Source organism: Schistocerca gregaria, chromosome 9, assembly GCF_023897955.1.
Source record: "Schistocerca gregaria isolate iqSchGreg1 chromosome 9, iqSchGreg1.2, whole genome shotgun sequence".
NCBI lineage: Eukaryota > Metazoa > Arthropoda > Insecta > Orthoptera > Acrididae > Schistocerca > Schistocerca gregaria.
In genome coordinates, this window is record NC_064928.1 from 50,463,710 (window position 1) to 50,535,798 (window position 72,089).

Below are 72,089 nucleotides of genomic sequence, written 5' to 3' on the forward strand. Positions count from 1 at the left end.
CACCGCTCTGAGTAAGACCAACGTGTTGTCCACCCTCTAGACTTCAATGAGGTTAAGCCGCGATACCTAAGACAGATCTGCACTCGATGACACCTCGATAACAGCCGGTCCCCACACTTACATCTTGCTCTCCTTACGTCAGTATACATCATATCAGTCTGTGACGCTGGCTTTGCAACATCTTGCGTGCCTTTAGGTTCGCCGCGACCAACACTTACCATGCACTGACCACAAAAAATGTAGGCGCCGCGGCTTCAACACTGGACCTTTCACATGCCAAGCGAACGCTCTACCAACTGAGCTACGCCCCAGGCACGAGCGAACTGCGCTATTCCCCATTCTTTGCGACTCAGATGCGCACGGACACGATGGTTGGTTGGTTTGTAGCGGTGAAGGGAGCAGAGTACAAAGGCGCGGACCCGTTCATATACACAAAAGTACCAAGTAGTTTCGATGCTCTGGTATTACAAATGAAAATTCCGTCTGTTTTTAACGTCTTAAATTGAAAGAGCCGTCACTAATTGCTCCGTTTTCACTCCTTGACGACAATCATACAGCACCTGAGGTAACAAACACATCTCGAGCCCCATTGTGCACTCCATTATTCATGCCAACTCAGTGCCTCGCTCTTTACTACTGTGTACCAATCTTGTCGTCCAACTGCAAAACACTGGGCCACAATAAGTTTCCGCGTCTCCATTGCACTGCGCATACTACGAAACGCTCCCCAAACTTGGCACTCACCCTCGCAGCCGACTTTTCCGACTTTCCACGACGCTCACGCAACGCTCACGCTAGTGACAGCATTATTTATAGTTCGACGTCGCGCCAAAGCGAATGAGCACATTTCGCCTACGGCTTAGGCCGCCCTCCTAGTGTGGCTGCTCGGTGTCTGCAGGCAGCGAGGGTCTGCAAGCTTCCTGTGTTCGCACCTATGTCACCTGTGCTTGCTTGTCAGAGACAGACTATCGCAAAACATACAACTCACTCCATGAATTGATTGCTACGGCATCTGTTATCAGCAGTCACAACTAGCAACACCAGTAGCAGCTGACTGCATGCAAAGAATAGGAATGTGCAGTGGGATTTACGTGAACTCAGCGCAAGGCAGATCTTTCCGACATAGGCTTGAGAATCTTACGGGAACACTTGTACTGTTTCTAAATTAGTGTAGGCGTGGGAGGAGGGTGCTTCCTGCGCACTAATAACAGCACGCTTGTCAATTGTGGATGCTAATAATTCGCTTGTATCTTCCTAGACACATCTGCTGGTTGTGAATTATTCCACTTGCATGGCAAGGTGCGCATGTAGGTGTGTTAGAAATTCTGGAGGCACTGGGTATTGATCCCAGTTCCTATCGCATACTAAGCGAGCGCTCTACCATCTGAGCTACGCCCGCCGCCCCGAAGACTAACGGTGCTACATACAGCCATATAGACGACACAGACCCTTGCACTCCCATTATTCAGCAGACAAACACTACTCTCTATGTATCCGTTAGTGTGTCTTTCAGGTTTCGTGCATTATGTATCGAATCGTAGTTGGCCACAATGAAAGTGGCACGTATAACGTCGAAAATAGAATTCGGACACCGCTCTGAGTAAGACCAACGTGTTGGCCACCCTCTAGACTTCAATGAGGTTAAGCCGCGATACCTAAGACAGATCTGCACTCGATGACACCTCGATAACAGCCGGTCCCCACACTTACATCTTGCTCTCCTTACGTCAGTATACATCATATCAGTCTGTGACGCTGGCTTTGCAACATCTTGCGTGCCTTTAGGTTCGCCGCGACCAACACTTACCATGCACTGACCACAAAAAATGTAGGCGCCGCGGCTTGAACACTGGACCTTTCACATGCCAAGCGAACGCTCTACCAACTGAGCTACGCCCCAGGCACGAGCGAACTGCGCTATTCCCCATTCTTTGCGACTCAGATGCGCACGGACACGATGGTTGGTTGGTTTGTAGCGGTGAAGGGAGCAGAGTACAAAGGCGCGGACCCGTTCATATACACAAAAGTACCAAGTAGTTTCGATGCTCTGGTATTACAAATGAAAATTCCGTCTGTTTTTAACGTCTTAAATTGAAAGAGCCGTCACAAATTGCTCCGTTTTCACTCCTTGACGACAATCATACAGCACCTGAGGTAACAAACACATCTCGAGCCCCATTGTGCACTCCATTATTCATGCCAACTCAGTGCCTCGCTCTTTACTACTGTGTACCAATCTTGTCGTCCAACTGCAAAACACTGGGCCACAATAAGTTTCCGCGTCTCCATTGCACTGCGCATACTACGAAACGCTCCCCAAACTTGGCACTCACCCTCGCAGCCGACTTTTCCGACTTTCCACGACGCTCACGCAACGCTCACGCTAGTGACAGCATTATTTATAGTTCGACGTCGCGCCAAAGCGAATGAGCACATTTCGCCTACGGCTTAGGCCGCCCTCCTAGTGTGGCTGCTCGGTGTCTGCAGGCAGCGAGGGTCTGCAAGCTTCCTGTGTTCGCACCTATGTCACCTGTGCTTGCTTGTCAGAGACAGACTATCGCAAAACATACAACTCACTCCATGAATTGATTGCTACGGCATCTGTTATCAGCAGTCACAACTAGCAACACCAGTAGCAGCTGACTGCATGCAAAGAATAGGAATGTGCAGTGGGATTTACGTGAACTCAGCGCAAGGCAGATCTTTCCGACATAGGCTTGAGAATCTTACGGGAACACTTGTACTGTTTCTAAATTAGTGTAGGCGTGGGAGGAGGGTGCTTCCTGCGCACTAATAACAGCACGCTTGTCAATTGTGGATGCTAATAATTCGCTTGTATCTTCCTAGACACATCTGCTGGTTGTGAATTATTCCACTTGCATGGCAAGGTGCGCATGTAGGTGTGTTAAAAATTCTGGAGGCACTGGGTATTGATCCCAGTTCCTCTCGCATACTAAGCGAGCGCTCTACCATCTGAGCTACGCCCGCCGCCCCGAAGACTAACGGTGCTACATACAGCCATATAGACGACACAGACCCTTGCACTCCCATTATTCAGCAGACAAACACTACTCTCTATGTATCCGTTAGTGTGTCTTTCAGGTTTCGTGCATTATGTATCGAATCGTAGTTGGCCACAATGAAAGTGGCACGTATAACGTCGAAAATAGAATTCGGACACCGCTCTGAGTAAGACCAACGTGTTGTCCACCCTCTAGACTTCAGTGAGGTTAAGCTGCGATACCTAAGACAGATCTGCACTCGATGACACCTCGATAACAGCCGGTCCCCACACTTACATCTTGCTCTCCTTACGTCAGTATACATCATATCAGTCTGTGACGCTGGCTTTGCAACATCTTGCGTGCCTTTAGGTTCGCCGCGACCAACACTTACCATGCACTGACCACAAAAAATGTAGACGCCGCGGCTTGAACACTGGACCTTTCACATGCCAAGCGAACGCTATACCAACTGAGCTACGCCCCATGCACGAGCAAACTGCGCTATTCCCCATTCTTTGCGACTCAGATGCGCACGGACACGATGGTTGGTTGGTTTGTAGCGGTGAAGGGAGCAGAGTACAAAGGCGCGGACCCGTTCATATACACAAAAGTACCAAGTAGTTTCGATGCTCTGGTATTACAAATGAAAATTCCGTCTGTTTTTAACGTCTTAAATTGAAAGAGCCGTCACAAATTGCTCCGTTTTCACTCCTTGACGACAATCATACAGCACCTGAGGTAACAAACACATCTCGAGCCCCATTGTGCACTCCATTATTCATGCCAACTCAGTGCCTCGCTCTTTACTACTGTGTACCAATCTTGTCGTCCAACTGCAAAACACTGGGCCACAATAAGTTTCCGCGTCTCCATTGCACTGCGCATACTACGAAACGCTCCCCAAACTTGGCACTCACCCTCGCAGCCGTCTTTTCCGACTTTCCACGACGCTCACGCAACGCTCACGCTAGTGACAGCATTATTTATAGTTCGACGTCGCGCCAAAGCGAATGAGCACATTTCGCCTACGGCTTAGGCCGCCCTCCTAGTGTGGCTGCTCGGTGTCTGCAGGCAGCGAGGGTCTGCAAGCTTCCTGTGTTCGCACCTATGTCACCTGTGCTTGCTTGTCAGAGACAGACTATCGCAAAACATACAACTCACTCCATGAATTGATTGCTACGGCATCTGTTATCAGCAGTCACAACTAGCAACACCAGTAGCAGCTGACTGCATGCAAAGAATAGGAATGTGCAGTGGGATATACGTGAACTCAGCGCAAGGCAGATCTTCCCGACATAGGCTTGAGAATCTTACGGGAACACTTGTACTGTTTCTAAATTAGTGTAGGCGTGGGAGGAGGGTGCTTCCTGCGCACTAATAACAGCACGCTTGTCAATTGTGGATGCTAATAATTCGCTTGTATCTTCCTAGACACATCTGCTGGTTGTGAATTATTCCACTTGCATGGCAAGGTGCGCATGTAGGTGTGTTAAAAATTCTGGAGGCACTGGGTATTGATCCCAGTTCCTCTCGCATACTAAGCGAGCGCTCTACCATCTGAGCTACGCCCGCCGCCCCGAAGACTAACGGTGCTACATACAGCCATATAGACGACACAGACCCTTGCACTCCCATTATTCAGCAGACAAACACTACTCTCTATGTATCCGTTAGTGTGTCTTTCAGGTTTCGTGCATTATGTATCGAATCGTAGTTGGCCACAATGAAAGTGGCACGTATAACGTCGAAAATAGAATTCGGACACCGCTCTGAGTAAGACCAACGTGTTGTCCACCCTCTAGACTTCAATGAGGTTAAGCCGCGATACCTAAGACAGATCTGCACTCGATGACACCTCGATAACAGCCGGTCCCCACACTTACATCTTGCTCTCCTTACGCCAGTATACATCATATCAGTCTGTGACGCTGGCTTTGCAACATCTTGCGTGCCTTTAGGTTCGCCGCGACCAACACTTACCATGCACTGACCACAAAAAATGTAGGCGCCGCGGCTTGAACACTGGACCTTTCACATGCCAAGCGAACGCTCTACCAACTGAGCTACGCCCCATGCACGAGCAAACTCCGCTATTCCCCATTCTTTGCGACTCAGATGCGCACGGACACGATGGTTGGTTGGTTTGTAGCGGTGAAGGGAGCAGAGTACAAAGGCGCGGACCCGTTCATATACACAAAAGTACCAAGTAGTTTCGATGCTCTGGTATTACAAATGAAAATTCCGTCTGTTTTTAACGTCTTAAATTGAAAGAGCCGTCACAAATTGCTCTGTTTTCACTCCTTGACGACAATCATACAGCACCTGAGGTAACAAACACATCTCGAGCCCCATTGTGCACTCCATTATTCATGCCAACTCAGTGCCTCGCTCTTTACTACTGTGTACCAATCTTGTCGTCCAACTGCAAAACACTGGGCCACAATAAGTTTCCGCGTCTCCATTGCACTGCGCATACTACGAAACGCTCCCCAAACTTGGCACTCACCCTCGCAGCCGACTTTTCCGACTTTCCACGACGCTCACGCAACGCTCACGCTAGTGACAGCATTATTTATAGTTCGACGTCGCGCCAAAGCGAATGAGCACATTTCGCCTACGGCTTAGGCCGCCCTCCTAGTGTGGCTGCTCGGTGTCTGCAGGCAGCGAGGGTCTGCAAGCTTCCTGTGTTCGCACCTATGTCACCTGTGCTTGCTTGTCAGAGACAGACTATCGCAAAACATACAACTCACTCCATGAATTGATTGCTACGGCATCTGTTATCAGCAGTCACAACTAGCAACACCAGTAGCAGCTGACTGCATGCAAAGAATAGGAATGTGCAGTGGGATATACGTGAACTCAGCGCAAGGCAGATCTTTCCGACATAGGCTTGAGAATCTTACGGGAACACTTGTACTGTTTCTAAATTAAGTGTAGGCGTGGGAGGAGGGTGCTTCCTGCGCACTAATAACAGCACGCTTGTCAATTGTGGATGCTAATAATTCGCTTGTATCTTCCTAGACACATCTGCTGGTTGTGAATTATTCCACTTGCATGGCAAGGTGCGCATGTAGGTGTGTTAAAAATTCTGGAGGCACTGGGTATTGATCCCAGTTCCTCTCGCATACTAAGCGAGCGCTCTACCATCTGAGCTACGCCCGCCGCCCCGAAGACTAACGGTGCTACATACAGCCATATAGACGACACAGACCCTTGCACTCCCATTATTCAGCAGAAAAACACTACTCTCTATGTATCCGTTAGTGTGTCTTTCAGGTTTCGTGCATTATGTATCGAATCGTAGTTGGCCACAATGAAAGTGGCACGTATAACGTCGAAAATAGAATTCGGACACCGCTCTGAGTAAGACCAACGTGTTGTCCACCCTCTAGACTTCAATGAGGTTAAGCCGCGATACCTAAGACAGATCTGCACTCGATGACACCTCGATAACAGCCGGTCCCCACACTTACATCTTGCTCTCCTTACGTCAGTATACATCATATCAGACTGTGACGCTGGCTTTGCAACATCTTGCGTGCCTTTAGGTTCGCCGCGACCAACACTTACCATGCACTGACCACAAAAAATGTAGGCGCCGCGGCTTGAACACTGGACCTTTCACATGCCAAGCGAACGCTCTACCAACTGAGCTACGCCCCATGCACGAGCAAACTGCGCTATTCCCCATTCTTTGCGACTCAGATGCGCACGGACACGATGGTTGGTTGGTTTGTAGCGGTGAAGGGAGCAGAGTACAAAGGCGCGGACCCGTTCATATACACAAAAGTACCAAGTAGTTTCGATGCTCTGGTATTACAAATGAAAATTCCGTCTGTTTTTAACGTCTTAAATTGAAAGAGCCGTCACAAATTGCTCCGTTTTCACTCCTTGACGACAATCATACAGCACCTGAGGTAACAAACACATCTCGAGCCCCATTGTGCACTCCATTATTCATGCCAACTCAGTGCCTCGCTCTTTACTACTGTGTACCAATCTTGTCGTCCAACTGCAAAACACTGGGCCACAATAAGTTTCCGCGTCTCCATTGCACTGCGCATACTACGAAACGCTCCCCAAACTTGGCACTCACCCTCGCAGCCGACTTTTCCGACTTTCCACGACGCTCACGCTAGTGACAGCATTATTTATAGTTCGACGTCGCGCCAAAGCGAATGAGCACATTTCGCCTACGGCTTAGGCCGCCCTCCTAGTGTGGCTGCTCGGTGTCTGCAGGCAGCGAGGGTCTGCAAGCTTCCTGTGTTCGCACCTATGTCACCTGTGCTTGCTTGTCAGAGACAGACTATCGCAAAACATACAACTCACTCCATGAATTGATTGCTACGGCATCTGTTATCAGCAGTCACAACTAGCAACACCAGTAGCAGCTGACTGCATGCAAAGAATAGGAATGTGCAGTGGGATTTACGTGAACTCAGCGCAAGGCAGATCTTTCCGACATAGGCTTGAGAATCTTACGGGAACACTTGTACTGTTTCTAAATTAGTGTAGGCGTGGGAGGAGGGTGCTTCCTGCGCACTAATAACAGCACGCTTGTCAATTGTGGATGCTAATAATTCTCTTGTATCTTCCTAGACACATCTGCTGGTTGTGAATTATTCCACTTGCATGGCAAGGTGCGCATGTAGGTGTGTTAAAAATTCTGGAGGCACTGGGTATTGATCCCAGTTCCTCTCGCATACTAAGCGAGCGCTCTACCATCTGAGCTACGCCCGCCGCCCCGAAGACTAACGGTGCTACATACAGCCATATAGACGACACAGACCATTGCACTCCCATTATTCAGCAGACAAACACTACTCTCTATGTATCCGTTAGTGTGTCTTTCAGGTTTCGTGCATTATGTATCGAATCGTAGTTGGCCACAATGAAAGTGGCACGTATAACGTCGAAAATAGAATTCGGACACCGCTCTGAGTAAGACCAACGTGTTGTCCACCCTCTAGACTTCAATGAGGTTAAGCCGCGATACCTAAGACAGATCTGCACTCGATGACACCTCGATAACAGCCGGTCCCCACACTTACATCTTGCTCTCCTTACGTCAGTATACATCATATCAGTCTGTGACGCTGGCTTTGCAACATCTTGCGTGCCTTTAGGTTCGCCGCGACCAACACTTACCATGCACTGACAACAAAATATGGAGGCGCCGCGGCTTGAACACTGGACCTTTCACATGCCAAGCGAACGCTCTACCAACTGAGCTACGCCCCAGGCACGAGCAAACTGCGCTACTCCCCATTCTTTGCGACTCAGATGCGCACGGACACGATGGTTGGTTGGTTTGTAGCGGTGAAGGGAGCAGAGTACAAAGGCGCGGACCCGTTCATATACACAAAAGTACCAAGTAGTTTCGATGCTCTGGTATTACAAATGAAAATTCCGTCTGTTTTTAACGTCTTAAATTGAAAGAGCCGTCACAAATTGCTCCGTTTTCACTCCTTGACGACAATCATACAGCACCTGAGGTAACAAACACATCTCGAGCCCCATTGTGCACTCCATTATTCATGCCAACTCAGTGCCTCGCTCTTTACTACTGTGTACCAATCTTGTCGTCCAACTGCAAAACACTGGGCCACAATAAGTTTCCGCGTCTCCATTGCACTGCGCATACTACGAAACGCTCCCCAAACTTGGCACTCACCCTCGCAGCCGACTTTTCCGACTTTCCACGACGCTCACGCTAGTGACAGCATTATTTATAGTTCGACGTCGCGCCAAAGCGAATGAGCACATTTCGCCTACGGCTTAGGCCGCCCTCCTAGTGTGGCTGCTCGGTGTCTGCAGGCAGCGAGGGTCTGCAAGCTTCCTGTGTTCGCACCTATGTCACCTGTGCTTGCTTGTCAGAGACAGACTATCGGAAAACATACAACTCACTCCATGAATTGATTGCTACGGCATCTGTTATCAGCAGTCACAACTAGCAACACCAGTAGCAGCTGACTGCATGCAAAGAATAGGAATGTGCAGTGGGATTTACGTGAACTCAGCGCAAGGCAGATCTTTCCGACATAGGCTTGAGAATCTTACGGGAACACTTGTACTGTTTCTAAATTAGTGTAGGCGTGGGAGGAGGGTGCTTCCTGCGCACTAATAACAGCACGCTTGTCAATTGTGGATGCTAATAATTCGCTTGTATCTTCCTAGACACATCTGCTGGTTGTGAATTATTCCACTTGCATGGCAAGGTGCGCATGTAGGTGTGTTAAAAATTCTGGAGGCACTGGGTATTGATCCCAGTTCCTCTCGCATACTAAGCGAGCGCTCTACCATCTGAGCTACGCCCGCCGCCCCGAAGACTAACGGTGCTACATACAGCCATATAGACGACACAGACCCTTGCACTCCCATTATTCAGCAGACAAACACTACTCTCTATGTATCCGTTAGTGTGTCTTTCAGGTTTCGTGCATTATGTATCGAATCGTAGTTGGCCACAATGAAAGTGGCACGTATAACGTCGAAAATAGAATTCGGACACCGCTCTGAGTAAGACCAACGTGTTGTCCACCCTCTAGACTTCAATGAGGTTAAGCCGCGATACCTAAGACAGATCTGCACTCGATGACACCTCGATAACAGCCGGTCCCCACACTTACATCTTGCTCTCCTTACGTCAGTATACATCATATCAGTCTGTGACGCTGGCTTTGCAACATCTTGCGTGCCTTTAGGTTCGCCGCGATCAACACTTACCATGCACTGACAACAAAATATGGAGGCGCCGCGGCTTGAACACTGGACCTTTCACATGCCAAGCGAACGCTCTACCAACTGAGCTACGCCCCAGGCACGAGCAAACTGCGCTACTCCCCATTCTTTGCGACTCAGATGCGCACGGACACGATGGTTGGTTGGTTTGTAGCGGTGAAGGGAGCAGAGTACAAAGGCGCGGACCCGTTCATATACACAAAAGTACCAAGTAGTTTCGATGCTCTGGTATTACAAATGAAAATTCCGTCTGTTTTTAACGTCTTAAATTCAAAGAGCCGTCACAAATTGCTCCGTTTTCACTCCTTGACGACAATCATACAGCACCTGAGGTAACAAACACATCTCGAGCCCCATTGTGCACTCCATTATTCATGCCAACTCAGTGCCTCGCTCTTTACTACTGTGTACCAATCTTGTCGTCCAACTGCAAAACACAGGGCCACAATAAGTTTCCGCGTCTCCATTGCACTGCGCATACTACGAAACGCTCCCCAAACTTGGCACTCACCCTCGCAGCCGACTTTTCCGACTTTCCACGACGCTCACGCTAGTGACAGCATTATTTATAGTTCGACGTCGCGCCAAAGCGAATGAGCACATTTCGCCTACGGCTTAGGCCGCCCTCCTAGTGTGGCTGCTCGGTGTCTGCAGGCAGCGAGGGTCTGCAAGCTTCCTGTGTTCGCACCTATGTCACCTGTGCTTGCTTGTCAGAGACAGACTATCGCAAAACATACAACTCACTCCATGAATTGATTGCTACGGCATCTGTTATCAGCAGTCACAACTAGCAACACCAGTAGCAGCTGACTGCATGCAAAGAATAGGAATGTGCAGTGGGATATACGTGAACTCAGCGCAAGGCAGATCTTTCCGACATAGGCTTGAGAATCTTACGGGAACACTTGTACTGTTTCTAAATTAAGTATAGGCGTGGGAGGAGGGTGCTTCCTGCGCACTAATAACAGCACGCTTGTCAATTGTGGATGCTAATAATTCGCTTGTATCTTCCTAGACACATCTGCTGGTTGTGAATTATTCCACTTGCATGGCAAGGTGCGCATGTAGGTGTGTTAAAAATTCTGGAGGCACTGGGTATTGATCCCAGTTCCTCTCGCATACTAAGCGAGCGCTCTACCACCTGAGCTACGCCCGCCGCCCCGAAGACTAATGGTGCTACATACAGCCATATAGACGACACAGACCCTTGCACTCCCATTATTCAGCAGACAAACACTACTCTCTATGTATCCGTTAGGGTGTCTTTCAGGTTTCGTGCATTCTGTATCGAATCGTAGTTGGCCACAATGAAAGTGGCACGTATAACGTCGAAAATAGAATTCGGACACCGCTCTGAGTAAGACCAACGTGTTGTCCACCCTCTAGACTTCAATGAGGTTAAGCCGCGATACCTAAGACAGATCAGCACACGATGACACCTCGATAACAGCCGGTCCCCACACTTACATCTTGCTCTCCTTACGTCAGTATACATCATATCAGTCTGTGACGCTGGCTTTGCAACATCTTGCGTGCCTTTAGGTTCGCCGCGATCAATACTTACCATGCACTGACAACAAAATATGGAGGCGCCGCGGCTTGAACACTGGACCTTTCACATGCCAAGCGAACGCTCTACCAACTGAGCTACGCCCCAGGCACGAGCAAACTGCGCTACTCCCCATTCTTTGCGACTCAGATGCGCACGGACACGATGGTTGGTTGGTTTGTAGCGGTGAAGGGAGCAGAGTACAAAGGCGCGGACCCGTTCATATACACAAAAGTACCAAGTAGTTTCGATGCTCTGGTATTACAAATGAAAATTCCGTCTGTTTTTAACGTCTTAAATTGAAAGAGCCGTCACAAATTGCTCCGTTTTCACTCCTTGACGACAATCATACAGCACCTGAGGTAACAAACACATCTCGAGCCCCATTGTGCACTCCATTATTCATGCCAACTCAGTGCCTCGCTCTTTACTACTGTGTACCAATCTTGTCGTCCAACTGCAAAACACTGGGCCACAATAAGTTTCCGCGTCTCCATTGCACTGCGCATACTACGAAACGCTCCCCAAACTTGGCACTCACCCTCGCAGCCGACTTTTCCGACTTTCCACGACGCTCACGCTAGTGACAGCATTATTTATAGTTCGACGTCGCGCCAAAGCGAATGAGCACATTTCGCCTACGGCTTAGGCCGCCCTCCTAGTGTGGCTGCTCGGTGTCTGCAGGCAGCGAGGGTCTGCAAGCTTCCTGTGTTCGCACCTATGTCACCTGTGCTTGCTTGTCAGAGACAGACTATCGCAAAACATACAACTCACTCCATGAATTGATTGCTACGGCATCTGTTATCAGCAGTCACAACTAGCAACACCAGTAGCAGCTGACTGCATGCAAAGAATAGGAATGTGCAGTGGGATTTACGTGAACTCAGCGCAAGGCAGATCTTTCCGACATAGGCTTGAGAATCTTACGGGAACACTTGTACTGTTTCTAAATTAAGTGTAGGCGTGGGAGGAGGGTGCTTCCTGCGCACTAATAACAGCACGCTTGTCAATTGTGGATGCTAATAATTCGCTTGTATCTTCCTAGACACATCTGCTGGTTGTGAATTATTCCACTTGCATGGCAAGGTGCGCATGTAGGTGTGTTAAAAATTCTGGTGGCACTGGGTATTGATCCCAGTTCCTCTCGCATACTAAGCGAGCGCTCTACCATCTGAGCTACGCCCGCCGCCCCGAAGACTAATGGTGCTACATACAGCCATATAGACGACACAGACCCTTGCACTCCCATTATTCAGCAGACAAACACTACTCTCTATGTATCCGTTAGGGTGTCTTTCAGGTTTCGTGCATTATGTATCGAATCGTAGTTGGCCACAATGAAAGTGGCACGTATAACGTCGATAATAGAATTCGGACACCGCTCTGAGTAAGACCAACGTGTTGTCCACCCTCTAGACTTCAATGAGGTTAAGCCGCGATACCTAAGACAGATCTGCACTCGATGACACCTCGATAACAGCCGGTCCCCACACTTACATCTTGCTCTCCTTACGTCAGTATACATCATATCAGTCTGTGACGCTGGCTTTGCAACATCTTGCGTGCCTTTAGGTTCGCCGCGATCAACACTTACCATGCACTGACAACAAAATATGGAGGCGCCGCGGCTTCAACCCTGGACCTTTCACATGCCAAGCGAACGCTCTACCAACTGAGCTACGCCCCAGGCACGAGCAAACTGCCCTATTCCCCATTCTTTGCGACTCAGATGCGCACGGACACGATGGTTGGTTGGTTTGTAGCGGTGAAGGGAGCAGAGTACAAAGGCGCGGACCCGTTCATATACACAAAAGTACCAAGTAGTTTCGATGCTCTGGTATTACAAATTAAAATTCCGTCTGTTTTTAACGTCTTAAATTGAAAGAGCCGTCACAAATTGCTCCGTTTTCACTCCTTGACGACAATCATACAGCACCTGAGGTAACAAACACATCTCGAGCCCCATTGTGCACTCCATTATTCATGCCAACTCAGTGCCTCGCTCTTTACTACTGTGTACCAATCTTGTCGTCCAACTGCAAAACACTGGGCCACAATAAGTTTCCGCGTCTCCATTGCACTGCGCATACTACGAAACGCTCCCCAAACTTGGCACTCACCCTCGCAGCCGACTTTTCCGACTTTCCACGACGCTCACGCTAGTGACAGCATTATTTATAGTTCGACGTCGCGCCAAAGCGAATGAGCACATTTCGCCTACGGCTTAGGCCACCCTCCTAGTGTGGCTGCTCGGTGTCTGCAGGCAGCGAGGGTCTGCAAGCTTCCTGTGTTCGCACCTATGTCACCTGTGCTTGCTTGTCAGAGACAGACTATCGCAAAACATACAACTCACTCCATGAATTGATTGCTACGGCATCTGTTATCAGCAGTCACAACTAGCAACACCAGTAGCAGCTGACTGCATGCAAAGAATAGGAATGTGCAGTGGGATATACGTGAACTCAGCGCAAGGCAGATCTTTCCGACATAGGCTTGAGAATCTTACGGGGACACTTGTACTGTTTCTAAATTAAGTGTAGGCGTGGGAGGAGGGTGCTTCCTGCGCACTAATAACAGCACGCTTGTCAATTGTGGATGCTAATAATTCGCTTGTATCTTCCTAGACACATCTGCTGGTTGTGAATTATTCCACTTGCATGGCAAGGTGCGCATGTAGGTGTGTTAAAAATTCTGGTGGCACTGGGTATTGATCCCAGTTCCTCTCGCATACTAAGCGAGCGCTCTACCATCTGAGCTACGCCCGCCCCCCGAAGACTAATGGTGCTACATACAGCCATATAGACGACACAGACCCTTGCACTCCCATTATTCAGCAGACAAACACTACTCTCTATGTATCCGTTAGGGTGTCTTTCAGGTTTCGTGCATTATGTATCGAATCGTAGTTGGCCACAATGAAAGTGGCACGTATAACGTCGATAATAGAATTCGGACACCGCTCTGAGTAAGACCAACGTGTTGTCCACCCTCTAGACTTCAATGAGGTTAAGCCGCGATACCTAAGACAGATCAGCACACGATGACACCTCGATAACAGCCGGTCCCCACACTTACATCTTGCTCTCCTTACGTCAGTATACATCATATCAGTCTGTGACGCTGGCTTTGCAACATCTTGCGTGCCTTTATGTTCGCCGCGATCAACACTTACCATGCACTGACAACAAAATATGGAGGCGCCGCGGCTTGAACACTGGACCTTTCACATGCCAAGCGAACGCTCTACCAACTGAGCTACGCCCCACGCACGAGCAAACTGCGCTATTCCCCATTCTTTGCGACTCAGATGCGCACGGACACGATGGTTGGTTGGTTTGTAGCGGTGAAGGGAGCAGAGTACAAAGGCGCGGACCTGTTCATATACACAAAAGTACCAAGTAGTTTCGATGCTCTGGTATTACAAATGAAAAATCCGTCTGTTTTTAACGTCTTAAATTGAAAGAGCCGTCACAAATTGCTCCGTTTTCACTCCTTGACGACAATCATACAGCACCTGAGGTAACAAACACATCTCGAGCCCCATTGTGCACTCCATTATTCATGCCAACTCAGTGCCTCGCTCTTTACTACTGTGTACCAATCTTGTCGTCCAACTGCAAAACACTGGGCCACAATAAGTTTCCGCGTCTCCATTGCACTGCGCATACTACGAAACGCTCCCCAAACTTGGCACTCACCCTCGCAGCCGACTTTTCCGACTTTCCACGACGCTCACGCTAGTGACAGCATTATTTATAGTTCGACGTCGCGCCAAAGCGAATGAGCACATTTCGCCTACGGCTTAGGCCGCCCTCCTAGTGTGGCTGCTCGGTGTCTGCAGGCAGCGAGGGTCTGCAAGCTTCCTGTGTTCGCACCTATGTCACCTGTGCTTGCTTGTCAGAGACAGACTATCGCAAAACATACAACTCACTCCATGAATTGATTGCTACGGCATCTGTTATCAGCAGTCACAACTAGCAACACTAGTAGCAGCTGACTGCATGCAAAGAATAGGAATGTGCAGTGGGATTTACGTGAACTCAGCGCAAGGCAGATCTTTCCGACATAGGCTTGAGAATCTTACGGGAACACTTGTACTGTTTCTAAATTAGTGTAGGCGTGGGAGGAGGGTGCTTCCTGCGCACTAATAACAGCACGCTTGTCAATTGTGGATGCTAATAATTCGCTTGTATCTTCCTAGACACATCTGCTGGTTGTGAATTATTCCACTTGCATGGCAAGGTGCGCATGTAGGTGTGTTAAAAATTCTGGAGGCAATGGGTATTGATCCCAGTTCCTCTCGCATACTAAGCGAGCGCTCTACCATCTGAGCTACGCCCGCCGCCCCGAAGGCTAATGGTGCTACATACAGCCATATAGACGACACAGACCCTTGCACTCCCATTATTCAGCAGACAAACACTACTCTCTATGTATCCGTTAGGGTGTCTTTCAGGTTTCGTGCATTATGTATCGAATCGTAGTTGGCCACAATGAAAGTGGCACGTATAACGTCGATAATAGAATTCGGACACCGCTCTGAGTAAGACCAACGTGTTGTCCACCCTCTAGACTTCAATGAGGTTAAGCCGCGATACCTAAGACAGATCAGCACACGATGACACCTCGATAACAGCCGGTCCCCACACTTACATCTTGCTCTCCTTACGTCAGTATACATCATATCAGTCTGTGACGCTGGCTTTGCAACATCTTGCGTGCCTTTAGGTTCGCCGCGATCAACACTTACCATGCACTGACAACAAAATATGGAGGCGCCGCGGCTTGAACTCTGGACCTTTCACATGCCAAGCGAACGCTCTACCAACTGAGCTACGCCCCAGGCACGAGCAAACTGCGCTATTCCCCATTCTTTGCGACTCAGATGCGCACGGACACGATGGTTGGTTGGTTTGTAGCGGTGAAGGGAGCAGAGTACAAAGGCGCGGACCCGTTCATATACACAAAAGTACCAAGTAGTTTCGATGCTCTGGTATTACAAATGAAAATTCCGTCTGTTTTTAACGTCTTAAATTGAAAGAGCCGTCACAAATTGCTCCGTTTTCACTCCTTGACGACAATCATACAGCACCTGAGGTAACAAACACATCTCGAGCCCCATTGTGCACTCCATTATTCATGCCAACTCAGTGCCTCGCTCTTTACTACTGTGTACCAATCTTGTCGTCCAACTGCAAAACACTGGGCCACAATAAGTTTCCGCGTCTCCATTGCACTGCGCATACTACGAAACGCTCCCCAAACTTGGCACTCACCCTCGCAGCCGACTTTTCCGACTTTCCACGACGCTCACGCTAGTGACAGCATTATTTATAGTTCGACGTCGCGCCAAAGCGAATGAGCACATTTCGCCTACGGCTTAGGCCGCCCTCCTAGTGTGGCTGCTCGGTGTCTGCAGGCAGCGAGGGTCTGCAAGCTTCCTGTGTTCGCACCTATGTCACCTGTGCTTGCTTGTCAGAGACAGACTATCGCAAAACATACAACTCACTCCATGAATTGATTGCTACGGCATCTGTTATCAGCAGTCACAACTAGCAACACCAGTAGCAGCTGACTGCATGCAAAGAATAGGAATGTGCAGTGGGATATACGTGAACTCAGCGCAAGGCAGATCTTTCCGGCATAGGCTTGAGAATCTTACGGGAACACTTGTACTGTTTCTAAATTAAGTGTAGGCGTGGAAGGAGGGTGCTTCCTGCGCACTAATAACAGCACGCTTGTCAATTGTGGATGCTAATAATTCGCTTGTATCTTCCTAGACACATCTGCTGGTTGTGAATTATTCCGCTTGCATGGCAAGGTGCGCATGTAGGTGTGTTAAAAATTGTGGTGGCACTGGGTATTGATCCCAGTTCCTCTCGCATACTAAGCGAGCGCTCTACCGTCTGAGCTACGCCCGCCGCCCCGAAGACTAACGGTGCTACATACAGCCATATAGACGACACAGACCCTTGCACTCCCATTATTCAGCAGACAAACACTACTCTCTATGTATCCGTTAGGGTGTCTTTCTGGTTTCGTGCATTATGTATCGAATCGTAGTTGGCCACAATGAAAGTGGCACGTATAACGTCGATAATAGAATTCAGACACCGCTCTGAGTAAGACCAACGTGTTGTCCACCCTCTAGACTTCAATGAGGTTAAGCCGCGATACCTAAGACAGATCAGCACACGATGACACCTCGATAACAGCCGGTCCCCACACTTACATCTTGCTCTCCTTACGTCAGTATACATCATATCAGTCTGTGACGCTGGCTTTGCAACATCTTGCGTACCTTTAGGTTCGCCGCGATCAACAGTTACCATGCACTGACAACAAAATATGGAGGCACCGCGGGTTGAACACTGGACCTTTCACATGCCAAGCGAACGCTCTACCAACTGAGCTACGCCCCACGCACGAGCAAACTGCGCTATTCCCCATTCTTTGCGACTCAGATGCGCACGGACACGATGGTTGGTTGGTTTGTAGCGGTGAAGGGAGCAGAGTAATAAGGCGCGGACCCGTTCATATACACAAAAGTACCAAGTAGTTTCGATGCTCTGGTATTACAAATGAAAATTCCGTCTGTTTTTAACGTCTTAAATTGAAAGAGCCGTCACAAATTGCTCCGTTTTCACTCCTTGACGACAATCATACAGCACCTGAGGTAACAAACACATCTCGAGCCCCATTGTGCACTCCATTATTCATGCCAACTCAGTGCCTCGCTCTTTACTACTGTGTACCAATCTCGTCGTCCAACTGCAAAACACTGGGCCCCAACAAGTTTCCGCATCTCCATTGCACTGCGCATACTACGAAACGCTCCCCAAACTTGGCACTCACCCTCGCAGCCGAATCTTCCGACTTTCCACGACGCTCACGCTAGTGACAGCATTATTTATAGTTCGACGTCGCGCCAAAGCGAATGAGCACATTTCGCCTACGGCTTAGGCCGCCCTCCTAGTGTGGCTGCTCGGTGTCTGCAGGCAGCGAGGGTCTGCAAGCTTCCTGTATTCGCACCTATGTCACCTGTGCTTGCTTGTCAGAGACAGACTATCGCAAAACATACATCTCACTCCATGAATTGATTGCTACGGCATCTGTTATCAGCAGTCACAACTAGCAACACCAGTAGCAGCTGACTGCATGCAAAGAATAGGAATGTGCAGTGGGATTTACGTGAACTCAGCGCAAGGCAGATCTTTCCGACATAGGCTTGAGAATCTTACGGGAACACTTGTACTGTTTCTAAATTAAGTGTAGGCGTGGGAGGAGGGTGCTTCCTGCGCACTAATAACAGCACGCTTGTCAATTGTGGATGCTAATAATTCGCTTGTATCTTCCTAGACACATCTGCTGGTTGTGAATTATTCCACTTGCATGGCAAGGTGCGCATGTAGGTGTGTTAAAAATTCTGGTGGCACTGGGTATTGATCCCAGTTCCTCTCGCATACTAAGCGAGCGCTCTACCATCTGAGCTACGCCCGCCCCCCCGAAGACTAATGGTGCTACATACAGCCATATAGACGACACAGACCCTTGCACTCCCATTATTCAGCAGACAAACACTACTCTCTATGTATCCGTTAGGGTGTCTTTCAGGTTTCGTGCATTCTGTATCGAATCGTAGTTGGCCACAATGAAAGTGGCACGTATAACGTCGATAATAGAATTCGGACACCGCTCTGAGTAAGACCAACGTGTTGTCCACCCTCTAGACTTCAATGAGGTTAAGCCGCGATACCTAAGACAGATCAGCACACGATGACACCTCGATAACAGCCGGTCCCCACACTTACATCTTGCTCTCCTTACGTCAGTATACATCATATCAGTCTGTGACGCTGGCTTTGCAACATCTTGCGTGCCTTTAGGTTCGCCGCGACCAACACTTACCATGCACTGAAAACAAAAAATATAGGCGCCGCGGCTTGAACACTGGACCTTTCACATGATAAGCGAACGCCCTACCAACTGAGCTACGCCCCATGCACGAGCAAACTGCGCTATTCCCCATTCTTTGCGACTCAGATGCGCACGGACACGATGGTTGGTTGGTTTGTAGCGGTGAAGGGAGCAGAGTACAAAGGCGCGGACCCGTTCATATACACAAAAGTACCAAGTAGTTTCGATGCTCTGGTATTACAAATGAAAATTCCGTCTGTTTTTAACGTCTTAAATTGAAAGAGCCGTCACAAATTGCTCCGTTTTCACTCCTTGACGACAATCATACAGCACCTGAGGTAACAAACACATCTCGAGCCCCATTGTGCACTCCATTATTCATGCCAACTCAGTGCCTCGCTCTTTACTACTGTGTACCAATCTTGTCGTCCAACTGCAAAACACTGGGCCACAATAAGTTTCCGCGTCTCCATTGCACTGCGCATACTACGAAACGCTCCCCAAACTTGGCACTCACCCTCGCAGCCGACTTTTCCGACTTTCCACGACGCTCACGCTAGTGACAGCATTATTTATAGTTCGACGTCGCGCCAAAGCGAATGAGCACATTTCGCCTACGGCTTAGGCCGCCCTCCTAGTGTGGCTGCTCGGTGTCTGCAGGCAGCGAGGGTCTGCAAGCTTCCTGTGTTCGCACCTATGTCACCTGTGCTTGCTTGTCAGAGACAGACTATCGCAAAACATACAACTCACTCCATGAATTGATTGCTACGGCATCTGTTATCAGCAGTCACAACTAGCAACACCAGTAGCAGCTGACTGCATGCAAAGAATAGGAATGTGCAGTGGGATATACGTGAACTCAGCGCAAGGCAGATCTTTCCGGCATAGGCTTGAGAATCTTACGGGAACACTTGTACTGTTTCTAAATTAAGTGTAGGCGTGGAAGGAGGGTGCTTCCTGCGCACTAATAACAGCACGCTTGTCAATTGTGGATGCTAATAATTCGCTTGTATCTTCCTAGACACATCTGCTGGTTGTGAATTATTCCGCTTGCATGGCAAGGTGCGCATGTAGGTGTGTTAAAAATTGTGGTGGCACTGGGTATTGATCCCAGTTCCTCTCGCATACTAAGCGAGCGCTCTACCGTCTGAGCTACGCCCGCCGCCCCGAAGACTAACGGTGCTACATACAGCCATATAGACGACACAGACCCTTGCACTCCCATTATTCAGCAGACAAACACTACTCTCTATGTATCCGTTAGGGTGTCTTTCTGGTTTCGTGCATTATGTATCGAATCGTAGTTGGCCACAATGAAAGTGGCACGTATAACGTCGATAATAGAATTCAGACACCGCTCTGAGTAAGACCAACGTGTTGTCCACCCTCTAGACTTCAATGAGGTTAAGCCGCGATACCTAAGACAGATCAGCACACGATGACACCTCGATAACAGCCGGTCCCCACACTTACATCTTGCTCTCCTTACGTCAGTATACATCATATCAGTCTGTGACGCTGGCTTTGCAACATCTTGCGTACCTTTAGGTTCGCCGCGATCAACAGTTACCATGCACTGACAACAAAATATGGAGGCACCGCGGCTTGAACACTGGACCTTTCACATGCCAAGCGAACGCTCTACCAACTGAGCTACGCCCCACGCACGAGCAAACTGCGCTATTCCCCATTCTTTGCGACTCAGATGCGCACGGACACGATGGTTGGTTGGTTTGTAGCGGTGAAGGGAGCAGAGTAATAAGGCGCGGACCCGTTCATATACACAAAAGTACCAAGTAGTTTCGATGCTCTGGTATTACAAATGAAAATTCCGTCTGTTTTTAACGTCTTAAATTGAAAGAGCCGTCACAAATTGCTCCGTTTTCACTCCTTGACGACAATCATACAGCACCTGAGGTAACAAACACATCTCGAGCCCCATTGTGCACTCCATTATTCATGCCAACTCAGTGCCTCGCTCTTTACTACTGTGTACCAATCTCGTCGTCCAACTGCAAAACACTGGGCCCCAACAAGTTTCCGCATCTCCATTGCACTGCGCATACTACGAAACGCTCCCCAATCTTGGCACTCACCCTCGCAGCCGAATCTTCCGACTTTCCACGACGCTCACGCTAGTGACAGCATTATTTATAGTTCGACGTCGCGCCAAAGCGAATGAGCACATTTCGCCTACGGCTTAGGCCGCCCTCCTAGTGTGGCTGCTCGGTGTCTGCAGGCAGCGAGGGTCTGCAAGCTTCCTGTATTCGCACCTATGTCACCTGTGCTTGCTTGTCAGAGACAGACTATCGCAAAACATACATCTCACTCCATGAATTGATTGCTACGGCATCTGTTATCAGCAGTCACAACTAGCAACACCAGTAGCAGCTGACTGCATGCAAAGAATAGGAATGTGCAGTGGGATTTACGTGAACTCAGCGCAAGGCAGATCTTTCCGACATAGGCTTGAGAATCTTACGGGAACACTTGTACTGTTTCTAAATTAAGTGTAGGCGTGGGAGGAGGGTGCTTCCTGCGCACTAATAACAGCACGCTTGTCAATTGTGGATGCTAATAATTCGCTTGTATCTTCCTAGACACATCTGCTGGTTGTGAATTATTCCACTTGCATGGCAAGGTGCGCATGTAGGTGTGTTAAAAATTCTGGTGGCACTGGGTATTGATCCCAGTTCCTCTCGCATACTAAGCGAGCGCTCTACCATCTGAGCTACGCCCGCCCCCCCGAAGACTAATGGTGCTACATACAGCCATATAGACGACACAGACCCTTGCACTCCCATTATTCAGCAGACAAACACTACTCTCTATGTATCCGTTAGGGTGTCTTTCAGGTTTCGTGCATTCTGTATCGAATCGTAGTTGGCCACAATGAAAGTGGCACGTATAACGTCGATAATAGAATTCGGACACCGCTCTGAGTAAGACCAACGTGTTGTCCACCCTCTAGACTTCAATGAGGTTAAGCCGCGATACCTAAGACAGATCAGCACACGATGACACCTCGATAACAGCCGGTCCCCACACTTACATCTTGCTCTCCTTACGTCAGTATACATCATATCAGTCTGTGACGCTGGCTTTGCAACATCTTGCGTGCCTTTAGGTTCGCCGCGACCAACACTTACCATGCACTGAAAACAAAAAATATAGGCGCCGCGGCTTGAACACTGGACCTTTCACATGATAAGCGAACGCCCTACCAACTGAGCTACGCCCCATGCACGAGCAAACTGCGCTATTCCCCATTCTTTGCGACTCAGATGCGCACGGACACGATGGTTGGTTGGTTTGTAGCGGTGAAGGGAGCAGAGTACAAAGGCGCGGACCCGTTCATATACACAAAAGTTCCAAGTAGTTTCGATGCTCTGGTATTACAAATACAAATTCCGTCTTTTTTTAACGTCTTAAATTCAAAGAGCCGTCACAAATTGCTCCGTTTTCACTCCTTGACGACAATCATACAGCACCTGAGGTAACAAACACATCTCGAGCCCCATTGTGCACTCCATTATTCATGCCAACTCAGTGCCTCGCTCTTTACTACTGTGTACCAATCTTGTCGTCCAACTGCAAAACACTGGGCCACAATAAGTTTCCGCGTCTCCATTGCACTGCGCATACTACGAAACGCTCCCCAAACTTGGCACTCACCCTCGCAGCCGACTTTTCCGACTTTCCACGACGCTCACGCTAGTGACAGCATTATTTATAGTTCGACGTCGCGCCAAAGCGAATGAGCACATTTCGCCTACGGCTTAGGCCGCACTCCTAGTGTGGCTGCTCGGTGTCTGCAGGCAGCGAGGGTCTGCAAGCTTCCTGTGTTCGCACCTATGTCACCTGTGCTTGCTTGTCAGAGACAGACTACCGCAAAACATACAACTCACTCCATGAATTGGTTGCTACGGCATCTGTTATCAGCAGTCACAACTAACAACACCAGTAGCAGCTGACTGCATGCAAAGAATAGGAATGTGCAGTGGAATTTACGTGAACTCAGCGCAAGGCAGATCTTTCCGACATAGGCTTGAGAATCTTACAGGAACACTTGTACTGTTTCTAAATTAAGTGTAGGCGTGGGAGGAGGGTGCTTCCTGCGCACTAATAACAGCACGCTTGTCAATTGTGGATGCTAATCATTCGCTTGTATCTTCCTAGACACATCTGCTGGTTGTGAATTATTCCACTTGCATGGCAAGGTGCGCATGTAGGTGTGTTAAAAATTCTGTAGGCACTGGGTATTGATCCCAGTTCCTCTCGCATACTAAGCGAGCGCTCTACCATCTGAGCTACGCCCACCCCCCGAAGACTAATGGTGCTACATACAGCTATATAGACGACACAGACCCTTGCACTCCCATTATTCAGCAGACAAACACTACTCTCTATGTATCCGTTAGGGTGTCTTTCAGGTTTCGTGCATTCTGTATCGAATCGTAGTTGGCCACAATGAAAGTGGCACGTATAACGTCGAAAATAGAATTCGGACACCGCTCTGAGTATGACCAACGTGTTGTCCACCCTCTAGACTTCAATGAGGTTAAGCCGCGATACCTAAGACAGATCTGCACTCGATGACACCTCGATAACAGCCGGTCCCCAGACTTACATCTTGCTCTCCTTACGTCAGTATACATCATATCAGTCTGTGACGCTGGCTTTGCAACATCTTGCGTGCCTTTAGGTTCGCCGCGATCAACAGTTACCATGCACTGACCACAAAAAATGGAGGCGCCACGGCTTGAACCCTGGACATTTCACATGCCAAGCGAACGCTCTACCAACTGAGCTACGCCCCATGCACGAGCAAACTGCGCTATTCCCCATTCTTTGCGACTCAGATGCGCACGGACACGATGGTTGGTTGGTTTGTAGCGGTGAAGGGAGCAGAGTACAAAGGCGCGGACCCGTTCATATACACAAAAGTTCCAAGTAGTTTCGATGCTCTGGTATTACAAATGAAAATTCCGTCTGTTTTTAACGTCTTAAATTGAAAGAGCCGTCACAAATTGCTCCGTTTTCACTCCTTGACGACAATCATACAGCACCTGAGGTAACAAACACATCTCGAGCCCCATTGTGCACTCCATTATTCATGCCAACTCAGTGCCTCGCTCTTTACTACTGTGTGCCAATCTTGTCGTCCAACTGCAAAACACTGGGCCACAACAAGTTTCCGCGTCTCCATTGCACTGCGCATACTACGAAACGCTCCCCAAACTTGGCACTCACCCTCGCAGCCGACTTTTCCGACTTTCCACGACGCTCACGCTAGTGACAGCATTATTTATAGTTCGACGTCGCGCCAAAGCGAATGAGCACATTTCGCCTACGGCTTAGGCCGCCCTCCTAATGTGGCTGCTCGGTGTCTGCAGGCAGCGAGGGTCTGCAAGCTTCCTGTGTTCGTACCTATGTCACCTGTGCTTGCTTGTCAGAGACAGACTACCGCAAAACATACAACTCACTCCATGAATTGATTGCTACGGCATGTGTTATCAGCAGTCACAACTAACAACACCAGTAGCAGCTGTCTGCATGCAAAGAATAGGAATGTGCAGTGGAATTTACGTGAACTCAGCGCAAGGCAGATCTTTCCGACATAGGCTTGAGAATCTTACAGGAACACTTGTACTGTTTCTAAATTAAGTGTAGGCGTGGGAGGAGGGTGCTTCCTGCGCACTAATAACAGCACGCTTGTCAATTGTGGATGCTAATCATTCGCTTGTATCTTCCTAGACACATCTGCTGGTTGTGAATTATTCCACTTGCATGGCAAGGTGCGCATGTAGGTGTGTTAAAAATTCTGTAGGCACTGGGTATTGATCCCAGTTCCTCTCGCATACTAAGCGAGCGCTCTACCATCTGAGCTACGCCCGCCCCCCGAAGACTACTGGTGCTACATACAGCCATATAGACGACACAGACCCTTGCACTCCCATTATTCAGCAGACAAACACTACTCTCTACGTATCCGTTAGGGTGTCTTTCAGGTTTCGTGCATTCTGTATCGAATCGTAGTTGGCCACAATGAAAGTGGCACGTATAACGTCGAAAATAGAATTCGGACACCGCTCTGAGTAAGACCAACGTGTTGTCCACCCTCTAGACTTCAATGAGGTTAAGCCGCGATACCTAAGACAGATCTGCACTCGATGACACCTCGATAACAGCCGGTCCCCACACTTACATCTTGCTCTCCTTACGTCAGTATACATCATATCAGTCTGTGACGCTGGCTTTGCAACATCTTGCGTGCCTTTAGGTTCGCCGCGATCAACAGTTACCATGCACTGACCACAAAAAATGGAGGCGCCGCGGCTTGAACCCTGGACCTTTCACATGCCAAGCGAACGCTCTACCAACTGAGATACGCCCTATGCACGAGCAAACTGCGCTATTCCCCATTCTTTGCGACTCAGATGCGCACGGACACGATGGTTGGTTGGTTTGTAGCGGTGAAGGGAGCAGAGTACAAAGGCGCGGACCCGTTCATATACACAAAAGTTCCAAGTAGTTTCGATGCTCTGGTATTACAAATGAAAATTCCGTCTGTTTTTAACGTCTTAAATTGAAAGAGCCGTCACAAATTGCTCCGTTTTCACTCCTTGACGACAATCATACAGCACCTGAGGTAACAAACACATCTCGAGCCCCATTGTGCACTCCATTATTCATGCCAACTCAGTGCCTCGCTCTTTACTACTGTGTGCCAATCTTGTCGTCCAACTGCAAAACACTGGGCCACAACAAGTTTCCGCGTCTCCATTGCACTGCGCATACTACGAAACGCTCCCCAAACTTGGCACTCACCCTCGCAGCCGACTTTTCCGACTTTCCACGACGCTCACGCTAGTGACAGCATTATTTATAGTTCGACGTCGCGCCAAAGCGAATGAGCACATTTCGCCTACGGCTTAGGCCGCCCTCCTAGTGTGGCTGCTCGGTGTCTGCAGGCAGCGAGGGTCTGCAAGCTTCCTGTGTTCGCACCTATGTCACCTGTGCTTGATGTCAGAGACAGACTACCGCAAAACATACAACTCACTCCATGAATTGATTGCTACGGCATCTGTTATCAGCAGTCACAACTAACAACACCAGTAGCAGCTGACTGCATGCAAAGAATAGGAATGTGCAGTGGAATTTACGTGAACTCAGCGCAAGGCAGATCTTTCCGACATAGGCTTGAGAATCTTACAGGAACACTTGTACTGTTTCTAAATTAAGTGTAGGCGTGGGAGGAGGGTGCTTCCTGCGCACTAATAACAGCACGCTTGTCAATTGTGGATGCTAATCATTCGCTTGTATCTTCCTAGACACATCTGCTGGTTGTGAATTATTCCACTTGCATGGCAAGGTGCGCATGTAGGTGTGTTAAAAATTCTGTAGGCACTGGGTATTGATCCCAGTTCCTCTCGCATACTAAGCGAGCGCTCTACCATCTGAGCTACGCCCGCCCCCCGAAGACTACTGGTGCTACATACAGCCATATAGACGACACAGACCCTTGCACTCCCATTATTCAGCAGACAAACACTACTCTCTACGTATCCGTTAGGGTGTCTTTCAGGTTTCGTGCATTCTGTATCGAATCGTAGTTGGCCACAATGAAAGTGGCACGTATAACGTCGAAAATAGAATTCGGACACCGCTCTGAGTAAGACCAACGTGTTGTCCACCCTCTAGACTTCAATGAGGTTAAGCCGCGATACCTAAGACAGATCTGCACTCGATGACACCTCGATAACAGCCGGTCCCCACACTTACATCTTGCTCTCCTTACGTCAGTATACATCATATCAGTCTGTGACGCTGGCTTTGCAACATCTTGCGTGCCTTTAGGTTCGCCGCGATCAACAGTTACCATGCACTGACCACAAAAAATGGAGGCGCCGCGGCTTGAACCCTGGACCTTTCACATGCCAAGCGAACGCTCTACCAACTGAGATACGCCCTATGCACGAGCAAACTGCGCTATTCCCCATTCTTTGCGACTCAGATGCGCACGGACACGATGGTTGGTTGGTTTGTAGCGGTGAAGGGAGCAGAGTACAAAGGCGCGGACCCGTTCATATACACAAAAGTTCCAAGTAGTTTCGATGCTCTGGTATTACAAATGAAAATTCCGTCTGTTTTTAACGTCTTAAATTGAAAGAGCCGTCACAAATTGCTCCGTTTTCACTCCTTGACGACAATCATACAGCACCTGAGGTAACAAACACATCTCGAGCCCCATTGTGCACTCCATTATTCATGCCAACTCAGTGCCTCGCTCTTTACTACTGTGTGCCAATCTTGTCGTCCAACTGCAAAACACTGGGCCACAACAAGTTTCCGCGTCTCCATTGCACTGCGCATACTACGAAACGCTCCCCAAACTTGGCACTCACCCTCGCAGCCGACTTTTCCGACTTTCCACGACGCTCACGCTAGTGACAGCATTATTTATAGTTCGACGTCGCGCCAAAGCGAATGAGCACATTTCGCCTACGGCTTAGGCCGCCCTCCTAGTGTGGCTGCTCGGTGTCTGCAGGCAGCGAGGGTCTGCAAGCTTCCTGTGTTCGCACCTATGTCACCTGTGCTTGATGTCAGAGACAGACTACCGCAAAACATACAACTCACTCCATGAATTGATTGCTACGGCATCTGTTATCAGCAGTCACAACTAACAACACCAGTAGCAGCTGACTGCATGCAAAGAATAGGAATGTGCAGTGGAATTTACGTGAACTCAGCGCAAGGCAGATCTTTCCGACATAGGCTTGAGAATCTTACAGGAACACTTGTACTGTTTCTAAATTAAGTGTAGGCGTGGGAGGAGGGTGCTTCCTACGCACTAATAACAGCACGCTTGTCAATTGTGGATGCTAATCATTCGCTTGTATCTTCCTAGACACATCTGCTGGTTGTGAATTATTCCACTTGCATGGCAAGGTGCGCATGTAGGTGTGTTAAAAATTCTGTAGGCACTGGGTATTGATCCCAGTTCCTCTCGCATACTAAGCGAGCGCTCTACCATCTGAGCTACGCCCGCCCCCCGAAGACTACTGGTGCTACATACAGCCATATAGACGACACAGACCCTTGCACTCCCATTATTCAGCAGACAAACACTACTCTCTACGTATCCGTTAGGGTGTCTTTCAGGTTTCGTGCATTCTGTATCGAATCGTAGTTGGCCACAATGAAAGTGGCACGTATAACGTCGAAAATAGAATTCGGACACCGCTCTGAGTAAGACCAACGTGTTGTCCACCCTCTAGACTTCAATGAGGTTAAGCCGCGATACCTAAGACAGATCTGCACTCGATGACACCTCGATAACAGCCGGTCCCCACACTTACATCTTGCTCTCCTTACGTCAGTATACATCATATCAGTCTGTGACGCTGGCTTTGCAACATCTTGCGTGCCTTTAGGTTCGCCGCGATCAACAGTTACCATGCACTGACCACAAAAAATGGAGGCGCCGCGGCTTGAACCCTGGACCTTTCACATGCCAAGCGAACGCTCTACCAACTGAGCTACGCCCCATGCACGAGCAAACTGCGCTATTCCCCATTCTTTGCGACTCAGATGCGCACGGACACGATGGTTGGTTGGTTTGTAGCGGTGAAGGGAGCAGAGTACAAAGGCGCGGACCCGTTCATATACACAAAAGTACCAAGTAGTTTCGATGCTCTGGTATTACAAATGAAAATTCCGTCTGTTTTTAACGTCTTAAATTGAAAGAGCCGTCACAAATTGCTCCGTTTTCACTCCTTGACGACAATCATACAGCACCTGAGGTAACAAACACATCTCGAGCCCCATTGTGCACTCCATTATTCATGCCAACTCAGTGCCTCGCTCTTTACTACTGTGTACCAATCTTATCGTCCAACTGCAAAACACTGGGCCACAACAAGTTTCCGCGTCTCCATTGCACTGCGCATACTACGAAACGCTCCCCAAACTTGGCACTCACCCTCGCAGCCGACTTTTCCGACTTTCCACGACGCTCACGCAACGCTCACGCTAGTGACAGCATTATTTATAGTTCGACGTCGCACCAAAGCGAATGAGCACATTTCGCCTACGGCTTAGGCCGCCCTCCTAGTGTGGCTGCTCGGTGTCTGCAGGCAGCGAGGGTCTGCAAGCTTCCTGTGTTCGCACCTATGTCACCTGTGCTTGCTTGTCAGAGACAGACTACCGCAAAACATACAACTCACTCCATGAATTGATTGCTACGGCATCTGTTATCAGCAGTCACAACTAACAACACCAGTAGCAGCTGACTGCATGCAAAGAATAGGAATGTGCAGTGGGATTTACGTAAACTCAGCGCAAGGCAGATCTTTCCGACATAGGCTTGAGAATCTTACAGGAACACTTGTACTGTTTCTACATTAAGTGTAGGCGTGGGAGGAGGGTGCTTCCTGCGCACTAATAACAGCACGCTTGTCAATTGTGGATGCTAATCATTCGCTTGTATCTTCCTAGACACATCTGCTGGTTGTGAATTATTCCACTTGCATGGCAAGGTGCGCATGTAGGTGTGTTAAAAATTCTGTAGGCACTGGGTATTGATCCCAGTTCCTCTCGCATACTAAGCGAGCGCTCTACCATCTGAGCTACGCCCGCCCCCCGAAGACTACTGGTGCTACATACAGCCATATAGACGACACAGACCCTTGCACTCCCATTATTCAGCAGACAAACACTACTCTCTACGTATCCGTTAGGGTGTCTTTCAGGTTTCGTGCATTCTGTATCGAATCGTAGTTGGCCACAATGAAAGTGGCACGTATAACGTCGAAAATAGAATTCGGACACCGCTCTGAGTAAGACCAACGTGTTGTCCACCCTCTAGACTTCAATGAGGTTAAGCCGCGATACCTAAGACAGATCTGCACTCGATGACACCTCGATAACAGCCGGTCCCCACACTTACATCTTGCTCTCCTTACGTCAGTATACATCATATCAGTCTGTGACGCTGGCTTTGCAACATCTTGCGTGCCTTTAGGTTCGCCGCGATCAACACTTACCATGCACTGACCACAAAAAATGGAGGCGCCGCGGCTTGAACCCTGGACCTTTCATATGCCAAGCGAACGCTCTACCAACTGAGCTACGCCCCATGCACGAGCAAACTGCGCTATTCCCCATTTTTTGCGACTCAGATGCGCACGGACACGATGGTTGGTTGGTTTGTAGCGGTGAAGGGAGCAGAGTACAAAGGCGCGGACCCGTTCATACACACAAAAGTACCAAGTAGTTTCGATGCTCTGGTATTACAAATGAAAATTCCGTCTGTTTTTAACGTCTTAAATTGAAAGAGCCGTCACAAATTGCTCCGTTTCACTCCTTGACGACAATCATACAGCACCTGAGGTAACAAACACATCTCGAGCCCCATTGTGCACTCCATTATTCATGCCAACTCAGCGCCTCGCTCTTTACTACTGTGTACCAATCTTGTCGTCCAACTGCAAAACACCTGGCCACAACAAGTTTCCGCATCTCCATTGCACTGCGCATACTACGAAACGCTCCCCAAACTTGGCACTCACCCTCGCAGCCGACTTTTCCGACTTTCCACGACGCTCACGCTAGTGACAGCATTATTTATAGTTCGACGTCGCGCCAAAGCGAATGAGCACATTTCGCCTACGGCTTAGGCCGCCCTCCTAGTGTGGCTGCTCGGTGTCTGCAGGCAGCGAGGGTCTGCAAGCTTCCTGTGTTCGCACCTATGTCACCTGTGCTTGCTTGTCAGAGACAGACTACCGCCAAACATACAACTCACTCCATGAATTGATTGCTACGGCATCTGTTATCAGCAGTCACAACTAACAACACCAGTAGCAGCTGACTGCATGCAAAGAATAGGAATGTGCAGTGGAATTTACGTGAACTCAGCGCAAGGCAGATCTTTCCGACATAGGCTTGAGAATCTTACAGGAACACTTGTACTGTTTCTAAATTAAGTGTAGGCGTGGGAGGAGGGTGCTTCCTGCGCACTAATAACAGCACGCTTGTCAATTGTGGATGCTAATCATTCGCTTGTATCTTCCTAGACACATCTGCTGGTTGTGAATTATTCCACTTGCATGGCAAGGTGCGCATGTAGGTGTGTTAAAAATTCTGTAGGCACTGGGTATTGATCCCAGTTCCTCTCGCATACTAAGCGAGCGCTCTACCATCTGAGCTACGCCCGCCCCCCGAAGACTACTGGTGCTACATACAGCCATATAGACGACACAGACCCTTGCACTCCCATTATTCAGCAGACAAACACTACTCTCTACGTATCCGTTAGGGTGTCTTTCAGGTTTCGTGCATTCTGTATCGAATCGTAGTTGGCCACAATGAAAGTGGCACGTATAACGTCGAAAATAGAATTCGGACACCGCTCTGAGTAAGACCAACGTGTTGTCCACCCTCTAGACTTCAATGAGGTTAAGCCGCGATACCTAAGACAGATCTGCACTCGATGACACCTCGATAACAGCCGGTCCCCACACTTACATCTTGCTCTCCTTACGTCAGTATACATCATATCAGTCTGTGACGCTGGCTTTGCAACATCTTGCGTGCCTTTAGGTTCGCCGCGATCAACAGTTACCATGCACTGACCACAAAAAATGGAGGCGCCGCGGCTTGAACCCTGGACCTTTCATATGCCAAGCGAACGCTCTACCAACTGAGCTACGCCCCATGCACGAGCAAACTGCGCTATTCCCCATTTTTTGCGACTCAGATGCGCACGGACACGATGGTTGGTTGGTTTGTAGCGGTGAAGGGAGCAGAGTACAAAGGCGCGGACCCGTTCATATACACAAAAGTACCAAGTAGTTTCGATGCTCTGGTATTACAAATGAAAATTCCGTCTGTTTTTAACGTCTTAAATTGAAAGAGCCGTCACAAATTGCTCCGTTTTCACTCCTTGACGACAATCATACAGCACCTGAGGTAACAAACACATCTCGAGCCCCATTGTGCACTCCATTATTCATGCCAACTCAGCGCCTCGCTCTTTACTACTGTGTACCAATCTTGTCGTCCAACTGCAAAACACTGGGCCACAACAAGTTTCCGCATCTCCATTGCACTGCGCATACTACGAAACGCTCCCCAAACTTGGCACTCACCCTCGCAGCCGACTTTTCCGACTTTCCACGACGCTCACGCAACGCTCACGCTAGTGACAGCATTATTTATAGTTCGACGTCGCGCCAAAGCGAATGAGCACATTTCGCCTACGGCTTAGGCCGCCCTCCTAGTGTGGCTGCTCGGTGTCTGCAGGCAGCGAGGGTCTGCAAGCTTCCTGTGTTCGCACCTATGTCACCTGTGCTTGCTTGTCAGAGACAGACTACCGCAAAACATACAACTCACTGCATGAATTGATTGCTACGGCATCTGTTATCAGCAGTCACAACTAACAACACCAGTAGCAGCTGACTGCATGCAAAGAATAGGAATGTGCAGTGGAATTTACGTGAACTCAGCGCAAGGCAGATCTTTCCGACATAGGCTTGAGAATCTTACAGGAACACTTGTACTGTTTCTAAATTAAGTGTAGGCGTGGGAGGAGTGTGCTCCCTGCGCACTAATAACAGCACGCTTGTCAATTGTGGATGCTAATCATTCGCTTGTATCTTCCTAGACACATCTGCTGGTTGTGAATTATTCCACTTGCATGGCAAGGTGCGCATGTAGGTGTGTTAAAAATTCTGTAGGCACTGGGTATTGATCCCAGTTCCTCTCGCATACTAAGCGAGCGCTCTACCATCTGAGCTACGCCCGCCCCCCGAAGACTACTGGTGCTACATACAGCCATATAGACGACACAGACCCTTGCACTCCCATTATTCAGCAGACAAACACTACTCTCTACGTATCCGTTAGGGTGTCTTTCAGGTTTCGTGCATTCTGTATCGAATCGTAGTTGGCCACAATGAAAGTGGCACGTATAACGTCGAAAATAGAATTCGGACACCGCTCTGAGTAAGACCAACGTGTTGTCCACCCTCTAGACTTCAATGAGGTTAAGCCGCGATACCTAAGACAGATCTGCACTCGATGACACCTCGATAACAGCCGGTCCCCACACTTACATCTTGCTCTCCTTACGTCAGTATACATCATATCAGTCTGTGACGCTGGCTTTGCTACATCTTGCGTGCCTTTAGGTTCGCCGCGATCAACAGTTACCATGCACTGACCACAAAAAATGGAGGCGCCGCGGCTTGAACCCTGGACCTTTCACATGCCAAGCGAACGCTCTACCAACTGAGCTACGCCCCATGCACGAGCAAACTGCGCTATTCCCCATTCTTTGCGACTCAGATGCGCACGGACACGATGGTTGGTTGGTTTGTAGCGGTGAAGGGAGCAGAGTACAAAGGCGCGGACCCGTTCATATACACAAAAGTACCAAGTAGTTTCGATGCTCTGTTATTACAAATGAAAATTCCGTCTGTTTTTAACGTCTTAAATTGAAAGAGCCGTCACAAATTGCTCCGTTTTCACTCCTTGACGACAATCATACAGCACCTGAGGTAACAAACACATCTCGAGCCCCATTGTGCACTCCATTATTCATGCCAACTCAGTGCCTCGCTCTTTACTACTGTGTACCAATCTTGTCGTCCAACTGCAAAACACTGGGCCACAATAAGTTTCCGCGTCTCCATTGCACTGCGCATACTACGAAACGCTCCCCAAACTTGGCACTCACCCTCGCAGCCGACTTTTCCGACTTTCCACGACGCTCACGCAACGCTCACGCTAGTGACAGCATTATTTATAGTTCGACGTCGCGCCAAAGCGAATGAGCACATTTCGCCTACGGCTTAGGCCGCCCTCCTAGTGTGGCTGCTCGGTGTCTGCAGGCAGCGAGGGTCTGCAAGCTTCCTGTGTTCGCACCTATGTCACCTGTGCTTGCTTGTCAGAGACAGACTACCGCAAAACATACAACTCACTGCATGAATTGATTGCTACGGCATCTGTTATCAGCAGTCACAACTAACAACACCAGTAGCAGCTGACTGCATGCAAAGAATAGGAATGTGCAGTGGAATTTACGTGAACTCAGCGCAAGGCAGATCTTTCCGACATAGGCTTGAGAATCTTACAGGAACACTTGTACTGTTTCTAAATTAAGTGTAGGCGTGGGAGGAGTGTGCTCCCTGCGCACTAATAACAGCACGCTTGTCAATTGTGGATGCTAATCATTCGCTTGTATCTTCCTAGACACATCTGCTGGTTGTGAATTATTCCACTTGCATGGCAAGGTGCGCATGTAGGTGTGTTAAAAATTCTGTAGGCACTGGGTATTGATCCCAGTTCCTCTCGCATACTAAGCGAGCGCTCTACCATCTGAGCTACGCCCGCCCCCCGAAGACTACTGGTGCTACATACAGCCATATAGACGACACAGACCCTTGCACTCCCATTATTCAGCAGACAAACACTACTCTCTACGTATCCGTTAGGGTGTCTTTCAGGTTTCGTGCATTCTGTATCGAATCGTAGTTGGCCACAATGAAAGTGGCACGTATAACGTCGAAAATAGAATTCGGACACCGCTCTGAGTAAGACCAACGTGTTGTCCACCCTCTAGACTTCAATGAGGTTAAGCCGCGATACCTAAGACAGATCTGCACTCGATGACACCTCGATAACAGCCGGTCCCCACACTTACATCTTGCTCTCCTTACGTCAGTATACATCATATCAGTCTGTGACGCTGGCTTTGCTACATCTTGCGTGCCTTTAGGTTCGCCGCGATCAACAGTTACCATGCACTGACCACAAAAAATGGAGGCGCCGCGGCTTGAACCCTGGACCTTTCACATGCCAAGCGAACGCTCTACCAACTGAGCTACGCCCCATGCACGAGCAAACTGCGCTATTCCCCATTCTTTGCGACTCAGATGCGCACGGACACGATGGTTGGTTGGTTTGTAGCGGTGAAGGGAGCAGAGTACAAAGGCGCGGACCCGTTCATATACACAAAAGTACCAAGTAGTTTCGATGCTCTGTTATTACAAATGAAAATTCCGTCTGTTTTTAACGTCTTAAATTGAAAGAGCCGTCACAAATTGCTCCGTTTTCACTCCTTGACGACAATCATACAGCACCTGAGGTAACAAACACATCTCGAGCCCCATTGTGCACTCCATTATTCATGCCAACTCAGTGCCTCGCTCTTTACTACTGTGTACCAATCTTGTCGTCCAACTGCAAAACACTGGGCCACAACAAGTTTCCGCGTCTCCATTGCACTGCGCATACTACGAAACGCTCCCCAATCTTGGCACTCACCCTCGCAGCCGAATCTTCCGACTTTCCACGACGCTCACGCAACGCTCACGCTAGTGACAGCATTATTTATAGTTCGACGTCGCGCCAAAGCGAATGAGCACATTTCGCCTACGGCTTAGGCCGCCCTCCTAGTGTGGCTGCTCGGTGTCTGCAGGCAGCGAGGGTCTGCAAGCTTCCTGTGTTCGCACCTATGTCACCTGTGCTTGCTTGTCAGAGACAGACTACCGCAAAACATACAACTCACTCCATGAATTGATTGCTACGGCATCTGTTATCAGCAGTCACAACTAACAACACCAGTAGCAGCTGACTGCATGCAAAGAATAGGAATGTGCAGTGGGATTTACGTAAACTCAGCGCAAGGCAGATCTTTCCGACATAGGCTTGAGAATCTTACAGGAACACTTGTACTGTTTCTACATTAAGTGTAGGCGTGGGATGAGGGTGCTTCCTGCGCACTAATAACAGCACGCTTGTCAATTGTGGATGCTAATCATTCGCTTGTATCTTCCTAGACACATCTGCTGGTTGTGAATTATTCCACTTGCATGGCAAGGTGCGCATGTAGGTGTGTTAAAAATTCTGGAGGCACTGGGTATTGATCCCAGTACCTCTCGCATACTAAGCATGGCAAGGTCCACATGTAGGTGTGTTAAAAATTCTGGAGGCACTGGGTATTGATCCCAGTACCTCTCGCATACTAAGCGAGCGCTCTACCATATGAGCTACGCCCGCCCCCCCCGAAGACTAATGGTGCTACATACAGCCATATACACGACACAGACCCTTGCACTCCCATTATTCAGCAGACAAACACTACTCTCTATGTATCCGTTAGGGTGTCTTTCAGGTTTCGTGCATTCTGTATCGAATCGTAGTTGGCCACAATGAAAGTGGCACGTATAACGTCGAAAATAGAATTCGGACAACGCTCTGAGTAGGACCAACGTGTTATCCACCCTCTAGACTTCAATGAGGTTAAGCCGCGATACCTAAGACAGATCTGCACTCGATGACACCTCGATAACAGCCGGTACCCACACTTACATCTTGCTCTCCTTACGTCAGTATACATCATATCAGTCTGTGACGCTGGCTTTGCAACATCTTGCGTGCCTTTAGGTTCGCCGCGATCAACACTTACCATGCACTGACCACAAAAAAGTGAGGCGCCGCGGCTTGAACCCTGGACCTTTCACATGCCAAGCGAACGCTCTACAAACTGAGCTACGCCCCAGGCACGAGCAAACTGCGGTAATCCCCATTGTTTGCGACTCATATGCGCACGGACACGATGGTTGGTTGGTTTGTAGCGGTGAAGGGAGCAGAGTACAAAGGCGCGGACCCGTTCATATACACAAAAGTTCCAAGTAGTTTCGATGCTCTGGTATTACAAATGAAAATTCCGTCTGTTTTTAACGTCTTAAATTGAAAGAGCCGTCACAAATTGCTCCGTTTTCACTCCTTGACGACAATCATACAGCACCTGAGGTAACAAACACATCTCGAGCCCCATTGTGCACTCCATTATTCATGCCAACTCAGTGCCTCGCTCTTTACTACTGTGTACCAATCTTGTCGTCCAACTGCAAAACACTGGGCCACAATAAGTTTCCGCGTCTCCATTGCACTGCGCATACTACGAAACGCTCCCCAAACTTGGCACTCACCCTCGCAGCCGACTTTTCCGACTTTCCACGACGCTCACGCTAGTGACAGCATTATTTATAGTTCGACGTCGCGCCAAAGCGAATGAGCACATTTCGCCTACGGCTTAGGCCGCCCTCCTAGTGTGGCTGCTCGGTGTCTGCAGGCAGCGAGGGTCTGCAAGCTTCCTGTGTTCGCACCTATGTCACCTGTGCTTGCTTGTCAGAGACAGACTACCGCAAAACATACAACTCACTGCATGAATTGATTGCTACGGCATCTGTTATCAGCAGTCACAACTAACAACACCAGTAGCAGCTGACTGCATGCAAAGAATAGGAATGTGCAGTGGAATTTACGTGAACTCAGCGCAAGGCAGATCTTTCCGACATAGGCTTGAGAATCTTACAGGAACACTTGTACTGTTTCTAAATTAAGTGTAGGCGTGGGAGGAGTGTGCTCCCTGCGCACTAATAACAGCACGCTTGTCAATTGTGGATGCTAATCATTCGCTTGTATCTTCCTAGACACATCTGCTGGTTGTGAATTATTCCACTTGCATGGCAAGGTGCGCATGTAGGTGTGTTAAAAATTCTGGAGACACTGGGTATTGATTCCAGTTCCTCTCGCATACTATGCGAGCGCTCTACCATCTGAGCTACGCCCGCCCCCCCGAAGACTAATGGTGCTACATGCAGCCATATAGACGACACAGACCCTTGCACTCCCATTATTCAGCAGACAAACACTACTCTCTATGTATCCGTTAGGGTGTCTTTCAGGTTTCGTGCATTCTGTATCGAATCGTAGTTGGCCACAATGAAAGTGGCACGTATAACGTCGAAAATAGAATTCGGACATCGCTCTGAGTAAGACCAACGTGTTGTCCACCCTCTAGACTTCAATGAGGTTAAGCCGCGATACCTAAGACAGATCTGCACTCGATGACACCTCGATAACAGCCGGTCCCCACACTTACATCTTGCTCTCCTTACGTCAGTATACATCATATCAGTCTGTGACGCTGGCTTTGCAACATCTTGCGTGCCTTTAGGTTCGCCGCGACCAACACTTACCATGCACTGAAAACAAAAAATATAGGCGCCGCGGCTTGAACACTGGACCTTTCACATGCCAAGCGAACGCTCTACCAACTGAGCTACGCCCCATGCACGAGCAAACTGCGCTATTCCCCATTCCTTGCAACTCAGATGCGCACGGACACGATGGTTGGTTGGTTTGTAGCGGTGAAGGGAGCAGAGTAATAAGGCGCGGACCCGTTCATATACACAAAAGTACCAAGTAGTTTCGATGCTCTGGTATTACAAATGCAAATTCCGTCTGTTTTTAACGTCTTAAATTGAAAGAGCCGTCACAAATTGCTCCGTTTTCACTCCTTGACGACAATCATACAGCACCTGAGGTAACAAACACATCTCGAGCCCCATTGTGCACTCCATTATTCATGCCAACTCAGTGCCTCGCTCTTTACTACTGTGTACCAATCTCGTCGTCCAACTGCAAAACACTGGGCCCCAACAAGTTTCCGCATCTCCATTGCACTGCGCATACTACGAAACGCTCCCCAATCTTGGCACTCACCCTCGCAGCCGAATCTTCCGACTTTCCACGACGCTCACGCAACGCTCACGCTAGTGACAGCATTATTTATAGTTCGACGTCGCGCCAAAGCGAATGAGCACATTTCGCCTACGGCTTAGGCCGCCCTCCTAGTGTGGCTGCTCGGTGTCTGCAGGCAGCGAGGGTCTGCAAGCTTCCTGTGTTCGCACCTATGTCACCTGTGCTTGCTTGTCAGAGACAGACTACCGCAAAACATACAACTCACTCCATGAATTGATTGCTACGGCATCTGTTATCAGCAGTCACAACTAACAACATAAGTAGCAGCTGACTGCATGCAAAGAATAGGAATGTGCAGTGGAATTTACGTGAACTCAGCGCAAGGCAGATCTTTCCGACATAGGCTTGAGAATCTTACAGGAACACTTGTACTGTTTCTAAATTAAGTGTAGGCGTGGGAGGAGGGTGCTTCCTGCGCACTAATAACAGCACGCTTGTCAATTGTGGATGCTAATCATTCGCTTGTAACTTCCTAGACACATCTGCTGGTTGTGAATTATTCCACTTGCATGGCAAGGTGCGCATGTAGGTGTGTTAAAAATTCTGGAAGCACTGGGTATTGATACTAAGCGAGCGCTCTACCATCTGAGCTACGCCCGCCCCCCCGGAGACTAATGGTGCTACATACAGCCATATAGACGACACAGACCCTTGCACTCCCATTATTCAGCAGACAAACACTACTCTCTATGTATCCGTTAGGGTGTCTTTCAGGTTTCGTGCATTCTGTATCGAATCGTAGTTGGCCACAATGAAAGTGGCACGTATAACGTCGAAAATAGAATTCGGACACCGCTCTGAGTAAGACCAACGTGTTGTCCACCCTCTAGACTTCAATGAGGTTAAGCCGCGATACCTAAGACAGATCTGCACTCGATGACACCTCGATAACAGCCGGTCCCCACACTTACATCTTGCTCTCCTTACGTCAGTATACATCATATCAGTCTGTGACGCTGGCTTTGCAACATCTTGCGTGCCTTTAGGATCGCCGCGACCAACACTTACCATGCACTGACAACAAAAAATGCAGGCGCCGCGGCTTGAACACTGGACCTTTCACATGCCAAGCGAACGCTCTACCAACTGAGCTACGCCCCATGCACGAGCAAAATGCGCTATTCCCCATTCTTTGCGACTCAGATGCGCACGGACACGATGGTTGGTTGGTTTGTAGCGGTGAAGGGAGCAGAGTACAAAGGCGCGGACCCGTTCATATACACAAAAGTTCCAAGTAGTTTCGATGCTCTGGTATTACAAATGCAAATTCCGTCTGTTTTTAATGTCTTAAATTGAAAGAGCCGTCACAAATTGCTCCGTTTTCACTCCTTGACGACAATCATACAGCACCTGAGGTAACAAACACATCTCGAGCCCCATTGTGCACTCCATTATTCATGCCAACTCAGTGCCTCGCTCTTTACTACTGTGTACCAATCTCGTCGTCCAATTGCAAAACAATGGGCCCCAACGAGTTTCCGCATCTCCATTGCACTGCGCATACTACGAAACGCTCCCCAAACTTGGCACTCACCCTCGCAGCCGACTTTTCCGACTTACCACGACGCTCACGCAACGCTCATGCTAGTGACAGCATTATTTATAGTTCGACGTCGCGCCAAAGCGAATGAGCACATTTCGCCTACGGCTTAGGCCGCCCTCCTAGTGTGGCTGCTCGGTGTCTGCAGGCAGCGAGGGTCTGCAAGCTTCCTGTGTTCGCACCTATGTCACCTGTGCTTGCTTGTCAGAGACAGACTACCGCAAAACATACAACTCACTCCATGAATTGATTGCTACGGCATCTGTTATCAGCAGTCACAACTAACAACACCAGTAGCAGCTGACTGCATGCAAAGAATAGGAATGTGCAGTGGGATTTACGTAAACTCAGCGCAAGGCAGATCTTTCCGACATAGGCTTGAGAATCTTACAGGAACACTTGTACTGTTTCTACATTAAGTGTAGGCGTGGGAGGAGGGTGCTTCCTGCGCACTAATAACAGCACGCTTGTCAATTGTGGATGCTAATCATTCGCTTGTATCTTCCTAGACACATCTGCTGGTTGTGAATTATTCCACTTGCATGGCAAGGTGCGCATGTAGGTGTGTTAAAAATTCTGGAGGCACTGGGTATTGATCCCAGTACCTCTCGCATACTAAACGAGCGCTCTACCATATGAGCTACGCCCGCCCCCCCCGAAGACTAATGGTGCTACATACAGCCATATAGACGACACAGACCCTTGCACTCCCATTATTCAGCAGACAAACACTACTCTCTATGTATCCGTTAGGGTGTCTTTCAGGTTTCGTGCATTCTGTATCGAATCGTAGTTGGCCACAATGAAAGTGGCACGTATAACGTCGAAAATAGAATTCGGACAACGCTCTGAGTAGGACCAACGTGTTATCCACCCTCTAGACTTCAATGAGGTTAAGCCGCGATACCTAAGACAGATCTGCACTCGATGACACCTCGATAACAGCCGGTCCCCACACTTACATCTTGCTCTCCTTACGTCAGTATACATCATATCAGTCTGTGACGCTGGCTTTGCAACATCTTGCGTGCCTTTAGGTTCGCCGCGATCAACACTTACCATGCACTGACCACAAAAAAGTGAGGCGCCGCGGCTTGAACCCTGGACCTTTCACATGCCAAGCGAACGCTCTACAAACTGAGCTACGCCCCAGGCACGAGCAAACTGCGGTAATCCCCATTGTTTGCGACTCATATGCGCACGGACACGATGGTTGGTTGGTTTGTAGCGGTGAAGGGAGCAGAGTACAAAGGCGCGGACCCGTTCATATACACAAAAGTTCCAAGTAGTTTCGATGCTCTGGTATTACAAATGAAAATTCCGTCTGTTTTTAACGTCTTAAATTGAAAGAGCCGTCACAAATTGCTCCGTTTTCACTCCTTGACGACAATCATACAGCACCTGAGGTAACAAACACATCTCGAGCCCCATTGTGCACTCCATTATTCATGCCAACTCAGTGCCTCGCTCTTTACTACTGTGTACCAATCTTGTCGTCCAACTGCAAAACACTGGGCCACAATAAGTTTCCGCGTCTCCATTGCACTGCGCATACTACGAAACGCTCCCCAAACTTGGCACTCACCCTCGCAGCCGACTTTTCCGACTTTCCACGACGCTCACGCTAGTGACAGCATTATTTATAGTTCGACGTCGCGCCAAAGCGAATGAGCACATTTCGCCTACGGCTTAGGCCGCCCTCCTAGTGTGGCTGCTCGGTGTCTGCAGGCAGCGAGGGTCTGCAAGCTTCCTGTGTTCGCACCTATGTCACCTGTGCTTGCTTGTCAGAGACAGACTACCGCAAAACATACAACTCACTGCATGAATTGATGCTACGGCATCTGTTATCAGCAGTCACAACTAACAACACCAGTAGCAGCTGACTGCATGCAAAGAATAGGAATGTGCAGTGGAATTTACGTGAACTCAGCGCAAGGCAGATCTTTCCGACATAGGCTTGAGAATCTTACAGGAACACTTGTACTGTTTCTAAATTAAGTGTAGGCGTGGGAGGAGTGTGCTCCCTGCGCACTAATAACAGCACGCTTGTCAATTGTGGATGCTAATCATTCGCTTGTATCTTCCTAGACACATCTGCTGGTTGTGAATTATTCCACTTGCATGGCAAGGTGCGCATGTAGGTGTGTTAAAAATTCTGGAGACACTGGGTATTGATTCCAGTTCCTCTCGCATACTATGCGAGCGCTCTACCATCTGAGCTACGCCCGCATCCCCGAAGACTAATGGTGCTACATGCAGCCATATAGACGACACAGACCCTTGCACTCCCATTATTCAGCAGACAAACACTACTCTCTATGTATCCGTTAGGGTGTCTTTCAGGTTTCGTGCATTCTGTATCGAATCGTAGTTGGCCACAATGAAAGTGGCACGTATAACGTCGAAAATAGAATTCGGACATCGCTCTGAGTAAGACCAACGTGTTGTCCACCCTCTAGACTTCAATGAGGTTAAGCCGCGATACCTAAGACAGATCTGCACTCGATGACACCTCGATAACAGCCGGTCCCCACACTTACATCTTGCTCTCCTTACGTCAGTATACATCATATCAGTCTGTGACGCTGGCTTTGCAACATCTTGCGTGCCTTTAGGTTCGCCGCGACCAACACTTACCATGCACTGAAAACAAAAAATATAGGCGCCGCGGCTTGAACACTGGACCTTTCACATGCCAAGCGAACGCTCTACCAACTGAGCTACGCCCCATGCACGAGCAAACTGCGCTATTCCCCATTCCTTGCAACTCAGATGCGCACGGACACGATGGTTGGTTGGTTTGTAGCGGTGAAGGGAGCAGAGTAATAAGGCGCGGACCCGTTCATATACACAAAAGTACCAAGTAGTTTCGATGCTCTGGTATTACAAATGCAAATTCCGTCTGTTTTTAACGTCTTAAATTGAAAGAGCCGTCACAAATTGCTCCGTTTTCACTCCTTGACGACAATCATACAGCACCTGAGGTAACAAACACATCTCGAGCCCCATTGTGCACTCCATTATTCATGCCAACTCAGTGCCTCGCTCTTTACTACTGTGTACCAATCTCGTCGTCCAACTGCAAAACACTGGGCCCCAACAAGTTTCCGCATCTCCATTGCACTGCGCATACTACGAAACGCTCCCCAATCTTGGCACTCACCCTCGCAGCCGAATCTTCCGACTTTCCACGACGCTCACGCAACGCTCACGCTAGTGACAGCATTATTTATAGTTCGACGTCGCGCCAAAGCGAATGAGCACATTTCGCCTACGGCTTAGGCCGCCCTCCTAGTGTGGCTGCTCGGTGTCTGCAGGCAGCGAGGGTCTGCAAGCTTCCTGTGTTCGCACCTATGTCACCTGTGCTTGCTTGTCAGAGACAGACTACCGCAAAACATACAACTCACTCCATGAATTGATTGCTACGGCATCTGTTATCAGCAGTCACAACTAACAACACCAGTAGCAGCTGAGTGCATGCAAAGAATAGGAATGTGCAGTGGGATTTACGTAAACTCAGCGCAAGGCAGATCTTTCCGACATAGGCTTGAGAATCTTACAGGAACACTTGTACTGTTTCTAAATTAAGTGTAGGCGTGGGAGGAGAGTGCTTCCTGCGCACTAATAACAGCACGCTTGTCAATTGTGGATGCTAATCATTCGCTTGTATCTTCCTAGACACATCTGCTGGTTGTGAATTATTCCACTTGCATGGCAAGGTGCGCATGTAGGTGTGTTAAAAATTCTGGAGGCACTGGGTATTGATCCCAGTACCTCTCGCATACTAAGCATGGCAAGGTCCACATGTAGGTGTGTTAAAAATTCTGGAGGCACTGGGTATTGATCCCAGTACCTCTCGCATACTAAGCGAGCGCTCTACCATATGAGCTACGCCCGCCCCCCCCGAAGACTAATGGTGCTACATACAGCCATATAGACGACACAGACCCTTGCACTCCCATTATTCAGCAGACAAACACTACTCTCTATGTATCCGTTAGGGTGTCTTTCAGGTTTCGTGCATTCTGTATCGAATCGTAGTTGGCCACAATGAAAGTGGCACGTATAACGTCGAAAATAGAATTCGGACAACGCTCTGAGTAGGACCAACGTGTTATCCACCCTCTAGACTTCAATGAGGTTAAGCCGCGATACCTAAGACAGATCTGCACTCGATGACACCTCGATAACAGCCGGTCCCCACACTTACATCTTGCTCTCCTTACGTCAGTATACATCATATCAGTCTGTGACGCTGGCTTTGCAACATCTTGCGTGCCTTTAGGTTCGCCGCGATCAACACTTACCATGCACTGACCACAAAAAAGTGAGGCGCCGCGGCTTGAACCCTGGACCTTTCACATGCCAAGCGAACGCTCTACCAACTGAGCTACGCCCCAGGCACGAGCAAACTGCGGTAATCCCCATTGTTTGCGACTCATATGCGCACGGACACGATGGTTGGTTGGTTTGTAGCGGTGAAGGGAGCAGAGTACAAAGGCGCGGACCCGTTCATATACACAAAAGTTCCAAGTAGTTTCGATGCTCTGGTATTACAAATGAAAATTCCGTCTGTTTTTAACGTCTTAAGTTGAAAGAGCCGTCACAAATTGCTCCGTTTTCACTCCTTGACGACAATCATACAGCACCTGAGGTAACAAACACATCTCGAGCCCCATTGTGCACTCCATTATTCATGCCAACTCAGTGCCTCGCTCTTTACTACTGTGTACCAATCTTGTCGTCCAACTGCAAAACACTGGGCCACAATAAGTTTCCGCGTCTCCATTGCACTGCGCATACTACGAAACGCTCCCCAAACTTGGCACTCACCCTCGCAGCCGACTTTTCCGACTTTCCACGACGCTCACGCTAGTGACAGCATTATATATAGTTCGACGTCGCGCCAAAGCGAATGAGCACATTTCGCCTACGGCTTAGGCCGCCCTCCTAGTGTGGCTGCTCGGTGTCTGCAGGCAGCGAGGGTCTGCAAGCTTCCTGTGTTCGCACCTATGTCACCTGTGCTTGCTTGTCAGAGACAGACTACCGCAAAACATACAACTCACTGCATGAATTGATTGCTACGGCATCTGTTATCAGCAGTCACAACTAACAACACCAGTAGCAGCTGACTGCATGCAAAGAATAGGAATGTGCAGTGGAATTTACGTGAACTCAGCGCAAGGCAGATCTTTCCGACATAGGCTTGAGAATCTTACAGGAACACTTGTACTGTTTCTAAATTAAGTGTAGGCGTGGGAGGAGTGTGCTCCCTGCGCACTAATAACAGCACGCTTGTCAATTGTGGATGCTAATCATTCGCTTGTATCTTCCTAGACACATCTGCTGGTTGTGAATTATTCCACTTGCATGGCAAGGTGCGCATGTAGGTGTGTTAAAAATTCTGGAGACACTGGGTATTGATTCCAGTTCCTCTCGCATACTATGCGAGCGCTCTACCATCTGAGCTACGCCCGCCCCCCCGAAGACTAATGGTGCTACATGCAGCCATATAGACGACACAGACCCTTGCACTCCCATTATTCAGCAGACAAACACTACTCTCTATGTATCCGTTAGGGTGTCTTTCAGGTTTCGTGCATTCTGTATCGAATCGTAGTTGGCCACAATGAAAGTGGCACGTATAACGTCGAAAATAGAATTCGGACATCGCTCTGAGTAAGACCAACGTGTTGTCCACCCTCTAGACTTCAATGAGGTTAAGCCGCGATACCTAAGACAGATCTGCACTCGATGACACCTCGATAACAGCCGGTCCCCACACTTACATCTTGCTCTCCTTACGTCAGTATACATCATATCAGTCTGTGACGCTGGCTTTGCAACATCTTGCGTGCCTTTAGGTTCGCCGCGACCAACACTTACCATGCACTGAAAACAAAAAATATAGGCGCCGCGGCTTGAACACTGGACCTTTCACATGCCAAGCGAACGCTCTACCAACTGAGCTACGCCCCATGCACGAGCAAACTGCGCTATTCCCCATTCCTTGCAACTCAGATGCGCACGGACACGATGGTTGGTTGGTTTGTAGCGGTGAAGGGAGCAGAGTAATAAGGCGCGGACCCGTTCATATACACAAAAGTACCAAGTAGTTTCGATGCTCTGGTATTACAAATGCAAATTCCGTCTGTTTTTAACGTCTTAAATTGAAAGAGCCGTCACAAATTGCTCCGTTTTCACTCCTTGACGACAATCATACAGCACCTGAGGTAACAAACACATCTCGAGCCCCATTGTGCACTCCATTATTCATGCCAACTCAGTGCCTCGCTCTTTACTACTGTGTACCAATCTCGTCGTCCAACTGCAAAACACTGGGCCCCAACAAGTTTCCGCATCTCCATTGCACTGCGCATACTACGAAACGCTCCCCAATCTTGGCACTCACCCTCGCAGCCGAATCTTCCGACTTTCCACGACGCTCACGCAACGCTCACGCTAGTGAAAGCATTATTTATAGTTCGACGTCGCGCCAAAGCGAATGAGCACATTTCGCCTACGGCTTAGGCCGCCCTCCTAGTGTGGCTGCTCGGTGTCTGCAGGCAGCGAGGGTCTGCAAGCTTCCTGTGTTCGCACCTATGTCACCTGTGCTTGCTTGTCAGAGACAGACTACCGCAAAACATACAACTCACTCCATGAATTGATTGCTACGGCATCTGTTATCAGCAGTCACAACTAACAACACCAGTAGCAGCTGACTGCATGCAAAGAATAGGAATGTGCAGTGGGATTTACGTAAACTCAGCGCAAGGCAGATCTTTCCGACATAGGCTTGAGAATCTTACAGGAACACTTGTACTGTTTCTAAATTAAGTGTAGGCGTGGGAGGAGGGTGCTTCCTGCGCACTAATAACAGCACGCTTGTCAATTGTGGATGCTAATCATTCGCTTGTATCTTCCTAGACACATCTGCTGGTTGTGAATTATTCCACTTGCATGGCAAGGTGCGCATGTAGGTGTGTTAAAAATTCTGGAGGCACTGGGTATTGATCCCAGTACCTCTCGCATACTAAGCATGGCAAGGTCCACATGTAGGTGTGTTAAAAATTCTGGAGGCACTGGGTATTGATCCCAGTACCTCTCGCATACTAAGCGAGCGCTCTACCATATGAGCTACGCCCGCCCCCCCCGAAGACTAATGGTGCTACATACAGCCATATAGACGACACAGACCCTTGCACTCCCATTATTCAGCAGACAAACACTACTCTCTATGTATCCGTTAGGGTGTCTTTCAGGTTTCGTGCATTCTGTATCGAATCGTAGTTGGCCACAATGAAAGTGGCACGTATAACGTCGAAAATAGAATTCGGACAACGCTCTGAGTAGGACCAACGTGTTATCCACCCTCTAGACTTCAATGAGGTTAAGCCGCGATACCTAAGACAGATCTGCACTCGATGACACCTCGATAACAGCCGGTCCCCACACTTACATCTTGCTCTCCTTACGTCAGTATACATCATATCAGTCTGTGACGCTGGCTTTGCAACATCTTGCGTGCCTTTAGGTTCGCCGCGATCAACACTTACCATGCACTGACCACAAAAAAGTGAGGCGCCGCGGCTTGAACCCTGGACCTTTCACATGCCAAGCGAATGCTCTACCAACTGAGCTACGCCCCAGGCACGAGCAAACTGCGGTAATCCCCATTGTTTGCGACTCATATGCGCACGGACACGATGGTTGGTTGTTTGTAGCGGTGAAGGGAGCAGAGTACAAAGGCGCGGACCCGTTCATATACACAAAAGTTCCAAGTAGTTTCGATGCTCTGGTATTACAAATGAAAATTCCGTCTGTTTTTAACGTCTTAAATGGAAAGAGCCGTCACAAATTGCTCCGTTTTCACTCCTTGACGACAATCATACAGCACCTGAGGTAACAAACACATCTCGAGCCCCATTGTGCACTCCATTATTCATGCCAACTCAGTGCCTCGCTCTTTACTACTGTGTACCAATCTTGTCGTCCAACTGCAAAACACTGGGCCACAATAAGTTTCCGCGTCTCCATTGCACTGCGCATACTACGAAACGCTCCCCAAACTTGGCACTCACCCTCGCAGCCGACTCTTCCGACTTTCCACGACGCTCACGCTAGTGACAGCATTATTTATAGTTCGACGTCGCGCCAAAGCGAATGAGCACATTTCGCCTACGGCTTAGGCCGCCCTCCTAGTGTGGCTGCTCGGTGTCTGCAGGCAGCGAGGGTCTGCAAGCTTCCTGTGTTCGCACCTATGTCACCTGTGCTTGCTTGTCAGAGACAGACTACCGCAAAACATACAACTCACTGCATGAATTGATTGCTACGGCATCTGTTATCAGCAGTCACAACTAACAACACCAGTAGCAGCTGACTGCATGCAAAGAATAGGATTGTGCAGTGGAATTTACGTGAACTCAGCGCAAGGCAGATCTTTCCGACATAGGCTTGAGAATCTTACAGGAACACTTGTACTGTTTCTAAATTAAGTGTAGGCGTGGGAGGAGTGTGCTCCCTGCGCACTAATAACAGCACGCTTGTCAATTGTGGATGCTAATCATTCGCTTGTATCTTCCTAGACACATCTGCTGGTTGTGAATTATTCCACTTGCATGGCAAGGTGCGCATGTAGGTGTGTTAAAAATTCTGGAGGCACTGGGTATTGATCCCAGTACCTCTCGCATACTAAGCATGGCAAGGTCCACATGTAGGTGTGTTAAAAATTCTGGAGGCACTGGGTATTGATCCCAGTACCTCTCGCATACTAAGCGAGCGCTATACCATATGAGCTACGCCCGCCCCCCCCCCCCCCCCCCCGAAGACTAATGGTGCTACATACAGCCATATAGACGACACAGACCCTTGCACTCCCATTATTCAGCAGACAAACACTACTCTCTATGTATCCGTTAGGGTGTCTTTCAGGTTTCGTGCATTCTGTATCGAATCGTAGTTGGCCACAATGAAAGTGGCACGTATAACGTCGAAAATAGAATTCGGACAACGCTCTGAGTAGGACCAACGTGTTATCCACCCTCTAGACTTCAATGAGGTTAAGCCGCGATACCTAAGACAGATCTGCACTCGATGACACCTCGATAACAGCCGGTCCCCACACTTACATCTTGCTCTCCTTACGTCAGTATACATCATATCAGTCTGTGACGCTGGCTTTGCAACATCTTGCGTGCCTTTAGGTTCGCCGCGATCAACACTTACCATGCACTGACCACAAAAAAGTGAGGCGCCGCGGCTTGAACCCTGGACCTTTCACATGCCAAGCGAACGCTCTACCAACTGAGCTACGCACCAGGCACGAGCAAACTGCGGTAATCCCCATTGTTTGCGACTCATATGCGCACGGACACGATGGTTGGTTGGTTTGTAGCGGTGAAGGGAGCAGAGTACAAAGGCGCGGACCCGTTCATATACACAAAAGTTTCAAGTAGTTTCGATGCTCTGGTATTACAAATGCAAATTCCGTCTGTTTTTAACGTCTTAAATTGAAAGAGCCGTCACAAATTGCTCCGTTTTCACTCCTTGACGACAATCATACAGCACCTGAGGTAACAAACACATCTCGAGCCCCATTGTGCACTCCATTATTCATGCCAACTCAGTGCCTCGCCCTTTACTACTGTGTACCAATCTTGTCGTCCAACTGCAAAACACTGGGCCACAATAAGTTTCCGCGTCTCCATTGCACTGCGCATACTACGAAACGCTCCCCAAACTTGGCACTCACCCTCGCAGCCGACTTTTCCGACTTTCCACGACGCTCACGCTAGTGACAGCATTATTTATAGTTCGACGTCGCGCCAAAGCGAATGAGCACATTTCGCCTACGGCTTAGGCCGCCCTCCTAGTGTGGCTGCTCGGTGTCTGCAGGCAGCGAGGGTCTGCAAGCTTCCTGTGTTCGCACCTATGTCACCTGTGCTTGCTTGTCAGAGACAGACTACCGCAAAACATACAACTCACTCCATGAATTGATTGCTACGGCATCTGTTATCAGCAGTCACAACTAACAACACCAGTAGCAGCTGACTGCATGCAAAGAATAGGAATGTGCAGTGGAATTTACGTGAACTCAGCGCAAGGCAGATCTTTCCGACATAGGCTTGAGAATCTTACAGGAACACTTGTACTGTTTCTAAATTAAGTGTAGGCGTGGGAGGAGTGTGCTCCCTGCGCACTAATAACAGCATGCTTGTCAATTGTGGATGCTAATCATTCGCTTGTATCTTCCTAGACACATCTGCTGGTTGTGAATTATTCCACTTGCATGGCAAGGTGCGCATGTAGGTGTGTTAAAAATTCTGGAGACACTGGGTATTGATTCCAGTTCCTCTCGCATACTATGCGAGCGCTCTACCATCTGAGCTACGCCCGCCCCCCGAAGACTAATGGTGCTACATGCAGCCATATAGACGACACAGACCCTTGCACTCCCATTATTCAGCAGACAAACACTACTCTCTATGTATCCGTTAGGGTGTCTTTCAGGTTTCGTGCATTCTGTATCGAATCGTAGTTGGCCACAATGAAAGTGGCACGTATAACGTCGAAAATAGAATTCGGACATCGCTCTGAGTAAGACCAACGTGTTGTCCACCCTCTAGACTTCAATGAGGTTAAGCCGCGATACCTAAGACAGATCTGCACTCGATGACACCTCGATAACAGCCGGTCCCCACACTTACATCTTGCTCTCCTTACGTCAGTATACATCATATCAGTCTGTGACGCTGGCTTTGCAACATCTTGCGTGCCTTTAGGTTCGCCGCGACCAACACTTACCATGCACTGAAAACAAAAAATATAGGCGCCGCGGCTTGAACACTGGAGCTTTCACATGCCAAGCGAACGCTCTACCAACTGAGCTACGCCCCATGCACGAGCAAACTGCGCTATTCCCCATTCCTTGCAACTCAGATGCGCACGGACACGATGGTTGGTTGGTTTGTAGCGGTGAAGGGAGCAGAGTAATAAGGCGCGGACCCGTTCATATACACAAAAGTACCAAGTAGTTTCGATGCTCTGGTATTACAAATGCAAATTCCGTCTGTTTTTAACGTCTTAAATTGAAAGAGCCGTCACAAATTGCTCCGTTTTCACTCCTTGACGACAATCATACAGCGCCTGAGGTAACAAACACATCTCGAGCCCCATTGTGCACTCCATTATTCATGCCAACTCAGTGCCTCGCTCTTTACTACTGTGTACCAATCTCGTCGTCCAACTGCAAAACACTGGGCCCCAACAAGTTTCCGCATCTCCATTGCACTGCGCATACTACGAAACGCTCCCCAATCTTGGCACTCACCCTCGCAGCCGAATCTTCCGACTTTCCACGACGCTCACGCAACGCTCACGCTAGTGACAGCATTATTTATAGTTCGACGTCGCGCCAAAGCGAATGAGCACATTTCGCCTACGGCTTAGGCCGCCCTCCTAGTGTGGCTGCTCGGTGTCTGCAGGCAGCGAGGGTCTGCAAGCTTCCTGTGTTCGCACCTATGTCACCTGTGCTTGCTTGTCAGAGACAGACTACCGCAAAACATACAACTCACTCCATGAATTGATTGCTACGGCATCTGTTATCAGCAGTCACAACTAACAACACCAGTAGCAGCTGACTGCATGCAAAGAATAGGAATGTGCAGTGGAATTTACGTGAACTCAGCGCAAGGCAGATCTTTCCGACATAGGCTTGAGAATCTTACAGGAACACTTGTACTGTTTCTAAATTAAGTGTAGGCGTGGGACGAGGGTGCTTCCTGCGCACTAATAACAGCACGTTTGTCAATTGTGGATGCTAATCATTCGCTTGTATCTTCCTAGACACATCTGCTGGTTGTGAATTATTCCACTTGCATGGCAAGGTGCGCATGTAGGTGTGTTAAAAATTCTGGAGGCACTGGGTATTGATCCCAGTTCCTCCCGCATACTAAGCGAGCGCTCTACCATCTGAGCTACGCCCGACGCCCCGAAGACTAATGGTGCTACATACAGCCATATAGACGACACAGACCCTTGCACTCCCATTATTCAGCAGACAAACACTACTCTCTATGTATCCGTTAGGGTGTCTTTCAGGTTTCGTGCATTCTGTATCGAATCGTAGTTGGCCACAATGAAAGTGGCACGTATAACGTAGAAAATAGAATTCGGACACCGCTCTGAGTAAGACCAACGTGTTGTCCACCCTCTAGACTTCAATGAGGTTAAGCCGCGATACCTAAGACAGATCTGCACTCGATGACACCTCGATAACAGCCGGTCCCCACACTTACATCTTGCTCTCCTTACGTCAGTATACATCATATCAGTCTGTGACGCTGGCTTTGCAACATCTTGCGTGCCTTTAGGTTCGCCGCGACCAACACTTACCATGCACTGACCACAAAATATGGAGGCGCCGCGGCTTGAACCCTGGACCTTTCACATGCCAAGCGAACGCTCTACCAACTGAGCTACGCCCCAGGCACGAGCAAACTGCGGTAATCCCCATTGTTTGCAACTCAGATGCGCACGGACACGATGGTTGGTTGGTTTGTAGCAGTGAAGGGAGCAGAGTACAAAGGCGCGGACCCGTTCATATACACAAAAGTTCCAAGTAGTTTCGATGCTCTGGTATTACAAATGCAAATTCCGTCTGTTTTTAACGTCTTAAATTGAAAGAGCCGTCACAAATTGCTCCGTTTTCACTCCTTGACGACAATCATACAGCACCTGAGGTAACAAACACATCTCGAGCCCCATTGTGCACTCCATTATTCATGCCAACTCAGTGCCTCGCTCTTTACTACTGTGTACCAATCTTGTCGTCCAACTGCAAAACACTGGGCCACAATAAGTTTCCGCGTCTCCATTGCACTGCGCATACTACGAAACGCTCCCCAAACTTGGCACTCACCCTCGCAGCCGACTTTTCCGACTTTCCACGACGCTCACGCAACGCTCACGCTAGTGACAGCATTATTTATAGTTCGACGTCGCGCCAAAGCGAATGAGCACATTTCGCCTACGGCTTAGGCCGCCCTCCTAGTGTGGCTGCTCGGTGTCTGCAGGCAGCGAGGGTCTGCAAGCTTCCTGTGTTCGCACCTATGTCACCTGTGCTTGCTTGTCAGAGACAGACTACCGCAAAACATACAACTCACTCCATGAATTGATTGCTACGGCATCTGTTATCAGCAGTCACAACTAACAACACCAGTAGCAGCTGACTGCATGCAAAGAATAGGAATGTGCAGTGGAATTTACGTGAACTCAGCGCAAGGCAGATCTTTCCGACATAGGCTTGAGAATCTTACAGGAACACTTGTACTGTTTCTAAATTAAGTGTAGGCGTGGGAGGAGGGTGCTTCCTGCGCACTAATAACAGCACGCTTGTCAATTGTGGATGCTAATCATTCGCTTGTATCTTCCTAGACACATCTGCTGGTTGTGAATTATTCCACTTGCATGGCAAGGTGCGCATGTAGGTGTGTTAAAAATTCTGGAAGCACTGGGTATTGATCCCAGTTCCTCTCGCATACTAAGTGAGCGCTCTACCATCTGAGCTACGCCCGCCCCCCCGGAGACTAATGGTGCTACATACAGCCATATAGACGACACAGACCCTTGCACTCCCATTATTCAGCAGACAAACACTACTCTCTATGTATCCGTTAGGGTGTCTTTCAGGTTTCGTGCATTCTGTATCGAATCGTAGTTGGCCACAATGAAAGTGGCACGTATAACGTCGAAAATAGAATTCGGACACCGCTCTGAGTAAGACCAACGTGTTGTCCACCCTCTAGACTTCAATGAGGTTAAGCCGCGATACCTAAGACAGATCTGCACTCGATGACACCTCGATAACAGCCGGTCCCCACACTTACATCTTGCTCTCCTTACGTCAGTATACATCATATCAGTCTGTGACGCTGGCTTTGCAACATCTTGCGTGCCTTTAGGTTCGCCGCGACCAACACTTACCATGCACTGACAACAAAAAATGTAGGCGCCGCGGCTTGAACACTGGACCTTTCACATGCCAAGCGAACGCTCTACCAACTGAGCTACGCCCCAGGCACGAGCAAACTGCCCTATTCCCCATTCTTTGCGACTCAGATGCGCACGGACACGATGGTTGGTTGGTTTGTAGCGGTGAAGGGAGCAGAGTACAAAGGCGCGGACCCGTTCATATACACAAAAGTACCAAGTAGTTTCGATGCTCTGGTATTACAAATGAAAATTCCGTCTGTTTTTAACGTCTTAAATTGAAAGAGCCGTCACAAATTGCTCCGTTTTCACTCCTTGACGACAATCATACAGCACCTGAGGTAACAAACACATCTCGAGCCCCATTGTGCACTCCATTATTCATGCCAACTCAGTGCCTCGCTCTTTACTACTGTGTACCAATCTTGTCGTCCAACTGCAAAACACTGGGCCACAATAAGTTTCCGCGTCTCCATTGCACTGCGCATACTACGAATCGCTCCCCAAGCTTGGCACTCACCCTCACAGCCGACTTTTCCGACTTTCCACGACGCTCACGCAACGCTCACGCTAGTGACAGCATTATTTATAGTTCGACGTCGCGCCAAAGCGAATGAGCACATTTCGCCTACGGCTTAGGCCGCCCTCCTAGTGTGGCTGCTCGGTGTCTGCAGGCAGCGAGGGTCTGCAAGCTTCCTGTGTTCGCACCTATGTCACCTGTGCTTGCTTGTCAGAGACAGACTACCGCAAAACATACAACTCACTCCATGAATTGATTGCTACGGCATCTGTTATCAGCAGTCACAACTAACAACACCAGTAGCAGCTGACTGCATGCAAAGAATAGGAATGTGCAGTGGAATTTACGTGAACTCAGCGCAAGGCAGATCTTTCCGACATAGGCTTGAGAATCTTACAGGAACACTTGTACTGTTTCTAAATTAAGTGTAGGCGTGGGAGGAGAGTGCTTCCTGCGCACTAATAACAGCACGCTTCTCAATTGTGGATGCTAATCATTCGCTTGTATCTTCCTAGACACATCTGCTGGTTGTGAATTATTCCACTTGCATGGCAAGGTGCGCATGTAGGTGTGTTAAAAATTCTGGAAGCACTGGGTATTGATCCCAGTTCCTCTCGCATACTAAGCGAGCGCTCTACCATCTGAGCTACGCCCGCCCCCCGGGAGACTAATGGTGCTACATACAGCCATATAGACGACACAGACCCTTGCACTCCCATTATTCAGCAGACAAACACTACTCTCTATGTATCCGTTAGGGTGTCTTTCAGGTTTCGTGCATTCTATATCGAATCGTAGTTGGCCACAATGAAAGTGGCACGTATAACGTAGAAAATAGAATTCGGACACCGCTCTAAGTAAGACCAACGTGTTGTCCACCCTCTAGACTTCAATGAGGTTAAGCCGCGATACCTAAGACAGATCTGCACTCGATGACACCTCGATAACAGCCGGTCCCCACACTTACATCTTGCTCTCCTTACGTCAGTATACATCATATCAGTCTGTGACGCTGGCTTTGCAACATCTTGCGTGCCTTTAGGTTCGCCGCGACCAACACTTACCATGCACTGAAAACAAAAAATATAGGCGCCGCGGCTTGAACACTGGAGCTTTCACATGCCAAGCGAACGCTCTACCAACTGAGCTACGCCCCATGCACGAGCAAACTGCGCTATTCCCCATTCCTTGCAACTCAGATGCGCACGGACACGATGGTTGGTTGGTTTGTAGCGGTGAAGGGAGCAGAGTAATAAGGCGCGGACCCGTTCATATACACAAAAGTACCAAGTAGTTTCGATGCTCTGGTATTACAAATGCAAATTCCGTCTGTTTTTAACGTCTTAAATTGAAAGAGCCGTCACAAATTGCTCCGTTTTCACTCCTTGACGACAATCATACAGCGCCTGAGGTAACAAACACATCTCGAGCCCCATTGTGCACTCCATTATTCATGCCAACTCAGTGCCTCGCTCTTTACTACTGTGTACCAATCTCGTCGTCCAACTGCAAAACACTGGGCCCCAACAAGTTTCCGCATCTCCATTGCACTGCGCATACTACGAAACGCTCCCCAATCTTGGCACTCACCCTCGCAGCCGAATCTTCCGACTTTCCACGACGCTCACGCTAGTGACAGCATTATTTATAGTTCGACGTCGCGCCAAAGCGAATGAGCACATTTCGCCTACGGCTTAGGCCGCCCTCCTAGTGTGGCTGCTCGGTGTCTGCAGGCAGCGAGGGTCTGCAAGCTTCCTGTGTTCGCACCTATGTCACCTGTGCTTGCTTGTCAGAGACAGACTACCGCAAAACATACAACTCACTGCATGAATTGATTGCTACGGCATCTGTTATCAGCAGTCACAACTAACAACACCAGTAGCAGCTGACTGCATGCAAAGAATAGGAATGTGCAGTGGAATTTACGTGAACTCAGCGCAAGGCAGATCTTTCCGACATAGGCTTGAGAATCTTACAGGAACACTTGTACTGTTTCTAAATTAAGTGTAGGCGTGGGAGGAGAGTGCTTCCTGCGCACTAATAACAGCACGCTTCTCAATTGTGGATGCTAATCATTCGCTTGTATCTTCCTAGACACATCTGCTGGTTGTGAATTATTCCACTTGCATGGCAAGGTGCGCATGTAGGTGTGTTAAAAATTCTGGAAGCACTGGGTATTGATCCCAGTTCCTCTCGCATACTAAGCGAGCGCTCTACCATCTGAGCTACGCCCGCCCCCCGGGAGACTAATGGTGCTACATACAGCCATATAGACGACACAGACCCTTGCACTCCCATTATTCAGCAGACAAACACTACTCTCTATGTATCCGTTAGGGTGTCTTTCAGGTTTCGTGCATTCTATATCGAATCGTAGTTGGCCACAATGAAAGTGGCACGTATAACGTAGAAAATAGAATTCGGACACCGCTCTAAGTAAGACCAACGTGTTGTCCACCCTCTAGACTTCAATGAGGTTAAGCCGCGATACCTAAGACAGATCTGCACTCGATGACACCTCGATAACAGCCGGTCCCCACACTTACATCTTGCTCTCCTTACGTCAGTATACATCATATCAGTCTGTGACGCTGGCTTTGCAACATCTTGCGTGCCTTTAGGTTCGCCGCGACCAACACTTACCATGCACTGAAAACAAAAAATATAGGCGCCGCGGCTTGAACACTGGAGCTTTCACATGCCAAGCGAACGCTCTACCAACTGAGCTACGCCCCATGCACGAGCAAACTGCGCTATTCCCCATTCCTTGCAACTCAGATGCGCACGGACACGATGGTTGGTTGGTTTGTAGCGGTGAAGGGAGCAGAGTAATAAGGCGCGGACCCGTTCATATACACAAAAGTACCAAGTAGTTTCGATGCTCTGGTATTACAAATGCAAATTCCGTCTGTTTTTAACGTCTTAAATTGAAAGAGCCGTCACAAATTGCTCCGTTTTCACTCCTTGACGACAATCATACAGCACCTGAGGTAACAAACACATCTCGAGCCCCATTGTGCACTCCATTATTCATGCCAACTCAGTGCCTCGCTCTTTACTACTGTGTACCAATCTTGTCGTCCAACTGCAAAACACTGGGCCACAATAAGTTTCCGCGTCTCCATTGCACTGCGCATACTACGAAACGCTCCCCAAACTTGGCACTCACCCTCGCAGCCGACTTTTCCGACTTTCCACGACGCTCACGCTAGTGACAGCATTATTTATAGTTCGACGTCGCGCCAAAGCGAATGAGCACATTTCGCCTACGGCTTAGGCCGCCCTCCTAGTGTGGCTGCTCGGTGTCTGCAGGCAGCGAGGGTCTGCAAGCTTCCTGTGTTCGCACCTATGTCACCTGTGCTTGCTTGTCAGAGACAGACTACCGCAAAACATACAACTCACTCCATGAATTGATTGCTACGGCATCTGTTATCAGCAGTCACAACTAACAACACCAGTAGCAGCTGACTGCATGCAAAGAATAGGAATGTGCAGTGGAATTTACGTGAACTCAGCGCAAGGCAGATCTTTCCGACATAGGCTTGAGAATCTTACAGGAACACTTGTACTGTTTCTAAATTAAGTGTAGGCGTGGGAGGAGGGTGCTTCCTGCGCACTAATAACAGCACGTTTGTCAATTGTGGATGCTAATCATTCGCTTGTATCTTCCTAGACACATCTGCTGGTTGTGAATTATTCCACTTGCATGGCAAGGTGCGCATGTAGGTGTGTTAAAAATTCTGGAAGCACTGGGTATTGATCCCAGTTCCTCTCGCATACTAAGTGAGCGCTCTACCATCTGAGCTACGCCCGCCCCCCCGGAGACTAATGGTGCTACATACAGCCATATAGACGACACAGACCCTTGCACTCCCATTATTCAGCAGACAAACACTACTCTCTATGTATCCGTTAGGGTGTCTTTCAGGTTTCGTGCATTCTGTATCGAATCGTAGTTGGCCACAATGAAAGTGGCACGTATAACGTCGAAAATAGAATTCGGACACCGCTCTGAGTAAGACCAACGTGTTGTCCACCCTCTAGACTTCAATGAGGTTAAGCCGCGATACCTAAGACAGATCTGCACTCGATGACACCTCGATAACAGCCGGTCCCCACACTTACATCTTGCTCTCCTTACGTCAGTATACATCATATCAGTCTGTGACGCTGGCTTTGCAACATCTTGCGTGCCTTTAGGTTCGCCGCGACCAACACTTACCATGCACTGACAACAAAAAATGTAGGCGCCGCGGCTTGAACACTGGACCTTTCACATGCCAAGCGAACGCTCTACCAACTGAGCTACGCCCCATGCACGAGCAAACTGCGCTATTCCCCATTCTTTGCGACTCAGATGCGCACGGACACGATGGTTGGTTGGTTTGTAGCGGTGAAGGGAGCAGAGTACAAAGGCGCGGACCCGTTCATATACACAAAAGTACCAAGTAGTTTCGATGCTCTGGTATTACAAATGAAAATTCCGTCTGTTTTTAACGTCTTAAATTGAAAGAGCCGTCACAAATTGCTCCGTTTTCACTCCTTGACGACAATCATACAGCACCTGAGGTAACAAACACATCTCGAGCCCCATTGTGCACTCCATTATTCATGCCAACTCAGTGCCTCGCTCTTTACTACTGTGTACCAATCTTGTCGTCCAACTGCAAAACACTGGGCCACAATAAGTTTCCGCGTCTCCATTGCACTGCGCATACTACGAAACGCTCCCCAAACTTGGCACTCACCCTCACAGCCGACTTTTCCGACTTTCCACGACGCTCACGCAACGCTCACGCTAGTGACAGCATTATTTATAGTTCGACGTCGCGCCAAAGCGAATGAGCACATTTCGCCTACGGCTTAGGCCGCCCTCCTAGTGTGGCTGCTCGGTGTCTGCAGGCAGCGAGGGTCTGCAAGCTTCCTGTGTTCGCACCTATGTCACCTGTGCTTGCTTGTCAGAGACAGACTACCGCAAAACATACAACTCACTCCATGAATTGATTGCTACGGCATCTGTTATCAGCAGTCACAACTAACAACACCAGTAGCAGCTGACTGCATGCAAAGAATAGGAATGTGCAGTGGAATTTACGTGAACTCAGCGCAAGGCAGATCTTTCCGACATAGGCTTGAGAATCTTACAGGAACACTTGTACTGTTTCTAAATTAAGTGTAGGCGTGGGAGGAGGGTGCTTCCTGCGCACTAATAACAGCACGCTTCTCAATTGTGGATGCTAATCATTCGCTTGTATCTTCCTAGACACATCTGCTGGTTGTGAATTATTCCACTTGCATGGCAAGGTGCGCATGTAGGTGTGTTAAAAACTCTGGAAGCACTGGGTATTGATCCCAGTTCCTCTCGCATACTAAGCGAGCGCTCTACCATCTGAGCTACGCCCGCCCCCCCGGAGACTAATGGTGCTACATACAGCCATATAGACGACACAGACCCTTGCACTCCCATTATTCAGCAGACAAACACTACTCTCTATGTATCCGTTAGGGTGTCTTTCAGGTTTCGTGCATTCTATATCGAATCGTAGTTGGCCACAATGAAAGTGGCACGTATAACGTCGAAAATAGAATTCGGACACCGCTCTGAGTAAGACCAACGTGTTGTCCACCCTCTAGACTTCAATGAGGTTAAGCCGCGATACCTAAGACAGATCTGCACTCGATGACACCTCGATAACAGCCGGTCCCCACACTTACATCTTGCTCTCCTTACGTCAGTATACATCATATCAGTCTGTGACGCTGGCTTTGCAACATCTTGCGTGCCTTTAGGTTCGCCGCGACCAACACTTACCATGCACTGACAACAAAAAATGTAGGCGCCGCGGCTTGAACACTGGACCTTTCACATGCCAAGCGAACGCTCTACCAACTGAGCTACGCCCCATGCACGAGCAAACTGCGCTATTCCCCATTCTTTGCGACTCAGATGCGCACGGACACGATGGTTTGTTGGTTTGTAGCGGTGAAGGGAGCAGAGTACAAAGGCGCGGACCCGTTCATATACACAAAAGTACCAAGTAGTTTCGATGCTCTGGTATTACAAATGAAAATTCCGTCTGTTTTTAACGTCTTAAATTGAAAGAGCCGTCACAAATTGCTCCGTTTTCACTCCTTGACGACAATCATACAGCACCTGAGGTAACAAACACATCTCGAGCCCCATTGTGCACTCCATTATTCATGCAAACTCAGTGCCTCGCTCTTTACTACTGTGTACCAATCTTGTCGTCCAACTGCAAAACACTGGGCCACAATAAGTTTCCGCGTCTCCATTGCACTGCGCATACTACGAAACGCTCCCCAAACTTGGCACTCACCCTCACAGCCGACTTTTCCGACTTTCCACGACGCTCACGCAACGCTCACGCTAGTGACAGCATTATTTATAGTTCGACGTCGCGCCAAAGCGAATGAGCACATTTCGCCTACGGCTTAGGCCGCCCTCCTAGTGTGGCTGCTCGGTGTCTGCAGGCAGCGAGGGTCTGCAAGCTTCCTGTGTTCGCACCTATGTCACCTGTGCTTGCTTGTCAGAGACAGACTACCGCAAAACATACAACTCACTCCATGAATTGATTGCTACGGCATCTGTTATCAGCAGTCACAACTAACAACACCAGTAGCAGCTGACTGCATGCAAAGAATAGGAATGTGCAGTGGAATTTACGTGAACTCAGCGCAAGGCAGATCTTTCCGACATAGGCTTGAGAATCTTACAGGAACACTTGTACTGTTTCTAAATTAAGTGTAGGCGTGGGAGGAGGGTGCTTCCTGCGCACTAATAACAGCACGCTTCTCAATTGTGGATGCTAATCATTCGCTTGTATCTTCCTAGACACATCTGCTGGTTGTGAATTATTCCACTTGCATGGCAAGGTGCGCATGTAGGTGTGTTAAAAATTCTGGAAGCACTGGGTATTGATCCCAGTTCCTCTCGCATACTAAGCGAGCGCTCTACCATCTGAGCTACGCCCGCCCCCCGGGAGACTAATGGTGCTACATACAGCCATATAGACGACACAGACCCTTGCACTCCCATTATTCAGCAGACAAACACTACTCTCTATGTATCCGTTAGGGTGTCTTTCAGGTTTCGTGCATTCTATATCGAATCGTAGTTGGCCACAATGAAAGTGGCACGTATAACGTCGAAAATAGAATTCGGACACCGCTCTGAGTAAGACCAACGTGTTGTCCACCCTCTAGACTTCAATGAGGTTAAGCCGCGATACCTAAGACAGATCTGCACTCGATGACACCTCGATAACAGCCGGTCCCCACACTTACATCTTGCTCTCCTTACGTCAGTATACATCATATCAGTCTGTGACGCTGGCTTTGCAACATCTTGCGTGCCTTTAGGTTCGCCGCGACCAACACTTACCATGCACTGACAACAAAAAATGTAGGCGCCGCGGCTTGAACACTGGACCTTTCACATGCCAAGCGAACGCTCTACCAACTGAGCTACGCCCCATGCACGAGCAAACTGCGCTATTCCCCATTCTTTGCGACTCAGATGCGCACGGACACGATGGTTTGTTGGTTTGTAGCGGTGAAGGGAGCAGAGTACAAAGGCGCGGACCCGTTCATATACACAAAAGTACCAAGTAGTTTCGATGCTCTGGTATTACAAATGAAAATTCCGTCTGTTTTTAACGTCTTAAATTGAAAGAGCCGTCACAAATTGCTCCGTTTTCACTCCTTGACGACAATCATACAGCACCTGAGGTAACAAACACATCTCGAGCCCCATTGTGCACTCCATTATTCATGCAAACTCAGTGCCTCGCTCTTTACTACTGTGTACCAATCTTGTCGTCCAACTGCAAAACACTGGGCCACAATAAGTTTCCGCGTCTCCATTGCACTGCGCATACTACGAAACGCTCCCCAAACTTGGCACTCACCCTCACAGCCGACTTTTCCGACTTTCCACGACGCTCACGCAACGCTCACGCTAGTGACAGCATTATTTATAGTTCGACGTCGCGCCAAAGCGAATGAGCACATTTCGCCTACGGCTTAGGCCGCCCTCCTAGTGTGGCTGCTCGGTGTCTGCAGGCAGCGAGGGTCTGCAAGCTTCCTGTGTTCGCACCTATGTCACCTGTGCTTGCTTGTCAGAGACAGACTACCGCAAAACATACAACTCACTCCATGAATTGATTGCTACGGCATCTGTTATCAGCAGTCACAACTAACAACACCAGTAGCAGCTGACTGCATGCAAAGAATAGGAATGTGCAGTGGAATTTACGTGAACTCAGCGCAAGGCAGATCTTTCCGACATAGGCTTGAGAATCTTACAGGAACACTTGTACTGTTTCTAAATTAAGTGTAGGCGTGGGAGGAGGGTGCTTCCTGCGCACTAATAACAGCACGCTTCTCAATTGTGGATGCTAATCATTCGCTTGTATCTTCCTAGACACATCTGCTGGTTGTGAATTATTCCACTTGCATGGCAAGGTGCGCATGTAGGTGTGTTAAAAATTCTGGAAGCACTGGGTATTGATCCCAGTTCCTCTCGCATACTAAGCGAGCGCTCTACCATCTGAGCTACGCCCGCCCCCCGGGAGACTAATGGTGCTACATACAGCCATATAGACGACACAGACCCTTGCACTCCCATTATTCAGCAGACAAACACTACTCTCTATGTATCCGTTAGGGTGTCTTTCAGGTTTCGTGCATTCTATATCGAATCGTAGTTGGCCACAATGAAAGTGGCACGTATAACGTCGAAAATAGAATTCGGACACCGCTCTGAGTAAGACCAACGTGTTGTCCACCCTCTAGACTTCAATGAGGTTAAGCCGCGATACCTAAGACAGATCTGCACTCGATGACACCTCGATAACAGCCGGTCCCCACACTTACATCTTGCTCTCCTTACGTCAGTATACATCATATCAGTCTGTGACGCTGGCTTTGCAACATCTTGCGTGCCTTTAGGTTCGCCGCGACCAACACTTACCATGCACTGACAACAAAAAATGTAGGCGCCGCGGCTTGAACACTGGACCTTTCACATGCCAAGCGAACGCTCTACCAACTGAGCTACGCCCCATGCACGAGCAAACTGCGCTATTCCCCATTCTTTGCGACTCAGATGCGCACGGACACGATGGTTTGTTGGTTTGTAGCGGTGAAGGGAGCAGAGTACAAAGGCGCGGACCCGTTCATATACACAAAAGTACCAAGTAGTTTCGATGCTCTGGTATTACAAATGAAAATTCCGTCTGTTTTTAACGTCTTAAATTGAAAGAGCCGTCACAAATTGCTCCGTTTTCACTCCTTGACGACAATCATACAGCACCTGAGGTAACAAACACATCTCGAGCCCCATTGTGCACTCCATTATTCATGCAAACTCAGTGCCTCGCTCTTTACTACTGTGTACCAATCTTGTCGTCCAACTGCAAAACACTGGGCCACAATAAGTTTCCGCGTCTCCATTGCACTGCGCATACTACGAAACGCTCCCCAAACTTGGCACTCACCCTCACAGCCGACTTTTCCGACTTTCCACGACGCTCACGCAACGCTCACGCTAGTGACAGCATTATTTATAGTTCGACGTCGCGCCAAAGCGAATGAGCACATTTCGCCTACGGCTTAGGCCGCCCTCCTAGTGTGGCTGCTCGGTGTCTGCAGGCAGCGAGGGTCTGCAAGCTTCCTGTGTTCGCACCTATGTCACCTGTGCTTGCTTGTCAGAGACAGACTACCGCAAAACATACAACTCACTCCATGAATTGATTGCTACGGCATCTGTTATCAGCAGTCACAACTAACAACACCAGTAGCAGCTGACTGCATGCAAAGAATAGGAATGTGCAGTGGAATTTACGTGAACTCAGCGCAAGGCAGATCTTTCCGACATAGGCTTGAGAATCTTACAGGAACACTTGTACTGTTTCTAAATTAAGTGTAGGCGTGGGAGGAGGGTGCTTCCTGCGCACTAATAACAGCACGCTTCTCAATTGTGGATGCTAATCATTCGCTTGTATCTTCCTAGACACATCTGCTGGTTGTGAATTATTCCACTTGCATGGCAAGGTGCGCATGTAGGTGTGTTAAAAATTCTGGAAGCACTGGGTATTGATCCCAGTTCCTCTCGCATACTAAGCGAGCGCTCTACCATCTGAGCTACGCCCGCCCCCCGGGAGACTAATGGTGCTACATACAGCCATATAGACGACACAGACCCTTGCACTCCCATTATTCAGCAGACAAACACTACTCTCTATGTATCCGTTAGGGTGTCTTTCAGGTTTCGTGCATTCTGTATCGAATCGTAGTTGGCCACAATGAAAGTGGCACGTATAACGTCGAAAATAGAATTCGGACACCGCTCTGAGTAAGACCAACGTGTTGTCCACCCTCTAGACTTCAATGAGGTTAAGCCGCGATACCTAAGACAGATCTGCACTCGATGACACCTCGATAACAGCCGGTCCCCACACTTACATCTTGCTCTCCTTACGTCAGTATACATCATATCAGTCTGTGACGCTGGCTTTGCAACATCTTGCGTGCCTTTAGGTTCGCCGCGACCAACACTTACCATGCACTGACAACAAAAAATGTAGGCGCCGCGGCTTGAACACTGGACCTTTCACATGCCAAGCGAACGCTCTACCAACTGAGCTACGCCCCATGCACGAGCAAACTGCGCTATTCCCCATTCTTTGCGACTCAGATGCGCACGGACACGATGGTTTGTTGGTTTGTAGCGGTGAAGGGAGCAGAGTACAAAGGCGCGGACCCGTTCATATACACAAAAGTACCAAGTAGTTTCGATGCTCTGGTATTACAAATGAAAATTCCGTCTGTTTTTAACGTCTTAAATTGAAAGAGCCGTCACAAATTGCTCCGTTTTCACTCCTTGACGACAATCATACAGCACCTGAGGTAACAAACACATCTCGAGCCCCATTGTGCACTCCATTATTCATGCAAACTCAGTGCCTCGCTCTTTACTACTGTGTACCAATCTTGTCGTCCAACTGCAAAACACTGGGCCACAATAAGTTTCCGCGTCTCCATTGCACTGCGCATACTACGAAACGCTCCCCAAACTTGGCACTCACCCTCACAGCCGACTTTTCCGACTTTCCACGACGCTCACGCAACGCTCACGCTAGTGACAGCATTATTTATAGTTCGACGTCGCGCCAAAGCGAATGAGCACATTTCGCCTACGGCTTAGGCCGCCCTCCTAGTGTGGCTGCTCGGTGTCTGCAGGCAGCGAGGGTCTGCAAGCTTCCTGTGTTCGCACCTATGTCACCTGTGCTTGCTTGTCAGAGACAGACTACCGCAAAACATACAACTCACTCCATGAATTGATTGCTACGGCATCTGTTATCAGCAGTCACAACTAACAACACCAGTAGCAGCTGACTGCATGCAAAGAATAGGAATGTGCAGTGGAATTTACGTGAACTCAGCGCAAGGCAGATCTTTCCGACATAGGCTTGAGAATCTTACAGGAACACTTGTACTGTTTCTAAATTAAGTGTAGGCGTGGGAGGAGGGTGCTTCCTGCGCACTAATAACAGCACGCTTCTCAATTGTGGATGCTAATCATTCGCTTGTATCTTCCTAGACACATCTGCTGGTTGTGAATTATTCCACTTGCATGGCAAGGTGCGCATGTAGGTGTGTTAAAAATTCTGGAAGCACTGGGTATTGATCCCAGTTCCTCTCGCATACTAAGCGAGCGCTCTACCATCTGAGCTACGCCCGCCCCCCGGGAGACTAATGGTGCTACATACAGCCATATAGACGACACAGACCCTTGCACTCCCATTATTCAGCAGACAAACACTACTCTCTATGTATCCGTTAGGGTGTCTTTCAGGTTTCGTGCATTCTGTATCGAATCGTAGTTGGCCACAATGAAAGTGGCACGTATAACGTCGAAAATAGAATTCGGACACCGCTCTGAGTAAGACCAACGTGTTGTCCACCCTCTAGACTTCAATGAGGTTAAGCCGCGATACCTAAGACAGATCTGCACTCGATGACACCTCGATAACAGCCGGTCCCCACACTTACATCTTGCTCTCCTTACGTCAGTATACATCATATCAGTCTGTGACGCTGGCTTTGCAACATCTTGCGTGCCTTTAGGTTCGCCGCGACCAACACTTACCATGCACTGACAACAAAAAATGTAGGCGCCGCGGCTTGAACACTGGACCTTTCACATGCCAAGCGAACGCTCTACCAACTGAGCTACGCCCCATGCACGAGCAAACTGCGCTATTCCCCATTCTTTGCGACTCAGATGCGCACGGACACGATGGTTTGTTGGTTTGTAGCGGTGAAGGGAGCAGAGTACAAAGGCGCGGACCCGTTCATATACACAAAAGTACCAAGTAGTTTCGATGCTCTGGTATTACAAATGAAAATTCCGTCTGTTTTTAACGTCTTAAATTGAAAGAGCCGTCACAAATTGCTCCGTTTTCACTCCTTGACGACAATCATACAGCACCTGAGGTAACAAACACATCTCGAGCCCCATTGTGCACTCCATTATTCATGCAAACTCAGTGCCTCGCTCTTTACTACTGTGTACCAATCTTGTCGTCCAACTGCAAAACACTGGGCCACAATAAGTTTCCGCGTCTCCATTGCACTGCGCATACTACGAAACGCTCCCCAAACTTGGCACTCACCCTCGCAGCCGACTTTTCCGACTTTCCACGACGCTCACGCAACGCTCACGCTAGTGACAGCATTATTTATAGTTCGACGTCGCGCCAAAGCGAATGAGCACATTTCGCCTACGGCTTAGGCCGCCCTCCTAGTGTGGCTGCTCGGTGTCTGCAGGCACCGAGGGTCTGCAAGCTTCCTGTGTTCGCACCTATGTCACCTGTGCTTGCTTGTCAGAGACAGACTACCGCAAAACATACAACTCACTCCATGAATTGATTGCTACGGCATCTGTTATCAGCAGTCACAACTAACAACACCAGTAGCAGCTGACTGCATGCAAAGAATAGGAATGTGCAGTGGAATTTACGTGAACTCAGCGCAAGGCAGATCTTTCCGACATAGGCTTGAGAATCTTACAGGAACACTTGTACTGTTTCTAAATTAAGTGTAGGCGTGGGAGGAGGGTGCTTCCTGCGCACTAATAACAGCACGCTTCTCAATTGTGGATGCTAATCATTCGCTTGTATCTTCCTAGACACATCTGCTGGTTGTGAATTATTCCACTTGCATGGCAAGGTGCGCATGTAGGTGTGTTAAAAACTCTGGAAGCACTGGGTATTGATCCCAGTTCCTCTCGCATACTAAGCGAGCGCTCTACCATCTGAGCTACGCCCGCCCCCCCGGAGACTAATGGTGCTACATACAGCCATATAGACGACACAGACCCTTGCACTCCCATTATTCAGCAGACAAACACTACTCTCTATGTATCCGTTAGGGTGTCTTTCAGGTTTCGTGCATTCTATATCGAATCGTAGTTGGCCACAATGAAAGTGGCACGTATAACGTCGAAAATAGAATTCGGACACCGCTCTGAGTAAGACCAACGTGTTGTCCACCCTCTAGACTTCAATGAGGTTAAGCCGCGATACCTAAGACAGATCTGCACTCGATGACACCTCGATAACAGCCGGTCCCCACACTTACATCTTGCTCTCCTTACGTCAGTATACATCATATCAGTCTGTGACGCTGGCTTTGCAACATCTTGCGTGCCTTTAGGTTCGCCGCGACCAACACTTACCATGCACTGACAACAAAAAATGTAGGCGCCGCGGCTTGAACACTGGACCTTTCACATGCCAAGCGAACGCTCTACCAACTGAGCTACGCCCCATGCACGAGCAAACTGCGCTATTCCCCATTCTTTGCGACTCAGATGCGCACGGACACGATGGTTTGTTGGTTTGTAGCGGTGAAGGGAGCAGAGTACAAAGGCGCGGACCCGTTCATATACACAAAAGTACCAAGTAGTTTCGATGCTCTGGTATTACAAATGAAAATTCCGTCTGTTTTTAACGTCTTAAATTGAAAGAGCCGTCACAAATTGCTCCGTTTTCACTCCTTGACGACAATCATACAGCACCTGAGGTAACAAACACATCTCGAGCCCCATTGTGCACTCCATTATTCATGCAAACTCAGTGCCTCGCTCTTTACTACTGTGTACCAATCTTGTCGTCCAACTGCAAAACACTGGGCCACAATAAGTTTCCGCGTCTCCATTGCACTGCGCATACTACGAAACGATTCCCAAACTTGGCACTCACCCTCACAGCCGACTTTTCCGACTTTCCACGACGCTCACGCAACGCTCACGCTAGTGACAGCATTATTTATAGTTCGACGTCGCGCCAAAGCGAATGAGCACATTTCGCCTACGGCTTAGGCCGCCCTCCTAGTGTGGCTGCTCGGTGTCTGCAGGCAGCGAGGGTCTGCAAGCTTCCTGTGTTCGCACCTATGTCACCTGTGCTTGCTTGTCAGAGACAGACTACCGCAAAACATACAACTCACTCCATGAATTGATTGCTACGGCATCTGTTATCAGCAGTCACAACTAACAACACCAGTAGCAGCTGACTGCATGCAAAGAATAGGAATGTGCAGTGGAATTTACGTGAACTCAGCGCAAGGCAGATCTTTCCGACATAGGCTTGAGAATCTTACAGGAACACTTGTACTGTTTCTAAATTAAGTGTAGGCGTGGGAGGAGGGTGCTTCCTGCGCACTAATAACAGCACGCTTCTCAATTGTGGATGCTAATCATTCGCTTGTATCTTCCTAGACACATCTGCTGGTTGTGAATTATTCCACTTGCATGGCAAGGTGCGCATGTAGGTGTGTTAAAAATTCTGGAAGCACTGGGTATTGATCCCAGTTCCTCTCGCATACTAAGCGAGCGCTCTACCATCTGAGCTACGCCCGCCCCCCGGGAGACTAATGGTGCTACATACAGCCATATAGACGACACAGACCCTTGCACTCCCATTATTCAGCAGACAAACACTACTCTCTATGTATCCGTTAGGGTGTCTTTCAGGTTTCGTGCATTCTATATCGAATCGTAGTTGGCCACAATGAAAGTGGCACGTATAACGTCGAAAATAGAATTCGGACACCGCTCTGAGTAAGACCAACGTGTTGTCCACCCTCTAGACTTCAATGAGGTTAAGCCGCGATACCTAAGACAGATCTGCACTCGATGACACCTCGATAACAGCCGGTCCCCACACTTACATCTTGCTCTCCTTACGTCAGTATACATCATATCAGTCTGTGACGCTGGCTTTGCAACATCTTGCGTGCCTTTAGGTTCGCCGCGACCAACACTTACCATGCACTGACAACAAAAAATGTAGGCGCCGCGGCTTGAACACTGGACCTTTCACATGCCAAGCGAACGCTCTACCAACTGAGCTACGCCCCATGCACGAGCAAACTGCGCTATTCCCCATTCTTTGCGACTCAGATGCGCACGGACACGATGGTTTGTTGGTTTGTAGCGGTGAAGGGAGCAGAGTACAAAGGCGCGGACCCGTTCATATACACAAAAGTACCAAGTAGTTTCGATGCTCTGGTATTACAAATGAAAATTCCGTCTGTTTTTAACGTCTTAAATTGAAAGAGCCGTCACAAATTGCTCCGTTTTCACTCCTTGACGACAATCATACAGCACCTGAGGTAACAAACACATCTCGAGCCCCATTGTGCACTCCATTATTCATGCAAACTCAGTGCCTCGCTCTTTACTACTGTGTACCAATCTTGTCGTCCAACTGCAAAACACTGGGCCACAATAAGTTTCCGCGTCTCCATTGCACTGCGCATACTACGAAACGCTCCCCAAACTTGGCACTCACCCTCACAGCCGACTTTTCCGACTTTCCACGACGCTCACGCAACGCTCACGCTAGTGACAGCATTATTTATAGTTCGACGTCGCGCCAAAGCGAATGAGCACATTTCGCCTACGGCTTAGGCCGCCCTCCTAGTGTGGCTGCTCGGTGTCTGCAGGCAGCGAGGGTCTGCAAGCTTCCTGTGTTCGCACCTATGTCACCTGTGCTTGCTTGTCAGAGACAGACTACCGCAAAACATACAACTCACTCCATGAATTGATTGCTACGGCATCTGTTATCAGCAGTCACAACTAACAACACCAGTAGCAGCTGACTGCATGCAAAGAATAGGAATGTGCAGTGGAATTTACGTGAACTCAGCGCAAGGCAGATCTTTCCGACATAGGCTTGAGAATCTTACAGGAACACTTGTACTGTTTCTAAATTAAGTGTAGGCGTGGGAGGAGGGTGCTTCCTGCGCACTAATAACAGCACGCTTCTCAATTGTGGATGCTAATCATTCGCTTGTATCTTCCTAGACACATCTGCTGGTTGTGAATTATTCCACTTGCATGGCAAGGTGCGCATGTAGGTGTGTTAAAAATTCTGGAAGCACTGGGTATTGATCCCAGTTCCTCTCGCATACTAAGCGAGCGCTCTACCATCTGAGCTACGCCCGCCCCCCGGGAGACTAATGGTGCTACATACAGCCATATAGACGACACAGACCCTTGCACTCCCATTATTCAGCAGACAAACACTACTCTCTATGTATCCGTTAGGGTGTCTTTCAGGTTTCGTGCATTCTATATCGAATCGTAGTTGGCCACAATGAAAGTGGCACGTATAACGTCGAAAATAGAATTCGGACACCGCTCTGAGTAAGACCAACGTGTTGTCCACCCTCTAGACTTCAATGAGGTTAAGCCGCGATACCTAAGACAGATCTGCACTCGATGACACCTCGATAACAGCCGGTCCCCACACTTACATCTTGCTCTCCTTACGTCAGTATACATCATATCAGTCTGTGACGCTGGCTTTGCAACATCTTGCGTGCCTTTAGGTTCGCCGCGACCAACACTTACCATGCACTGACAACAAAAAATGTAGGCGCCGCGGCTTGAACACTGGACCTTTCACATGCCAAGCGAACGCTCTACCAACTGAGCTACGCCCCATGCACGAGCAAACTGCGCTATTCCCCATTCTTTGCGACTCAGATGCGCACGGACACGATGGTTTGTTGGTTTGTAGCGGTGAAGGGAGCAGAGTACAAAGGCGCGGACCCGTTCATATACACAAAAGTACCAAGTAGTTTCGATGCTCTGGTATTACAAATGAAAATTCCGTCTGT

At 48.8% G+C, this 72,089-nt stretch overlaps 11 non-coding genes across 11 annotated transcripts; all 11 read right to left on the reverse strand.

The window, feature by feature from the left end:
• Nucleotides 1-23,459: 23,459 nt before the first annotated feature.
• On the reverse strand, nucleotides 23,460-23,532 carry Trnat-agu (transfer RNA threonine (anticodon AGU)). Its single transcript has one exon. It is a non-coding gene; the product is annotated as a tRNA-Thr (tRNA).
• Nucleotides 23,533-25,037: 1,505 nt separating this feature from the next.
• Nucleotides 25,038-25,110, reverse strand: Trnat-agu (transfer RNA threonine (anticodon AGU)). Its single transcript has one exon. It is a non-coding gene; the product is annotated as a tRNA-Thr (tRNA).
• Nucleotides 25,111-26,614: 1,504 nt separating this feature from the next.
• On the reverse strand, nucleotides 26,615-26,687 carry Trnat-agu (transfer RNA threonine (anticodon AGU)). The gene has a single exon. It is a non-coding gene; the product is annotated as a tRNA-Thr (tRNA).
• Nucleotides 26,688-28,191: 1,504 nt separating this feature from the next.
• Trnat-agu (transfer RNA threonine (anticodon AGU)) lies at nucleotides 28,192-28,264 on the reverse strand. Its single transcript has one exon. It is a non-coding gene; the product is annotated as a tRNA-Thr (tRNA).
• Nucleotides 28,265-29,780: 1,516 nt separating this feature from the next.
• Trnat-agu (transfer RNA threonine (anticodon AGU)) lies at nucleotides 29,781-29,853 on the reverse strand. The gene has a single exon. It is a non-coding gene; the product is annotated as a tRNA-Thr (tRNA).
• A 1,504-nt stretch (nucleotides 29,854-31,357) lies between these two features.
• Trnat-agu (transfer RNA threonine (anticodon AGU)) lies at nucleotides 31,358-31,430 on the reverse strand. Its single transcript has one exon. It is a non-coding gene; the product is annotated as a tRNA-Thr (tRNA).
• Nucleotides 31,431-32,946: 1,516 nt separating this feature from the next.
• On the reverse strand, nucleotides 32,947-33,019 carry Trnat-agu (transfer RNA threonine (anticodon AGU)). Its single transcript has one exon. It is a non-coding gene; the product is annotated as a tRNA-Thr (tRNA).
• A 1,516-nt stretch (nucleotides 33,020-34,535) lies between these two features.
• Trnat-agu (transfer RNA threonine (anticodon AGU)) lies at nucleotides 34,536-34,608 on the reverse strand. Its single transcript has one exon. It is a non-coding gene; the product is annotated as a tRNA-Thr (tRNA).
• Nucleotides 34,609-39,857: 5,249 nt separating this feature from the next.
• Nucleotides 39,858-39,933, reverse strand: Trnaa-ggc (transfer RNA alanine (anticodon GGC)). Its single transcript has one exon. It is a non-coding gene; the product is annotated as a tRNA-Ala (tRNA).
• Nucleotides 39,934-44,696: 4,763 nt separating this feature from the next.
• Trnaa-ggc (transfer RNA alanine (anticodon GGC)) lies at nucleotides 44,697-44,769 on the reverse strand. The gene has a single exon. It is a non-coding gene; the product is annotated as a tRNA-Ala (tRNA).
• A 3,176-nt stretch (nucleotides 44,770-47,945) lies between these two features.
• On the reverse strand, nucleotides 47,946-48,018 carry Trnaa-ggc (transfer RNA alanine (anticodon GGC)). Its single transcript has one exon. It is a non-coding gene; the product is annotated as a tRNA-Ala (tRNA).
• Between the last annotated feature and the right edge of the window lie 24,071 nt (nucleotides 48,019-72,089).